Raw genomic sequence first — 72,089 nt, 5'->3', positions numbered from 1 at the left:
TACAAATGTGTAGAACTTCAACTATATCTCTGGCGTATGTAAACTTCCTTTTCTGCTACAGATTCTTACAGAACTCTGAAGGACTACCGGTAAAAAGTGCATCTGGATCAATTATCAGAGACGCCTAGCAAATACAAATTTATATTGGCAGGGCAAGTCCAGCTGATTATGTCCCGTGAACGGTCATTCCGTTTTTTCAAACTCATCCACCACAAATACATTCATTCATTGAACATCTGCTTGGCTCTGAAGTAACCGCAGGAGAGGTTTATCTGTAGCCATATTGCTGAGCAAGCGCAAGCGTTTACAGGAAGTATAAATGACAGTTTCCTACAGCGACCTCATTATCATTTGAGGTATAGAACTGCAGTACTAATAGCTTAAAACTGCTTATTGATTGAATCCTTGTTTATTTATAACCAAAGTATTACATAGCTAAATATATTAGAAAGATTTAGGAAAGAACTGTTTTGTCTCTAATTCACTCTAAAAGTTTACTTTCTACCTTTGTAAAATTGAAAAATACCTAACATACAGGAGTGCACAGCCTCTAAGGTTAGGAAGCACCATTAGAATTGTCCTTCGAACCGTAACGCAGACACACGTTGATGTTTATACAAGTTCCTGCTCAAGTATTACATACTTTGCTCCCTTGGTTTCTCTCTCACAACTGTTCATATGCCTTTTCTAGGGTGCAAACCTAATAGTCCAGAGCAGAGCCACATTAGGAATTGGCGCTTAACACGTGGTAGGTAACTGCAATAATGCCTATATACCAGCTATCTATCTATCTATCTATCTACTGCTCTCTGCCCACCCTTCCACCCACTGAACTCCTTCAACTCAAACAAGCATCTAGCTTCCCTTTAACCACCAGCCGTTTGCTTTTTCTCATGGGTGGTTTACCATCTGCCGTGACATAGCGTACAAAAAGTGAAAGTACTACTAGAATGCTACCATTTTACAAAACAACCCTTTTTGTTTCTCCAATCTAGGATACCAGTGGGAAAAAATACGAAGAAAACTACTTCTGTGTAACTTCTCCCGCCCATTACCTTTTTTCCTTTGGTATTGAATGAGCATTTCGTAAATCTTCAGTGTTTTGTCAAACCACATGCTTTTCCAGAAACTTTTCAATTCTATTACTTTGAAAAAAATTAATAATAAATAAAAGCTTTATAAATCTGCATCTGTCCTTGTCTGCTGGTGACTGCCATAAGGCAAAGCTCTGCAGTGCTCCCTATGTAAAATGGTTGCTAATGTAGGGATATACGGTTGTAGTATATATGGGCAGAGATTCCACTGGGGTTTTTTTCCTGTTTCTTGCCCTTGGAAGGTATGGACGGAAGAGTATGAGAGGCGGTAAGACGTTTAGCTAGACTATAACAATCCGATTCAATTAGGGGTTCATTTTATGCTTTACTTCAGCAATTATAATTACATATTAAGAGAATGTTCAAAGGAACTGTTCAGTCTAAATAAGAGGACTGGCAACGAGCTCTTATGAAAAGAAAAAAAAAAAAACACGGTTGTTTTGTTTTGTTTTTACGTCGGCCACAAATCGAGTATCTCTTCGCTTGCAAAGAGTTGCAAACAGATCTGCTTTTGGATAATTCTTTTCAGGTGCTGAGTTGTTTTCAAAACAGCTTTTGGCTTCAGAGATATCTCGTGGCAAGCCCGCCATCTAAACCAGTCCACTGCAGGAAGCTCCTAAGAGAGAAATTTTTCATCTCAATGCCACTGAAGCAGCGTGATTTTCTAGTGTACATAGTCCACAAACACAAAACCCAAAATCTTCTACACTTTAACAAGGTCCCTTGCATAATCCTTGCATCGTTAGGAGAGCCCCTGCCTAACAAGGCATTTCATAAAGGCGGTTTTCTTGGCCTTGAATCTCTTTGTGCCTGTAGTTCATGATCTGGGAATCTTCTCCAGAACCACAGAAATACACTGACAGTGAAACATTCAGAGACACTGGGTTGAAAATTTAAAAGGAGGAATCATCAATCTTGTTATGATTGAAACGTTTGAACATTCAATCACTCTAAGACACAGTTATGTATCGGTTTAGGAGAGCTGATGTGACCGCAAGACATTCACAAACATTGTTAAAGATTTTAAGTTTTGCCAGTTTGAGCAAGAATCATCCATCAGTTGCAGTTAAGCGGCTTCTCCCTCCCTTATTTCAAGGGAGCACAGACAGTCATTGTAAAGACCATTCCCATTATCTAATTCACCATCCAAAAAGCTGACAGTCATTCACTGCGGCTAAAACTAACATGCTCTAGAACAGTGTCGCCACAGTAAATTAGGACAAGTTAAGCTTGCTTGAGGAAGAGGTTTGGTGAAGGTTCCGAGGTGCAGAAAGCAGCACTAGCCCCACAAATCTGTCAAGCAGCGTGGGTTTCTCATCACGTTTCCAGCTAGTCCCCACGCCGTATCGTGTTATGGTTCGTAGCTGTGCCAGTTAGCTGCCTATCACATCTGGTATGGCTTTTCAACCGCACGTTGAATAATTCCAAATACAAAGCACGTTAAGGATTCCATTAAGATTTAGTAATTGGAAATGTGTTTATAATTAATGTGTTGGTAATTTTACTGGCTCCACAGAGATACAGAATCAATATATATATAATTTCCAGGCTGCATTTGTCATTTATCAGTGTTGAAAAAGTACTGTGTCAAGAGAGTAGAGTTGAGCCGACTATCAATATACCAAAAATATGTGAACAGAATTGATTTGCCTCCACCCCACCTCCATTTCTACAATTCATAGGAACCCATCTCTTTCACTCTTGCATGTCACGGTGTCTTTCAGTTTGTGTAAAGATAGAGCGCTGCAGCACTTGAAGAAGTATAATATAATCATATATATAATATATAATATAATCTTCAGCCTCGGTGTTGATGTGGGTTTGAAAATAGTTTCTTAAGAGCTTTTGCTCCCATGCTGAGCCATCTTGCTTGCGTTCCTGGGGCTCTCTCTTGGGCTGTGGTTTTCCACAACTGATAGGTTTTTGTCCCTCTGCCTTTCTTTTTAACAGGGTGACTTTCATTTTTTTCTTGTAGAGTCTCAGTTTAGAAGGAGAGGGAATAAGCAACCTGCAGCTGTAGCTAAGTCTGGACTCGTACAAAAGTATTCTTTAACCACTTACACGTCGCCTAAAGAGGTAGGGAAAACTCCCCGTAATTACCTGGAACACACTTAAATTTCTGCTACTGAACATGAATGATGGATTCAAATTTCAGACAGGCCAACTGTAATGACAACTATTAGCATGATGCCTGTGACTTGTTTTCATGCAGCAGCTTTTCTTAGATTATTTCAAGCATCTTTTAGGTTTTACACTCCCCCTATTGCAACTTCCAGTCCCTAAAACTCACTGAAAACTACACGAGTATTCAAGGGGGAAAACAAACCAGAAACCGGCACGTCAGTGTCAAGGCAGACACGCGTTTTGTGAAGGCCCCCGGCCTTTGCCGGCGAACAACTGAGTTGGCAACAGCGTGCTCAGCCAGCCAGAGCACTGTCGCGAGCCTCCGTTTCCCTTGGCAGCTCTGCTGGTACGTGACGTGCCCTGCACAGGCTGATGTTTACTGTCTCTGTCTAGATCAAGATCGAAAACGGCAAGACCTTCGCGGTACTGAGTAACACCAGGAATTACAGACCTTGTAGCCCGCTCCTGTTTGTATGCCCCATTTGCCTTCTCGTTCCCATACAGCCCAACAGAATGAACGGTTACATAGTTGTAGTTTGTGACCCCCTGTTACCCCTCGGTGATAAGGAGGCTAATTTTTCCTTTCTCCAGTTTAAATCTTCTGTATGCCCATATCTCTTTCTCACATATCCTCTGTAAAGGTTAGCAAAGCCATGACCACTGAACTTCTAATATCCACAAAAACTATTCCCATAAATCAAGTTTTCCAATCTTTGAAGAAAGCCCACGGGGAGCTACACGCCCATCCTTTGACGGAAACGCAGCTTTGACACCACCAGCCATAAACATCGATTGATAGAAATCTCCTCACACTCGACTCCTCTAACTTAACTTATTCGCTATATGTAGATTTCTTATGCTAAGGCAGAGAAATAAACACACACAAAATAATTAATTCCTAATAAATGCAAAACCTACCATTGCTGGAGAAAGAAGTTCCACCTGCAGATTCCAAAGTTTTCAAAGTAACAGCCAGATCCAGAAGTTAGAATTGCTGCTTTTCTCTGAGGCGATGGGAAGGGAAGGCCTTTACTCTGCTGCTCCTCGTGTGAGAGGGTAAGGGGCTACATCCATCTCCTTCTGCCTTCTCCTTCAGTCTTTAATTCCTTCAGCTGACCACACATCCCCTCCCACCTGGCCTAAGCTCCTTCCTTCCTTCATCCCTGAATTCTTCAGCCACCTTCTCCTCTCCACACCTCTTCCACACTCTGAATCATAAAGCGGCAGTTGTCCTGTCTGTAAGCACAGTTTCCTATATGTTTTAAAAGAGCAGGTATTGGTAGCGGTCTTTTTAAGGGGATTTCTAAAAGGTTTTGTCATCTCTAGGTCACTGGGCTAAGGTGGATCTCTTGGTCACGGCATTGCCATGTTACTTCTTGATTTCTCACGGTCCCCCTGAGGTTGACGAAATGCCATGACCTTTAGGCTCCACTTGCTCTGCATTCATTGCTGATATTTGGGAGCTGGGGTTAGTGTCATGACTCTGGAGCCTCTCTTGTAAGAAGGCTGCTAGCTGTGGCCCTGAGATACGGGAATGCCTTTAACGCTTGCTTCAGCTTTCACCTGAGCGTTTAGAAACATTTATATCCAGTTCATCACAAAGCAAATAGAAGAATAATCGAGTAGCAAGAATGCTCTTCCAGCGCTCTGTACCAGTTTACGATGCCTATCTCACAGCACTCAGCCTGAGTAAAAATACAGCAGAGTGTGTCCGGGGCTTGGTAATGGGCAGCGGCTTTGGGCCAGGGTATATTACTGGGTTTATTAAAAATTCCTCTTGGTTACACCAGCGCTTGGCCCTTTTCTGCTCTCAGATAAGTGTCGTGAAACCTTTTTAACGGCATCGGATCAAAGATGCGCCAAGTTTTTAAAACGTACAAGGAAGTCTGCTAGTACATTTGCGTGTACGTTTTCCTAATATAAATCTTTACAACCCATTTGACTGCTTAGGACTCGTCGCTGTGACCTCATACGACGGGTATCTCTTGCCTTGATGCCCAGCAGGGAATATGCTTTTTGTGTTAACTATGAACAAGCATACTTTAGTAGTCAATGCTATCCACATGACTTCATTTTGGGCAGTTGCCAATTCATGATTTATTGCTGTCTTTGCCCAAAGACTGAATGAAACTCTTCTGCAAACTCGCACTAGTAAATTGCATTTCAACTAACATAAAACTACTACGTGCCAGGGGTAGCAGGATTAAAACTCATGGTATTTTGCTTTGGTTGCAGCAGTGGCTCATTAGAACCTGCCAAACTTAACTGGATGCGAGTACCGCACCAGATCCACACGTGTATTCTGTCCATTCTGGGCTTCCCCATGAACGAAAACAGACCTCCGCTTTAATTCTTTCGGCGGAAGCATGTGAAGGACGGGGAATGTGCCAAGGAGAATGTACCTCAGCTCACGTAAAGCAATTGAAATTCTAAATTAACTTTCTAATCATTTGCAGCCCTAAATGAATTGTGACAGCAGTTCTCACCTCTGCCTCAGCCATTAACTGCTAATACAGGACCGTATCCAGCAATTACCACCTTCACCGCTGACATCCCCAAAAAAACGAAGTTATATATTCCAAGAAGTCTTGTAACCCAGTTCTTAATTTGCACAATTTCTTATATAGCTGGGCAAAGCAAAAATCTGAGCGCACAACGTCTTTTCCAAACTGGCCCCCCTCAGTCACAAACCTAGTACTTTGTCACGCTCCTTTTTAGCGCAGTGGGTTCAGACTGGGAGCCTTCGCCAAGTCTCAATGGAAATTTACAGCAGTTCACAGTAGTAGAGTTAATTGTTTAAAGACACCGGTCGATAACAGCGTACAAGTGATCACATTGCCTTCTGTCTTCTTTCTTTCCTAGCTGCCCTGCCTGGTCTACACCTGAACATAATCCACAACAATGAAGCGGATACTGTTTATTCCTTTCATTTTCTACAGTTTTGCTATGTGCAAAAATCAGAAAATATTTGCTTCAGATGCAGGTGAGAATTTTCCAGTTGAATTGCTTCCTTCTTATGATGTCCTTACAAGCTCTGCAACTGTGTCAATAACCGGTTGGAGTTAATTTCACGTAATTTTATAATGAACATGAAGTGAAATGCCCTTATTTTCCGCCTACTGGAATACATACAATAGGCTAACTATGATGAATTAAACATTATAGTCTTGATTTTTTTGGTTTGGGGTCTTTTTGTTGTTGTTGGGCTTATCTTCTCCAAAGAGGAGGAATCTATTTCCTAAAAGACTCTGACTACCTAAAAAAAAAAAAAACAAAAACAAAAGAAAACAAAAAAACCACCACACATCAGTGAAATGTAAGAGTCTCTATTTTTGATGAAACATGCACTATTTCTAGACAAAAATATGTTTTTAATTAAAAAAAACTTTGGAGAAATCAACAAAACACCCAAATAACATCATTTTAAACATAATTTTTCAGCATATGGGATTTTTCGTTATCTTCCTAATTCTAGTAATTGCTTTCTACCTATTGAAAATTTTGCAATGAATGCTAAATCAAGGCCTTCAAATTTACATATAGGTACACATTGCTGTGTGCAAAGACCTGCCTTTTTTTAAACACATGGAAGTGGGACAAACTGAAAACTTCCACTGATCCTACCTCTTACAGAAGTCTTTGGGTGGTGATTTGTATCCAATGTAACCGGAACCCAATCAAATAGTTCTTTATTTTCAAGTGGTCTCCAAAATGAAAAGCCTAGCACTGTTTTCCATATAAACTGTGGATACATACGTTTATTTGCTACTGTAGGCTAAAACAGCATGGGAGGAGTGGGGGGCTGTGTGTAGAAAAAAAAAAAAACAAGCAAAACCAGTACTTGTATATCGTCCTTGCTGACCTGCACCAGTTATTTCCTGTAACTGTACTATAAACATTTTGAGGGTGGACTTCAGCTTTTCCAGATAAACACGCAGATACTCTGTCACTGGAGAGCTCAGGGGAGCTGGGGAAGCCTTTAAGGACGTACAGTTAAAACGCGAACGCCCGAGGCCCAGGCCATCAAAGGGTGATGTTTTACAACATGCTTACAACCAGTTTGGTCTCTGCCAGCTGAATGTAGTGTTACTACTCCCATCAAGAGTTGGTGACAAGCTGGGTCTCTTGTCAGCTGTAACCCACTGCCTTAATCTATTCCCAAAAGGAGCAAAAGCACGCGTCTCCCCACAGCAATTCTAGCACAAAGCCTCATTGTACCTTCTGTTATTGCCCAGAATATACACGTCACTTTGTCCAGTGGCTCAGAAATTTACAGGGAAGAAGTTCTAAAGCGGTCCGAGTGAACCATCAGTGTAACATTTCTCATTTCTGTGATATTTTTCGCCCCATTGACAGATGTTTCTGCTTTTCCACAGCGCAGAAAATACCCATCTCGGACAGAAATCCCTAAAGCTTGCTTGAATGCGGAAGCGGTGCCACCTCGCACATCCTTGCGGCACAACCCTCTACTGGGTACACGGTAGGGCCTCGGCAGATAGCCCCTCTGCGACCAGGAGCACAGCTTGGGGCTGGACGCGCTGCCTTTTCCGAGAACATTAATCCTAACCGGTAGATCTTAGTAATGAAGGCAGCGCAAAAAGAACCCTCAAAAATATATCACCAGCCATGCTGAGGCAGAGAAGTATTCTATTATCTGTTACTATTAACAATTGAGAGCATAAAGCACATAGAGGCTTCCTGAATTCATGCAGTCGGAAGCACATAAGGGCTCCTCATCTGAAGTATTTCTAGTCAACATAAAGTTTTGTTAGGAAAACAAACATGAAAATAACTCACTGGAGAGGGGAACCAACCTGGAAGGACACAGATGCCTGGGACCACGACTTGTCATTTGCATGAGCGATTCGCACTGCTGGACGTGTCCTTAGGAGCGTGCGCACGATGGTGTGCAAAAGCGTTCAAGTCCAACGGCAATTTTAGTCCCAAGGACTTGACTTAGCTTTTTGTAGCCAGCTGTGCTTTCAGCCCAGTTGAGATAACTGCAGAGTCGCCGACGTCTTAGAATGCAGGAGTCCCTGGAAGCCTGACGTGTGCCTCTGTTTCACAAAGTCCGTCTCTTTCAGGGCCACGGTCACGTTTTATCATCATCTCCAGAAGTTCTGTTACAAAAGCGTAGCTCAGCAAGTGAACAGAGTTGTCCATCTTGCACACTGGTGCTGTGACAGTGAGGTGACACCAGAGTGTTTTAAACCACCGATAGGAAATTAATACTAATTAAGGTTATATTTCCAGCCAACCCTGACTGACAAGTAACCATCACAGAGAATCCGTCCCCACAATTGAGCAAGTTGTGGATTTATATATAATCACACACACGTATTTTTCAGAAATGCGAATTGACAGAACGATACGTAAGACTTCCATACAGTCCCATTATTCTGATGTTCTTCCCTCTCTTCTCTTTTCTGCTTGTAGCTCACCATGGGATAAGATCTACCAGGAAAACTTCAGGAAGCACGTGGTGTAGCAGCGGACTTCTGTGCCAGAGCTGACCCTGAAATAAATCAGCATTTCCTAACTTGCAGAACTCCCAATGAAGATTTCCTTCAACACACCACAGCGTAGAGCCCAGTATTCCGTTCAAGGAGTATTAGGACAAAGCGGCATTCCTGGAGTAGTAAGGAAACTGCTTGTTTTGTACTGGATAAATACTTTTTAGTCAGGTACAATGGAACAGTTTGAAGACATATTGCTATGTGCTTAGGAAAAGCTGCAGACACATTTCAAATACAGGACTCTCTCGCCTACCACTGTTAAGACAGATAATTTTTCATTAACACATATTAAAAGAAAAATCCTTTTCTTCAGAAACGTCTTCTATACTTTTAGTTCTCAGTATTCTAGTAAAAACACCTGTGTTATCCTAAGTTTACTTCTCAATTTCTCTGCCTTCCCGTCTTCTCCATTTTCCCAGGAAGAGTAACAACTCTCAAGGAGCCTTGAATTTAAGAAAGCACAAAGAGGAGAAAAACAGTAGGTAAGGAAGTGAGGATTTCTCCACTGTAAAACCCTTGAAATCTTTGGCCATTGTCATATTTTTATGTACATGTGTATATATATGTTTTTAAATATTGAATGTTGATAACCGTTTGGGTCTAAAAACACAAGAAGGCACAGGGTGACTTTCATGACTAATTTGGGCCATTAGCAGATGCAAAAATGTTGCTGACGGGTTCATTTTCTTAGTAAAATACTGCTTCTTAAGAAGCTTTGTGTAGCATTACAATGGCTTTTAAATTTTCATTACAGTTACATTCATACGGTTGCAAGAAAGTCTGCTTTTCTTCATGCTGCTGTACTTCTGGTTATCGACTACGAGTGTGCAGCTGAAAACTGCTGCAAACAGCCTAGTCGCAGCATTTGCTTGAATCTAAAGGTATTACAGAGTTTTCTCCATCCAAAAAAAATTATTTTTTGGTTTTGTTAAGCATTTCTGCTTGTTGAATTTTTTCAGCTTTAAGTGCATTGTTTTCTCCTGCTGCAGTGATAAAAAAAATAATCAAAAGACAGATTTCTAGATCCCAATAATGTCAGACTTACCTAAGAAAATAAGTTTTCAGGGTTTTTTTGCTCTTCATTTGTTAAACATGGTCATTTTAATACATAACATGCTCAGTATTGTAGCTCATTCAGCTATGGAAAGAATCAAGGAATTCAGTGGGATTCATGCACAGAACTGCGAGATTCCGAAGAAGTTTGGAGAGACAGGTTTCACAACAGAGTAAGTGTCCAAACACCATTTCAGAAAGCAACAGGAACAGGCTGTCTCAAAATTTGAAAGCACGGTGGAGAACAGAGAGAGGGAATAATCTGCAGCTCACGTATCCTTCTTAAGAAAAAGATTTTTCAGAAGCCTGTCCATGGTTCCCATGCTGCTTTTCTGAGTGAAGTTCTTCCCATTTTAATGTAGAACAGAACTAATGCTGAAGCTGTGTCTGGTACTGTAAATGAAGGGAATAGCACACACTCCTAATTAGAAGTGAATGTTACAGAAGTGTCAACTACAGCAGCTAGCTTTAATCAGCGTTTGAATCCAGAGCCACCTTGCATGGAGATAGCATCAGGTGATTCCTTTTAATACTGGAAGGCTTATTCGACATTTTGGCAAACTTACTGTATGTAAGAATCATATATCCACAGCTGTGGTCACTTCACTAGAAAACCAAATACTTAAATCACAAGTCTCTCTCAGACAACAGCAGCTGTGTCACACGTGACACACTTGTACTTCAGTCGCAGTTTTTGTCGATGATGGAGTATATTGTCAGAAAAATTATCAGAGTGACTCAGAGCCTGCCTACAAACTGCAAATAATTTTATTTTCTGAGGGAAATTAATACATCTACCCGTCTCCTCTTTTTCCAAACAAAAATTGTGTCTGAACAGAACTCAAGGGTCTCTTTTTTTTTTTTTTTTTCTGTCCATCTTTGGCATCTCTGACCACATTCCTAGAGACTAGTAGGCCTTATAGTTCCCAGTGTTTCCAAACACGACTAACTTTAGGAATTGGCACTCAACCGAGAACGTCTGTTTAGCCAGTGGCGCATAGAGTTTCTCGTCAATATAATAATCGCACTTGACCAGACTGAAGGCTGTACCCTAGCAGATGTACATCTTATGCATGGCCTTAACTGAAAGTATCCACGTACTGAAGAATACTCTTCCGCTGCTCCTCCGACCGTGAAGGAAGGGAAAGGGAGAAGACCGCTGTAGCAGAAGCAGACATAAAGCGAGACAGAAATAGAGCCACAGGTGGCAGCAATAGCTTCTGCCCTCTGGACATGCTGTACAGTTTCAGACTGGGGATGATGTTGCAAATGGCTATGTCGAGCCTCAGTAAGTAGCGCTAACTCTGCATTTGACTTCCTCTGCAGACTGCTGCTTCATCTCCTCAGATGCAACCCCCAGATGACAGATGGACAAGTAAAGAAAACGGTGGCCGATTTTACTGCTGTGGTAGACAAATGCTGCAAGCAAACGGACGCTGTGACATGCTCGGGTGAAGAGCTGTTTCATACCTTTACAAACCACTTGACAACAAAAGCTGACTTAGCAAATATCAGATAATGCATTTAGATCAAGTAATTCAGCCAGCTAGAGGGGCCATTTGCACAGCTAGTTTTGCCATGCGTTTGCCCACAGATAATAAACTACACCTTTATGTACGCACAGACTACTTCATCTTCACGTTGCACTGCAAAACACGAAGCCACAGTCACAATGGGTGACAAATTACATAATCAGTTTCTTTTGGTTTCCCTCAATTTAGGTTACTAACTCTCACGGTCGAAAAAATGTTCTGCTTAGCCTCTACTTCTATTCCCGGCACTAATAAAGTCACTTAAATTATTCAAGTCTGAGAATCCATGGACCTGTCGTGTCCTTCTCAATCCCATTGTTGTCTTTTTTAAACAGGCAATGAAGAAACACTTCCCAAATCTACGTTGCTCCAGTTGACTGTTTAATTCTGTAAATCAAAAATGAGTAACTCATGCACTGCAGCAGTGCTGTGATGCGAGAGCAGACACGGTAGAATGGAAGGCCCTTGCCTCCCTACTCTTCTGTTTCCATTCCTTATGGAACACCTATATAGGTATGAAAATCAGTTGTAGCAATTGCAGCCAGTTCCATTGACTCATTTGTAGCAGGTAGACTCCCGTCACTATTTTTCTTCTCCTACCATGTATTTCTGCCTGGTAGACATACTTGAAGGCTCCCTTGCATGGGGGGGAGCCATTATTATTTCCCGCTAAAGACAGACAAGCACAAGCCCTTAAGTCTCTCGACACCTAAGGCGTCCCAAGTTTTTGTGATTACACCCACATGCAGAAGCTACAGATATGATTCAGTTGCCTAAAAATAACCATCTAATACCGTTTGAGATACCTTAAGTAACCTGCCTGGTCTCTGTCTACTACTCTGGAAGGTCACAGGTCTTCTCTGGGCAAAGCACCAGCCTAGCCAGCTCCCACATGGTACTGTAGCTACCCAGCGACATGTCACACTCAGCTTCTGTGTTCAGGGAACTCACCCCTACCGTGTGTCCTTCCATCTTAAACCCAAGCAGCACATATACAGGGCCTGTTAGTCCCTGGAAAACAAGAAAAAGTGAACACTGGAGAAACTGACATATTTTTCTTTCTTCCTTTCAAAAAAAAAAAAAAAGTTAAAGTACAGGCTTTAGTCCAAGATCACTACTTATCAGGGCTTCGCAGCTGTTCTTCAAAATAGTTTATTCAACCATAACCTAATATATTACAGGAACAACCTAAAAGTTGTCATGAGAAGATGAAGATGGGACAGGAGCCAATGACCCATTGCAGTGTTGGCTTGTTTAGGAAAAAAGATCACGGAGTAAAATTCCACTGAGAGACAGGGTCCCTGACTAGGTAAAGTATCTCAAATAGAGCCTTGCAGAAACCTGGTGGAGTGGAAGAGGGACTTTCCCCTTGCTGGTGCAAGGATAGAAGAGCCATGCGAAAATGCACACTGGAACCAAGAGAAAGCGCCACCCCTTTCAGAAAGCGTCCTGAAGTATCAGGCAGCACGGCTTCAAAAGGGGATTTGGACTTGACAGCTGCCTCTGCTCTGAGGGGCCGCCCTAAGAGTCACACCTGAGGGGTAGGCTGCAAATGGAGTCATCTTAGGACAACTACCAGTGTCGATAACTGACCCAACGAGAGGATGACTCTGGCAGAAGAGAAAGCCTGGACAAGGCAGTGCCAGAAACTCGACTTCCAAGAGTCAAGGGAGAATTTGTGCTCCAAAAACTAAAACTCCCCTAGATCCACAGTGAGATCTACAATACGCCCTGTCACAATAGCAGTGCCTTTCACAGAGCAGCTGCAAGGAATTAATTGGGGCCTTCTCAAAAATGCATGCTTTTTGTTTTTTTCACCCGTGGGCAGATATAGTAAGTTCCCTGCCTTGCTCTAAAGTGCTGTGTAAGCAGGTCGCCGCAACCTAAGTTTGCCTTGCGTTAAGATAACGGTGATTGTGTTGTGCTAAGATAACTTGTTTTGACATTCAGCAATGGTGTTTCACTTGGCTAGACCATCACGCCTACAGGTGTCAGATAAAGACAAGGACAAGTTGTAAATGTCACCCTTTGTACTTTGTTGTGTCCAGTTCAGTTGCAATCAAGCCACTATGGGATTTGCAACCTAGATAAAAGTAGGAGTGTTGTGCTTAGGAAGTTAAGGGGAGGGTGGGTCAGGGGTGAAGGATTTTAGCTTTAAGAATTTCTTACTGCTCCCATTCTAGACATTGTAGGTTCATCTTACGCTCTCATAATTACCTGGCATGTAGGCTTTGCTTCCCAATGAAGGGCATACCGTGGTGCTAACAAACATGTAGGCAGCAGCCTCTGCAAAGCATTACTCTTTTAAGCCTTTCACAGTATATGTCGGGCTGCACGTCCCCCCTCCCAATGCCCAGGAACCACCCAGGATCAATGATTACTTCTTGCCTCCCTGTGACGAGGCAATAACTTACTTCAGTCCAGAATCTCCAGAAGAACATTCTTTGCACTGAGTACAGAAAGTGGAAGAGCCTCTCCCAGAAATGATCCTCACCGAAGGCAGAACAAGGTTATATCCGATGAAACCATTTCATCGTGGTGTGAAAGAAAGCATCTTACAGAGCAAAAGCAGACACTCAGTTCTCTCAGTGAAGCCAGATTGGCACGCACACCATCCCTTGAACTATGCTGGGACTTGAACCCCTGAAAAGATGCGTCAGTCCTCCAACTCCAAAATAGCTATCTGGTTTATCTCCTTTTTTTACGATCAAAAACGTTTGCTATAAAAGTGATTGCCTCTGCGGCAAGCAATACCTCCTGGAATTACTAGAATGTTTCTTTTCTACTGTATAGGAGAAGTGCATTTTGCTTTTGACATGGTCCTGGAACTAAGCGGAAGCAGAGGAGTAGAGCAGGGCGGAAACCTGAGCAGTAAAACTCACAAGTCGCAACTCGGTCCTCATGTCATGGAGGTGACCAAATTGCATTGTAGACAGCAGCTTGGCATCCTGTACTGGAAAAGACTGAAGTAAAAGGCTGACTGCCTGCTGTACAGAGGAAGCGGGAACCATGCCATGGAGCTCCACTTCAGCAGGCAGCAGCAGAGGGATGGTTGCTTTTCCCTCTTATGCTCTTCTCGCTTAACAAGCAGCCTGGGAGAGAGGCAGAGCTTCATGCAACTGAAGCTGAGAGGATAGCCTCAAGTGTAGATGTGAAACTTGGATCTCTTCTTAGAAGCTCAGCAGTAGTCCCCTCAAGAACAACTCACCCAGGAATCTTTCATGATGTATAAAGAACCTCTGTTCGGGCAGTAAGGTGAAGGGCAAGTGCCTTTCATAGCAGTCACTGACTGAACCTCTTCAAGAAAACTAGATGGTTCTGTCACCCCGCTACCCTCACCGTATTTCACAGCCTGCAGACACCCTGGAGAGCAGCCATCCTTCTTTCAGCATCCCATCCATGTCACCATAAAAATGAAGGGGAAGAGAAGGGGGATGAGGGGAAAGAGAAGTCACAGTGCAAGAAAGCCTGTGAGTTTTATGTGAATTCATCTTGCCAAGGGGCTGTGGAGTCTGAAGCAAATTAATATATCCTGTGCATATGAAGATTTAATCTGTCTGCTTGTTAACAGGCTTTGCTCCTTTTTGTTTCTCTTTGTAGTACTTCAGCAAAGTTTACCAGAATCCAAGAAGATGAAGACAAGGCAAAATTGCTAGTGCTTGATCTTCGATGCGGTAACAGTGAAGGAGCGACAGAATGACTGGCAGCCCACCACTCAGGCGAGCTTCACCAGCCCCTGCAGCGGGCCGGGTCGTACTGCTGGTGCACTAGGACAAAAGAGAGGCCAGTTTCCTAACACCAGACTTCCTTGGAGCCGCTCTTGGGAGTGATCTGTGCTTGCCACTCTGCTGTATGCCAAATTCTGCCTCTCAAAGGGGAGATCTGTTGAACAGATCTGGACTGTGTTGGCATGGTAAGAGGCTTACATTACAAACCCCCGCACAGATGAGTCCTCCCGGGACACCTGTCAATTTATTTCCACCACTGGGACCACGCAAACAACTCACCACTCGCTACACTTTCCGCCCACGTGTTGCTCCGACACAAAACACACCGCAAACGTGTCCTCGCAAAGCCCAGAGACAAACGGGACAGAGAGAAGCACTGCCAGAAAAACAGCGAGGAAAGTCGTTTCATTCTCAGCCAAGCGATTGAGAGGAACCAAAGGACAGAGGAGTTGGTTGCCAACTTACGGCAGCGCCTAGGCGTGCGCGGCCTGGGCATGCTCCCACCTGTAACGCAAGAGGTTATCCCGTCTGCTGTGCCGACACGCTCGTACACCCGCAGGGTGAACACTCCCGAAGACAAGGACTCGAGCAAAAACTGTCAATTCATATCAAACCGAGGGGCCACGCAGAACACCTAGGAGTGACTTAAAAGAAGGGAGAAGCCAGACATTATACATGAATCTTTTTATTCCCTCAAGTTAAAACAATTTGAACGGAATTCTTTTAGTGAGACAAATCATGGTTTGTATTGAACCACATACATATTTTCAACATACCTCAGCAAAGAGGCATAGCTGGGGAACAGGAGGATACTTTAATACCATGTCAGAAATGCCCTGCTTTTCATGAAACAAGTCATACTTCTCCATTTACTGCTGGGCCATGAACTTATAAAGCCTTTTTAAAATAACAACATCCAGATTACATATATAGTCAGAAAAGAGGTTAGGACACGCACTTTTGGTAAAATAGACTTACTCAGGAAATCATCTCCAAGTCAAACAGAAGCTCACAAATGATTTGGATATAATTAGTCATTTGCAGGGGCTAAAAAGAGCAATTCTTACCATCAGATTTCCCGTCATTGGCAAATAATCATAAACTATTTGCAACAATAAAGCTAACGACTTGTATTTCCTCCCTGTTTTGCCTCCAGGCTACATACACCAGAGAAGACTTCTAAATATTTAGGTAACAAAGTTTTATATCCTACGTCCCATGCATTGCCTCAAGTTTCGCGGCACAGATTGAGCAGTGAGGGCCAACTGTAACACTGTCGCAAGCGATCTTAAGAGAAAAACTTCCCCTCCCTTCAGTAAGTTTCAGAGTAGTCCCTAAAAGCCAAATAGAAAACTCTGTTCTGCTTCAGTAAGCCTCAGGTTCTAACACTCCAGCCAAAGGCTCTTGGGCAAATCCCCCTGGATCTGGCCCGTACCGCCATAGTAAGCGTGATAAACGCAGTGTATTTTCCATAAGAGGAGCCGAATGTAGTCCCAGTTCAGAACACTTGGGAAGCCGTTCACACACACGTACAGGAGGACACTCATTAATTTGGGGGCTAAATACTTGCAGAAAAGACTCAAATATGTTCTATGAAAATGAATTTTCTTAGGGAATATGCAGGTAACTAACTGAATAACATGGAAAAGCTGAAACGGTTTTGTCGTTCCGTAAAAAATTCTGTGTATTCAACCACAAAACTATCCCTGTAAGACGAGGAGGAAAGGGCTCAGGGTTTTCAATGAAACTAAACAAATCCAACCTGCAAAAACCAACAAGGCTTGCTTTGTGGCTTTTTTAGCACATAAAGCAATACTTTCATCATTTTACTTTTAAATGAGTCATTACAAGTTGTTGTTCTCCATAGCAGGGAATTATTCTGCACATCCAAAAAGGCAGACGGTTCTGCTGCTAGGGCAGAAGAGTTGCCCCCCGCCATCGTAACCACACTCTGCTACTGCGTGGGTAAAGGTGCTCAACGAGCGCAAGGTGCATCTTACACGGCGCTTGCATTGCTTGATCCACAAGGGTATATGTAAGCTCAAGTCATTGCAGACGGGCTGGTCACAACATCAACCGTCAGTGCTAGATGCCTTATAGATAACACAGGCTATGTCCACACACATCAACCCACCTGCACACCAGCTGGATTCTTTAATTTTAACAATACGGAACGAAACTGCCTATAGATGAGATGGTTTTTCAAGGGCAATCTGTGACCACCTCAGCTTTACAATCTTGACAGTGTAAAGAGTTAAAAGATTTGGGATTTTTGTCATGTTTGCATACATAAATCCACCTGTGTTTGTGTGCATGTAAGTATTTATTTACTTCCGTCTTTTGACACAACTATTTACAGGCAGGCAGTGAAGAACCACACCAGTAACCCCTCTTCCTCTAGTAATCATCTTCTATGTTTTTCTTCCCTTTCAGTGAAATGCCAAAATAGCACCTGAGCTAAGACAGGACTTACGAGCCTTTCCTGAACGCCTAGAGCGGCAGGTTCAGTCCTACAAAGACAGAGATAAATTAGATATGCATAAAGCTTTCAGGAGTAGCAGAACAGTCGCACTCCCGCTCAATGGAGCAGAAAGTCTAAGTAGGGGGACTTCAGGAGTGAAACATAGACCTAGAGCGTAAAAGGGCTCGGTTATGACAGACATCTCTCCAGCATGTGGTCTAAACCTAATTTTTCTTGGCTGTGCAGATAGATGGTTTGAATAATGAGGGTTCAATAACCTCTGCACTTAGGAGACAAATATATGTGCGGCATTCTGGTGAGACAGATGCATAGTAGTTACAGAAATGTTAGTTACTTGCAACTTACCTCATGATCAACGTTCCAATTGATTTTTCTTTCTCTCTTTCCCCCCTCCCCATCCTTGCTTTCTTTTCCAGGTTTTTGGTTTTATTTAGCCAGGAAACTTCCTGTGCCTCCATCTTCTGATGCTTACGATACTGCCAACGATGTCTCGGTTACTTCGCGAGGACTGCTTTCCCAGAACGAGGTAAATGACAAACAGTTAGTCCTTCACATGCTAACATATTTGCAGTTACTAAAAGAATGCTCGCTCTCACTGCTATTTCCAGTTCTCCTCTGGCCATGCCTCAGCTGACCAGCAAAAATAAAGTTGCCACATCTGAAAATTAGGCCTAGGTTCTCAGCTAATGTAAGCTGGGATAGTTAACATAGCCTTCAGCAGAACCAGTTTACACAAGCTGGGACTGTCACTCTTCATAATTAGTATACATTTCTTCAGAATATAATTTGATCATTTCTGTAAATTTAAACCAATGTTTCGCCAGGTACATTGGTTTCACCTCAAATAGGTGTCGAGGCAACCCACAAAAATGCTCCGCTGGGGTGAGGAGGAAAGTGCTGGAAACTTGTTCTTTTCACCACCAAGTGGCTCTGCACACTAGGTGAGAGCTCGCCGAGCCGCAGAGCTGCTGATCTCCTCCGTACCAGGTGACCCAGCGGTACACCCGCACCAGACCACGCTGAGGTTCGCTGCCTGCAAGAGGCTGCCCAGAATGAGAAAGTAATTCCATTCCTGAGGAGCTCGTAAGGCCTGTGGCGATTTGGGTCTGCAGCAGAGAGAAACGCTGAGAAGGAGGCGGGGAATCACCCACTCGTGTTTCCTAGCTGTTGCTGGGTCCTGCCTTCTCCGGGCAAGAATCCCCACTACCAAAACAAGACATATACAAAAATATGTAATCAGATAAAGCCTAGCCAAGCTTCCTTTCATGGTATTTCCATGTAAAACACAAACACAGAAAATCTTTTCTTTACAAAACAGTTCATGAAGTTCCAACATGCCTCTTACACAGCACATCCCAGTACTTCAGGTTACTTACAGGGAACGTGATTTCAAATACCTCATCGGAGCAGCTCAGACTTTTAAAGATAAATGTTCTTACTACTTAGGAAGAAGCCGAGTTCTTACCGATACACAAACTTCCTGCAAACATTACTCTTTTTAGAGCAAATACTCGTGATTTGACAAGAATGATACTCTCCAAGTTTATAGTTGGATGTAATTGAATCCTATACATGTACTACTTAAATTACCAGAAAATACTATAAAATTCAACATTGTTGAATTTTAAGAAGAAAAACTTAAGTATTGCTACAATTTGCTATTGCTGCTATTACTGCAATTGCTACTGTCGAAGAAAGCAACCCCCGCAAAAAGGGCACTCACAAATTTTGCTCTCATTAGTAAGAGCAGAAATAAAATAGCTCAGCTCTGGGCGCACACACTTGCAGCCAGCATGAGAAAAGTAACAGAAGTCTAGCAGAAACACACACCAGCCTCAGCCACAGAGACCTTCCCCTAGAACTGCTCAAGTCACCAAGAAATACCCTGTAAAAAACTCTCTCGCCTCTCTGCTGCATAACACACAGAGTAAAAAAATTCCCAACCTCCCACTGCCCGGCTATTTCAAAAGTGCACTGAGCATCCCCTCCCCACCCCAACCATCGCCAGCTGGCAGCCATTCACAGCTCCACAGCCAGGGCGCAATCAGCAGCTTTTAGCTCTACCTTGACCTTGCAAAACAGTTTCTAAGAAGTTCTAGAAACACCTGGATCCTCAATAGGTGTGAAACTGAGTAGATCAACGCGGTTTCCATACTCTGAAGGACAAAGGGAACTCTTTATGAGGACCTAACCTCCGCATTGGATCTCATTTCTAGTGTTTGCCATATGCTTTTTTTTCAGTTAAAAAAGACATTTCCCTCCTGCAAATGAGTGTTCACTGAAAACAGGCAGATTGCCATCCGAACAGTGGCAGGTATTTTCAGAGAAAAGTGAAAAGCAGTTCACCGTCCTGCTGAGCATGGAAAAGGGCAGTGGAGAAATTTAATGTAAGGGGTTTTATATGCAGCAGCCAAGTGCAGCTTTCAGAAATTTTTCTGGGCCAAAGAAGAAGCTGCTGTACAAGGTGTCTGACATCCGTGTCTCAAATGATTCTGCAGGTCTCTCTCAAGTAGAACACCCCCACCTCCTTCATTTTTATAGCTGAGAGTAACAACCTTGTATTAAGGGGTTGTTCTGAAAATGAGAGGACCAATCTGCATCTCTCCCTGCTGCTTCTGGGGGAACGGAAGCAGGAGCCCGTGGACGGTCCCCAGATTGCCCCCGCAGGGACTCTGCTCGGGCAGCCTCAACACGGGACGCTGCTGAGAGCACGGGGCTGGAGGGAGGAATCGCAACTAGCAGACCTGAGGGAGCGCCCGCTCCCAGCAGCAAAAGGGGCCGGCTGTTTGGAAACAGCTGGATGAGAAAAGCTTTCCCTGATCTGCGCCTATGGACTTAATCAGGATCATATATGTCATCAAAGAGGGTCCATAACCTCCAGGGCGCTTGCTTGCAAGTAAATGTCTCTCTCTCCTGTGGGGCTTTTTAGTTAGCAGTGTGACAGAGCTTATTTGCGACTTCCTCAACAGACGTCGTTTCACCTTACATTTTAGACCTCCTGCTCTGATGACCTGGCTCCCATCTTCCCACTCAGAATCTTTTTTCCTTTTGATACCATCTCGTGTGGTAACGAGCAACCCGCACCGTCTTCCTGCAGCATGGAACAAGGAGCATTGCCTTCTTATGTCTAAAGAAATAAAAAGCTCTGTCTTTGCCTCTTCCTTCAGACCCAATACACGTATCCTTGCCCGCCCACCTATCTCCAAAAACTTGTAATTTTTATCAGTATGCTTACCGCATACTTTTTAAAAAGTAAAAAGAAATAACTGTACTAACTGGACTTTTTCCCTTCATTCTACAGGTTCGGAGTCGATTTTGTTTCAAGATTCAGACATGTTTTGACCGTAATTGTTAACGCTGCAAAAATATTAAAGGGGGTACTTAATTCAGCCTTTTCACCATGACGCTTTGGGAGCTGGGAGAAAGAAATAGCTTGTACAGCACCGAGGGATGCAAAAATATCAGTTTAACAGCTGAACTTGGGATTTTTCAGTCAACAATGCGTTACGAAGGCATCTTCTGCGCAGCAATCACCTTTAAACAAATTTGTAAGTAGATGGCATCAGTATGCACAATAAAAAGCCCGAGGAGTGTTTAAAGTTCTTGTTTGAAGTGCGATAAGTTTCTATTTGTGTAAATTTCAGGGGAAAAAAAGAATCCCCAAGGTCCGTCCTTTGCAACAAGCTGGTCACTTCATCATACTGAGCAAATAATGGCATGTCTAATTATTGTGGGAATATTCCAAAAGGGCTAACGTTATATATGACAGTAAAAGGGTTTTGATTAACCAGAAATCGTTTGGGAGAGTACAAAAGTAACTCTTCCTCCTCAATTCTTTCTGCCTTTCACAGATGAACCAAGCTCCCGCCAGGCCCCTGCCAAAATCTGACAGTATGAATTGGAGAACAATAATTTATGTTATTTTATTGGTGAGCCTTACCGTAGTGAAAGCCCTGCCTAGAAGTTATCGGGACATAGGTAAGAACACGTCTCATATTTTTACTCTATTCTGTTGTATAATACCGATGGCTGCAATTTCGCACGCATGATTATGTGGTATCTCGCTTTGCCACTGCCACTTCTACACGGGTGTTTTCCTATGGGTCAGAGATATACAGCAAAACTGTATCGGTATAAATTTTTTGCCATCAGCCTTAGGTGCGTTGCTTCTTAATGGCTTGAGAATCTACGTAGTGTGCAGGACAGCCAGTGATTACTGAGAGGAAGTCTACTGAAGGGTAATTTAATCCACGGGGATGTGGTTGCGCCACCGATTTTAGGTACTCCTAAAAGTAAAGCCTGTGGTTTTTCCAGCCTCCCTCCACAGTCCAGGAGGAAGCAAAACGGAGATGTCCCAAGAGGGCTACTACCTCCAGGTGGCTATTCAGAGTAGCTCAGTTAAGCTATCGCTATGTCTTATCCTTCGGAGGGGCCTTACTCTCTCTTCACCGACAACTGAAGGAGCCTGCAATGACCGTCCTTCACTTAACTAAGGTTAAGTGCCTGAAATGGCACAATTGAAAACCTCCAACAGTGCGCGGTTCAGATGCTTCTTTCACATTACATACGGTTATCATTAGGCAACTTCTTTTTCATCTTTATAAATTCCAAATGCACTAAATGGCCCAACAATGTAAAACAGAACCGATTTTTGCGTTACTTATTTCGTGTTATTGTCTCAGTTGACCCCCTGGCATTACTCGGACGGAGAAGCTGGCTTATTTCTTTGATCTGTTTGATCCTTTTACACCGATCTCAGCACTACCGACAGGAGGGTGAGACAGTAGCATCCTGGTTTGGGAACAAACCCCTAATTTTAAAATTGATCTTTCAGAATATTCTCTGGCAAACAAGGAACTCAAGAAATTATTGCAGTTAGATTTGCCCATTAATAAAGGCTCAGTGGCAAAGGAAAGATATTTGCACAGGTTCTTCACATAGATTGGGCACATTAGTTTTCTTCTGGGCCAGTTCACAAAACGGACAGAAGGATGCAGCTCTCTGAATTGTTGAGGAGCTTTGCCTGCCGATGTAGTCCTCAATTTATCCCATGTTTTCTGCACAGAGGTTTCTTCTTTTGTATCTCAAGAGCGATCAAGCACACCTTTAAATAGCTAAGGCACTGTTAAAAGGTGTTCCTAAGGTGCTTATTCAGTCATGTGAAGTGCATCATTGTACTTTGAACGCCCTCCAGGTTTTAGCGTATTCTTCCCCGCAACACTTGAGCTAGGCAGGGAAATGGTATTGGCCCTGTTGTATCGTAGGTCAGAAAGAAATAGTTTCACATCCTCGTGCTTAAGTCAAATACGAAGTTCAATCTTATGCCGTGCCACTCCCTGTGCTAGTACCCCAGGCACTGAAGTATCTTTCTCCAAGACTCCAGCACCAAAAAAAAAGGTATTTGGTGAAGCATTTAGTAAACGTTTTTTATTGAAATTATCATGTTTTTCAGACCAAAAAAACGACATTGGCCAACGTTTTTCTCAGCTGCATGAGAAGAATTTTAAAGCCATGTAAGTTGTCCAGGTAAAACGTCCTCTTCTTACAAATTTGCTGCCGCTGAACATCCTTATGTCATTTGGAAACGAACGTGTACTGCGAATCAAACACTCACTCGTTCTGCCAGATCCTCTCGCTGTCTCGCACGTAAAAGTTAACTAATTAATTTTCAGGTAGCTTGCAACAGGTTTAACATTGTGTGTTCTTCTCTAGTGCCATGATCATGTTTGCTCAGTATGTGCAAGGAGGCACGTTTGGCAAAGCAGTTAAAATGGCTGAAGACGTCACAGACCTTGCCAAAAGATGCGCTGCTGCAGCCAGAGACAGCCCAGATTGTCTGAAGCCTTTGGTAAGCACAATGATGCTTCTGCTGTGGCAAACATTTGCAGAATTTCGGAGCCCTGGTATGCATTTTTCCAAATAGGCGCAAATACATTATTAAGAGATGTGACTTCCTTGTGTATGCATGTTTGGCCTCGTGGACTCGTTCTCCAGGCTCCGATCTAGAAGGTATCTCAAGAGAAGCGGAGGAAAAGAAAGCCCCTTTCCTCCCCCCCCCACCCCAAGTATCACAGCATCTCTCGAAGTCCTTGGCCTGTATCTTTCTAAAAGATGTTGAGAAAGTTGTGGTTTTATGGCTGGTGTAACAAAATTCAGAAGCCAAGTTAGGTATTTCTAGCAAATATGATGTTTACAGGCTTTTGCTCCACTCCATTAACTCACATTCCTGGGTTTTGACGGCGTCTGCTCCAACACACTTCTGGAGCGGTCAGATTGACTCATGAAACATGAATGTCAGTCTGTGTTACGGCTCATTTCTGATTTGTTAGACACACAGAAACAAACCCTGAGTTAAAACTGTTCCCGGCCGAGGTGTGACTGGCAGGTGGACTTGAGCACCGCGACTTCATGAACAAGAAACAAGACACTTTTCGTTGTACGAACCCGACTGTAATTAGAAAACATGGATCCTGCCGTGCTGCAAACTGCAGTATATAAATCGAACAGTCGTATTGACTCTCATCAAGAAAAGGGGTCTGGATAATGCTATAAGTTCAGAGTGTTTGAAAACCGTTCCGCTTTGAAGTGTTTCTTGGAATAACAGTAGGTATCAGGGTTTGAGAAATTGTCACCTCTGGGTTCCAGAGGTCAGACTGATTTTCACTGCCATCAAAGCAGGAGGTAATAAAGAGAGGAATTGTGAGTTTATGAATGTCGGGGCTCGTTGGCTTAAAGTAGCCTCCTTAGAGAGCTCACAGGAGTAAAACAGAATCCTCACACAAGTTAATTTTTTTCTATTTTTTCACAGGACAGCATTTTCCTCGATACAATATGCCAGGAGGAAAATCTTCCCACATTTACCGACTGCTGTGCTAAACAGGATCCTAAAAGAAATGACTGCTTCCTCTCCCTCAAAAATTCGAGAGGGTTCATTTCTCCTTTTGAAAGGCCAAATGCTGAAGCCGCCTGCAAAAATCATTCACAGCATCAACATTCATTAACAGGATAGTAAGTAAATAAATCATAGATTCGTTGCCTAGATATGGCGGTTATGAGCCTAGAGAGAGCAAATGCAGTCTCAACCAGAAAGTTCAGCCCAAGGTTCTCTGTAACCTTGTACTTGTTTTTTCTCCCTAATATGAATTACTTGCATAATTCATCTAGCTGTAACTGTCTTTAGGCGAAACCTGTTTTGCCACCTCCTGCCTTAGATATAGGACCAAATGAAAAACAATCATCTGGCCTATTTTATTGTAGTCTGCGTAAAAGACTCATCCGAAACGAAGGGCCTCACTGTAGTCCTTCCTTAAAAGCCCAGCACATGTTTTGCTGCCTCTAAGGCAGAACTGACAGGACTTGAAACTTCAATTTCCAGGAAAACGTCAGCCCTGTCAGAATTTTGCAAGAATTTCCCAGATAAGTACCACACTAAGCAGCTTGTTGGTGGGAGGGAAGGAGAGTCACTTTTAGTAGCTATTGTTTTAATAGATGGTGGATGCTGCCCCCTGCTTGTAAAGCCTTACTCTGAAACTAAAGGCTTTTCTCGCTCGGGTTTAGTTTTATCTACGAGGTTTCCCGAAGGCATCCTTTCCTCTACGCCCCAACGATCCTTTCTGTCGCTCTCCGGTACGAGGAGATGATGAAGAACTGCTGCAGAAGTGCTGAAGACCCCACTCATAACCTGGAGGAATGCTTTCGGAGACAGGTATTCCACCGCCGGGCGTTAGTGTCTTAATGAGCAACCATTGAAATATTGTCTAAAAGGGTTCTGGTTTCTGCTCACAGAAAACTTAATAAATGCTGGGGATTAAATAGCAAGCACAACTCTTAGTTCATATTGCAGCCCGGGCAGCAATTTTCTTTCACTATTAAAAGAACCCCCCTTAAAAAACCCATCGCCGCAGCAGCTTTAGCGTAAAGAATTGTCTTGGTTTTTCTTCCACTTTTACCACCTGCATCTTCTTTTTACCAGGTACCCAAGGTGGTGAAGCCAGTAAAAGAAGATGGCCTAAGGCAGGAACACACGTGTGCAATCTTGAAGAAGTTTGGCGAAAGGACCTTAAAGGCTCTGTGAGTCTTCCCTGTGATTATTGGTACTTTGAAATAAAGCGTGGATGTTGCATGTTAGCTGTGGCTGGGTCCCCACCCGCACTCAGTACAGCGACCTCGAATAGCAGCTGTGTCTTTTTTGTGTGCAGGCCACGAGTAGCATCTAATAAGGAATACAGATCAGGAATACCCATGTATGCATGACAGCTGCCACCCTTTCTTTACGAACTGCCATTAGCTGTCAAGGTCTAAAGCTGAAGTTCGAAATGAACTGGTCTCTCTGTGGTTAGAGTGATTGTGAACAAAACACAAGTCACCTTTCTTAACCATTTTTGACACAAGGTTGCTCCTGTAATTTCATGCTCACCTACCACACTTCTTTCCACCATCGAACACTGAACTTCACCTAGGATCCTTCGGTAACTCTGAATACGTCAGCTATTGGCTTCAAGGGACATTTATTTGTTAACTTTGATGGGAGCAGGCAAAGACCATTCCTGAGCAGTTTGGATACCCCTTCCACAGAAGAGTGATGGTAGCTATCACAGTCTCACACTGTGAATATAAACAATAACTATTTTTCTTTGTTGTAGGAAACTTGCTCAGATAAGCCAAAAATTCCCTAAAGCTGATTTTATTACCGTTACCAAACTTGTGATGGATGTTGCTAACATGCACAGGGACTGCTGTCGTGGAGATATGCTGGACTGCATGCATGACAGGGTAAAACTCATTTAATATTTCTGTGTTTGCAGAAATGGAATGCATTTTTTGTTGTTGTTGTCACATTTGTTTTTCCTCCTGTGCTGTACTGACAGCTCTCCAAAACTGGAGTTTAACTCTTCAGTCTACACACCTGGTTGATTCTCCTGTGTGACTTTGCCTGGTGTGAAGATCACTTTGTGACTCAAATGGCCCAACGCTGCTTCAGCGGGTTTGGTTGCAGCTCCTAGCTGCACCATGTATTTTCCGTGCAGCTTTTGCTAGAAGACAGCATCTGCCCATCCTCTGTTCTCTGCCTTCTTCTAACCTACCAAACCCTTTATCTCACCGCTTGTCTGTGGTGTCCAGCTAGACGGTCCACGGTTTAGGTGGTTACTTAGCGGCACCTATCAAAGAGCAAGCCAGGGACTGCAGCGAAGAGTTCCACAGGACTGCGGTCTTCTTCCTTGTTCTGCCAGTTGGCTGTTGCCCAGCTTTGGCCAGCCATCTCTCCTCTTTGGGAGTCACATTCTCCATCTGTAAAACAGATATAAAAACACAGATCCAAAAAAACAAACCAAAAACCCACCCAACCCTAAAACCCCCAAAATCTGCTAACACGCCCTGCCTTCCCTTTTCTCCTTACAGGAAAAGATCCTACACTATGTCTGCACCAACCAAGACATCATATCAAGTAAAATTAAGAAGTGCTGTGAAAAGCCTCTGTTGCAAAGAAGCGAATGCATAGTTAATGCAGAAAATGATGACAAACCTGCAGACTTGACCCCTCACGTCAGGGAGTTCATAGAAGACAAGGGAACATGTGAACGTTTTGCCCAGGAAAAAGATACACACTTAGCCAGGTAATGTGGGTCTTCCTCTACTCTTCAATTTTGCTGTTGCAGTACTTGGGTCAAAAGATGACACTTTGGACGTTAAAGCCCAGCTCATCAGCCTCAGATTAATCTGCTCAATGAGCATACAGGCACGGGACACTGTGCAAATCGATCTCAGTAAAAAACACCGCTCAACCCTCGGGGGTACGGAATGGGAACAAATGCAGAACAGGGCACGAGTGTTATGTCAGAGACAAAACTGCAAAAATGCGTGTGAAATTGAGGTACTATCGGTTCGGATCGCGGGCCCAAACATAGCTTTGATCTACTCTTAAGTGGGAGTTCAGAAACCCTTTTTAAGTCATACCCATGTTTTGATTCAGACAGAATCTGTCGCTTGCTGTTCTAGCCGCGTTCCTTTGTGCAAGAAAGCTCTGATCTTACCTGTAGTAAACTTGGGCAAGAATGCCACAGGCTGCAACAGAAACAGCAAAAGTCCCAAAGACAGAGAATTCACTGCAAATAAACATCCCTCCCATTTATGCCAAGTGCAGCTAATAGATTGGGCACAACTGCTGCGTAGGGTCACTGCTTCAGCAGAGCTAATCTTTTCAGCTTCTACTGAGAAATGGGTCTGTTACTGAGACTATTTTGTTATCATTTAAGATAGGATTCAAAAAGAGCAAAAGCCCAAGCCCCACAAAGCTCCAGGCTATGCTTGACCCAACCTAACGCTGAGCTGGGGCTGTTAGGTGCACAGGACTTGCGCAGGCAATGCTCTGGTCAGGCAGCCATGTTCTGTTCAGGTTCAGTACCAGGCCGAGATGCTTTGAAATGCTCCGTGTTCCACTGGACGTCAGAGAAAACCATTCCAGAAGCACCCCTGCTGTCCTCGCCATCCCTGCCCTCTTGAGGACAGCTGTTTTGGCTTATCTCTAATTCCCGATACTCCACACCTTGCAGGTTTCTCTACGAGTATTCCAGGAGACACCCTGAATTTTCTGCTCAGATGCTTTTAAGAATTGGTAAAGGATACGAGGACCTACTGAAAGAGTGCTGCAAAGCTGGTGCTCCAGACGACTGCTGCAGCAGAGGGGTGGGTGCCCTGAGGCTTCACACAACGTACTGATGGATTCCAGCATGCCGGCACACGACTGAATCCAGCCAGATAGTGAATAGCCCTGCTCCAGGTCTAGAGCAAGTACCCACAGCTCCTGCAACAAGCCCAAACTTCACAAATTTTACAAAGGCAAATATTACAAGGCCCGAGTGATTCCCATACGGAAAAAGCATCAACAGGGCCTTCGCAATCTTCCATTGCGAAGAAATTCAAATCCCTCCAGGGAAGGAGGTGGAACTAGCATTCCCCTGAGCCCTGCTCTCTTTCGGGCTCCCTAGCGGTGCCTGTTGTGCTCTCACAAATGCAAAAGGCGCTTATGGTAATTGTCTCAGATAAAAGTATCGGTGTAAATACCCGAAGTTAGGAGCCACCCCGTCTCCCTGAGCTAGCGTTCCATCAGCGATACAGAATTAAGTAGTTCAAGGTGATTGAAGGTGGACGTTTATCGTTTTTGGGCGATTTACAGGGGTTGCAGACAGATGAGGACCTTCTAATGGCATTAAAAATGGGTGGTTTATATGAGGTGAGAGGTAGCTATAGATATCCACGCCTTATCGTGGGGCAGTAGAGCATTCTGCATTCCCCCTGCGTCAATGACTCCTCAAATTCATTTATTTTTGTCAGGAGGAAGAACTGAAGAAACATATTTACGAAACTGAAAGCGTCATGAAGACAAGCTGTGACATCTACAAGGAGAAGGGAGATTACTACTTCCAAAACGAGTATTACTTTTTTATATACTTCTGTTACTCCTGTGCCAGCTAGGCACAGCTCGGGCTGGAGTAAAGCCACGCGTGTCAAAAAAGCTACGCTAAAAGGCACCACTTGAACATTTGGAGCGGTTCATTAACGGCTCCTAGCATTTTGTTTTATCTTTTCCGAGACAATGATCTGGCCTCTCACGAGTTCTCTCCTTAACCCAACTCATGCAGCAGTGAAGTGAGAACTTGGCCAACCTCCCGACCATGTTTCCTATGACGTTCTTGCTTTACAGCTGCATTTTGAGCTGTGAGCTGTAACTTAGGAGTCATAAATTTGGCCTAGAGACAGGAGCTGTGTCTTTTGCAAAAGACTTCTCTCTGTCGGGCTCCTGCCGCAGGTGTAAACACTAACAATGGTAACAGAAATCTCACTACACTAGACGGAGCGAAACCGGACTAGTTGAACCATATACTACGCTTCACTGCAACATGCAGGCACAAGCCTCCTGGAGGAAGTCTGGCCCCGATTTGCATTGTTAATGAGCACGTGCCTAACTTAAAGTATGTAATAAGCAATCCCAGTGAAACCTCTCAACTGCTTCTGTACATGAAGTTAGGCTTCAGCTAGCGTTCTCGAGGGAGATACATTGGGCTTTCTGCGCTCCCAAGCACGTTTGATCTTTAAAAGACCTTTGGAACTAGAGGTTTCCAAGAAACCTGCTGGGCTGCTTCTGCCTGTTCTATCAGTTGAAAAGATTTTCTTGCCCATGATGGTTAATAAGCACAGTTTTTTGAAAAGAAAAAAAGAAATGACCTTTTTTGAGCTTATCTTCTGTCCCCATCTAATCTGCCAAGAAGTCACTCAAGTTCAGTTTTGCTCTTAGACAAGCTGCCTACACTCCCAGGGAAATGAGGAATGTGGGAAAAACTTAGTACCACCTCCTGAGAGGGCCCACCGACACATAACTGGCAATGTTATCAGTACTTTTATTTGTTTAGCCTGGTAAGAGACTGGTCAGAAAAAGGAGAGAGCTCAAACCGAGCTCACTTACACTCGCTTACGTGAGTTTGTAAACACCGGGCTTAGTCCCAGCCTCATACTAGTGAGTGTTCTGTGCGGCTCGGACGGAGCTTTACGCGTGCGAAGGCAGTGGCTTGCTCACTGCTGCCTGGTGGAACGACAACACCAACATCAAAGAAATTACAATTTCAGGCTCCTCATGAGCTTCACCAAGAAGATGCCTCAGCTAACATCTGCAGAGCTGATAAAATTCACCAAGCAAATGACTACAATCGGCTCCAAATGCTGCCAGCTGAGCCAGGACAAGCTACTGCCTTGTGCTGAGGAAAACGTGAGTATTTTTCTTACTTATCTCAATCTGACTTTTTCTTGACACTCTGCCAGCAATTCTGCTGCCTGCAGTGTCCAAGAGCTTGGAGTACAGGTAAATGAGAAGAGTGTTCACAGAGTTCTCGAGCTGGCCTGAAGGTGTACTTCCAGACACGCGCCTGAAGTAAGCCCAACTCGGCATTGGGGAAGTTAATGCCTGAATCAAACTGCAGGAGGATCAGGAAAGGGCCAGGCTAGTCCTAGGCAGTTACCGGTTACGCAGTGCGGCCAATCTGACCCTGTTCCCCTGAAGCGAAGGCTTTCTTGTCCGAGGTCAATTTTGTAGAGCTCTTCCACAAGAATTCTCCCGGCCCATAAGCCTAAGTACTTAAAAAGCTTCAGCCTGTCCTCCAGACACCCTTTTGTACAACATCCCCTTTACTAGAACAGCTTAACATACCCACAGAAACCCTGCTGATGAGCACAAATCAAACACTAGCATGCTTTTAGGAAGAAATCTCATCATTTCTCTGTGCAAAGGACAGTCCCTAAAACCAGATATACATATTTATTAAGAAAAATCTGAGCCATCTTTGCACTGACCAAAGTCAGCATTCAGGTGAACAATAAAACAGTTATTTATCTTACAAACAAGGCTTACCTTAAATTGTCAAGTTACTTTTTGTAACTTTACTAAGAGCAGTGTGTGTTTCAGGGATTTTTGAAAATGAAACCGTAATGTATTTTTTTTTTTTCCACCTCTTTTGGTACAGCTGGATCTCGTGCTTGGAGAAATATGTAGAAGACACCTGACCAACCCTATAAACCCAGGAGTTTGCCACTGCTGTAGTAGCTCCTATGCTCTCAGGAGGCCATGCATGGGGAAATTAGAAATTGATGAGAATTATGTGCCCTTATCATTGACTCCTGGTCTGTTCACTTTCCATGAAGACTTGTGTACGACTGAAGAGGAAAAGTTACAGCACAAGAAGCAGGAGTAAGAAAGACATGCCTGTTTTACTCTGCTACCCCTGTGTTTAGAACTCTTACCCGGGCAAGGCTCACCCTTCCCTTGTCCATGTGGTCTGGCCTTCTTGTTCTGCAATATGCTGTGGAAAAACAGCCATACACCCCTCGGCCCCTCTTCCCAGCTCCTTTTCTTTCCTCTCAAGCTAGTCCCAGTTGCTTCTGCTACCTGGTTCAACCTATACTTACCTTCCTTTGATTAAAAGGAAGTCACTTTCAGAGGTGGGTAGCCACACCGGTGTACACAGCAGCAGCACGGAAGCAATAGGTGTCCAAGGTTAGGACTGATCAAAACGCCCTCCCGCCGTCCTTTACGGGAACTGCACAAGGCACTGCAGAAACAGGTACGAGGAAGCTACTGCCCGAAGTAGGGCCAGAGTTTTATGGCCTGACAGGGGCTCATTTCCCAGAGCGGGAAAGCCCATACATTTTCCCTCATCCCATGCACTCCTTCAGTCTCTGAAAGGCTCAGGTGTTTGGCTGCCTTGGACAGAAAAAACTTGTACGCTTGCCCCCACTCCACCATCATTGCATGGGAAAAAACCCTCTTTGGCCAATGATTGGTGCTGTGGTGAACCCATCCTGCTCTGGCTCCCCGGAGCGGTGCACAAGACATAAGCCACCTGCACGGTTTATTCAAGATATTCATGGTGGAGCAACTCCAAAAATGAGTACTGATACTTTATTTCACCGGGGAACGGGGCGCATCTTTGCTCCCGGCTGCAAATACGTATCTGGGTGGTGAATAAAAGTGAAAAAATTGTAGAAAGGAAGTGGGCAGCCACAAAACCGAGACTTGGCAGGACTAACGCTTGAGAAGCTTGTGCTTACCTGCCAGCTTCACAGGGCTTGCTTTCCTATCCTTGCAGGATGCTCATCAACCTCATCAAATACAAGCCCCAGATCACACAGGGACAGCTGACTTCGGTCACGGCCGCCTTTACTGCCATGAGGGAACGGTGCTGCAAAGAGGAAAACCATGAGGCCTGTTTTGCGAAAGAGGTATCGTTTCTGTTCTCACCCGTACGTTCTGAATCGGAACCTAAACGCAGAGTATACGCAAGAGTAAATTTCCGCATTAAGCGGCAAAAAGCGAAGCCTGGCTAGCCAGAATTCCTGCAGTTGCATTTCCAAAGACAAACTTTATTGCCTGCGCAAGCGGGTGCGTGTACCAGTTGAATGATCATGAGAGAATTTGTCGATTTAGTCTTGTGTTTATGCCCAGCAATTTATAACTACAGAGCTCAGCTACATCCGTTGCTTCTGGGGAGTCACTGGGACTTGCACCGTTGAAGGATAGAGGGAAAGGTCTTGCCCTGGCTAACAGTTCTTAACCGAACTTCTCTTGAGAAGTTCCTCTGCAATAGGGAGGGAAAGGATATATTTGAGTTTTAGGTGAAAGCGTTTTCCCTGTTTGTTCTCCCTACTTCTGTTTTCCTCTTGTCTGTCCTATGTTATTTTAGCTCACTGAGCTTCACACTGCTGACCTACTTGGGCTTCTCTTCACCCTCCAGTAGTCTGCTTTTGTCTACTTCTCATCTCTCTCCCTTCCCTATATTCCTCAACGGAAGTTTAACAAACCGTCCATGACCCTTGAGTCATGCTCTCTCTCTTTTCCTAAGTCTTTGCCTTGCTTTGCTTTAAATGATAAAATACAGAAATTTATCTCTTCCATTAACTTGAAATTTGCACCTCTGAATACACCTGAACAGCGTATGTGCCAAGAACCCTTCTAGTAACTCTTCCTAATAAAGCTAGGTTTCAGTACTTTCCTGACAAATGCCAAGTCTTCTAAGGTCATCTGAGCTGAAGAGTAAAAGCAAAATGCATACTAAACAGGGATGTATGTATATGCGCTGCGCATATCCAGTGTTTGTACACAACTGGCAAAGATAATAAAACATTACTTAAGGCCGCCACACTCATTTCACCTGTGAACGAGTACATCGTCTTCCTGACTCTATCGCTCATTAGATATTTTGCTTTTTTTCAGGGTCCAGAACTTGTAAGAAGAAGTGAAAAAGTGTTGTCGGCATAAAGAGCTTGCCTAGCGCGTTGGAAGAATACTTGCTGAATGATAGGAAGTGACACAAACTTAACAGTGAGCAAATCTTCTGTAAGTGTTCATGAAGCATCAACAGGAACGTACGATTTATCATAGCGGGGAAAACCGTGCTGTGGCTCTTCACTCACAGATCTCATGCAGTCATGACGGTTTACACCAGCTACAGTTCTGCCACTGCCCGACTTGCCGCTGTGAACAAGGTCAAAGAGATGCCTCAGAGTAAAACATCAAATTCCCGCATAGCACCTGCTGAGCCGTGGAACTGTAAACCCGGTCGGCTCGCAGGGCTCAGCTTACCTGAAAATTCCACGTGTGTATCAATTTTATTCAGACGGGGGAGAAATACGTACGCAAACTTCCTATACGGCTCCTATCACTTTGATTCAAAATGATCAAGGATATGTAAACTTCAAACCAAAACAAGTAACCTAAAGCCAGTTTTAGTCCAGACAGAGGGCACATCACCTTAAAGAAATCTACCGAAAGAGTAACATAAATGGATAGAAACTCAGGGCTTAGATGTGGCCACCATCTTACGTTATGGACTATTATTTTCCTTACACCAAATAGTCACAGACATACACAAAAAAAAGATGTTTTAAATCTTAAGCTTACAAAGCATAAATGCAAACAAGATCAGATTAAGAAAATCTGCCTGTAACCACTGCTAAATTATTTTTCTATTACCAAATAATTACTTTTGCATTTTTATATATATCTTTGAAATACAACACATTGACTCTCTCATGTGGGTTGCTCTAGGGGAGTCGTAAAGTCGCCTTTAAGCACAGAAAACAATGATCTTCGGGATCCCTAACAGGGTGAGAAAGAAGAAAAATGCGCAAAATGCCACAGAAAGGACAGAACGTGGACTGCTGACGGACCCGGTCAGGAGACGAATGTTTAGAGCATGCACTGGGAAGCTGCTACATTTACACCTCAGGTGTTTTAACACACCAACAGCTTTCTGTTTTTTACTTTCTTTTTACATTAAGAGAACTTCGAAAGCATGTTAAAAATCCCATGTCAAAACCAGTACCAAAGCGCAGAAATATTTTTTCTGGAAACCTTTGGCTTGAAGGAAGAGATAGCCAGGTATCGGGTTGTTTCGGTGGATGTACCTAGCAGTAGTTATCCTCGGAGCATTTGAAACTGTCCGTAAGATAAAGAAACGCTGCCCAAACAAATGTCTCAAAACGCAAACCCAGCTTCAAGTATCACCAGAGAGAAGGTTTCAGAGTCAGACTGAAGAGGTCGACCAAACTGAGTCCCATCGGAATCCATCGTGTATGTACTGCTAGGCAATATTTTCATTAAGGACATCAATAACGAGAAGAAAAAACGTTCATTAGCCTTGTGGCTGACAGCGAGATGGAGACGCACCGTTGCCAGTCCCTTTGCAACACTTTAAATGTCCAAAGTGTCTTGGCAAATTCGAGAAACAGCCTACGAAAACCCAGCCGTGTTCTATGAGCACAAATTTAACGTATGACATACATATCATTAAGCAGCCACAGCATTTCAGTACGGGAAAACTACTCCGGAGGGAGTTGTGCGGATAACAACGCAGTTACCAGAAACCACCAGCTGACTTACAGCCACCAGCAGTATGCTGCCAATTCAAGTCTCGCATACCTGGGGTATAAGCAGAATGACAGGCAAGACAGAAAAACAAGCTATGTAATGCAGCAATCACGGTTACACTTTTCTCGTCTCTGGCAAGGAATGTGCGGGAGTACGAGGACGCCTGAAGTCATTTCACTGAAAAGACAACAACAGTAACAGTCAATGATCCACAAAACACAAAGAGGAAAGCTAAAATAGATTGGGTTGCCTGGTTTAACGAGAAAGGCTGTTGGAACTTGGGAAGCTTCATACACTGATGACAACTGATCCCAGGACAACAAGCAGCCACTCAGCGCCCAGTAAAAGGAACAAAGCACCGGGATCGACTCTCTGGGAAAAGTGGGGAGCGGCGAGAGACACAAATATTTCACAGGCTTTATCCAAGCACCAGTGATGTTTTCAATACCAAAACAATGATTAGCTGGCTATTCCCTTAGCACTGTGTTTTCTTAACATTTTATGTTCTGATTAAGATCAGTCGTCTGGAATTTGGGTGGTGGTTAGGGTTTTTAGCTTTTTTTTGTTTTCTTTTTTGTTTTTAAATCCAGTAATGACTTTTGATTTCTCTCATGGGTTAACTCTGCAGTACAACTGTCGGTAAGATAGATGCTCTAACACCTTTCTTCATGGTTAATGGCTTAGGCTCTGAATTCAAAACCAACCCCCATTTCCTCCCTCACCTCTGTTTTTCATTGCTGTGTTACCTGGAATATTCAATAATGTTTTGGAATAAATTTTTCCCCTGTTCCTGGCTGCATCTGTCAGAAACGGTTCATTTAAGCCAGCACACTGTTCACCAAAAGCTAACAGCACAGCTCAGTCACAGCCGTATTTCACTCGCCCTTAAAGCCCAGCACACTCGATATAATCGTGCTGTGTTCCAGCATCTTCCAGTCCCAATTCAGCAGGACAAGTGAAATGAAATGGATGCAAATAGTGAACATTGGATGGTAGCAAAACCAGCTCAATTTAGGAAGCCTGTACACACACGGGGGATTGGAGAATCGGCTGGAAAACACTTTCTCTCGTTTCCGCATGGGCTGTGCATCCATTTCTCTTTTAATCTCAGACCAAGGAATTACAAATATTTCATATTGCAGTGTTTTCATACTTCACCTTCACACAACTACTCAAGCATCTACTAAGTGGCACATGTGACAAAGAGCTTATTCTGCATAAAAAAAAAAAAACCTTTAATAATTTGTTCCACTTCAAAGGACAAGTAGGTGCCGCAGCATAGGCCAAGATGCCTGCAGCTCTCGCCCTTCCCTAATGTGTGCCCACTAGCATAGCTCCCCACTCATCAAGATCAGCCACCTGACTACTGCTTTGCAGACGGGTTCCCGTTTGTTCCTTACAGTAATTTAGGCAGCACCAAGCCAGAAACGCAGGCGACAAGGTCTGTGCCCAGTGCGACTCGAGCACCATTCGCACAGTGCTTCAGCGGCTGGTGCTTGAAACGTACCTGGCTTCAGAGGAACACGAACCTCCATCCATGACACGGCTGAAGCTGCCAACTTCTGCTGGAGTTTGGGTAAGAACTTGACTGTGGTCTACTTTAGGCTTCACTGAAGTGTCACCTTTCCTCACCAGTATAACCTGAGATGTTTCAGAGGGAGACTCATACCTCCTAAAACTTGGCTAACACATTCAAAGTGTCCCTGGGGAAGCTGCAGTGACGCTCATGTGTGTACCTCTGTTGCTCCACAGGAGTTACACTTGCATCTCTAAGGCAACCCCTATTTAATGCCATGCCTCTTGACTGCTGAATTATTTTTAATTCTCCCCTCTGCGCTTCCTTGCCCATAATTATTTTCCTGGAATGGATTGTAATAGACTGTACATTAAAATAAACCCCTTGCCCCAACCACAAAAGCTTCAATTAGCACACTGGCTTTTCATTTTTAAATTACCATCCACATATCATCATCTCAGGCTGCGTCAAGTGTTTCACATGTGATTTATTCCATGTGATTTCTAGGCAACATTTTCTGCACATCAATTCCCTCTCTCACAGTGTTTACCTTATCTGCATAAGCTAAAGGTATCTGAGGGAAAAAACAGGTACCATGTAAAAAACAGAAACTAATCGAGGAGGGCAATAAATTGTGCACAAATGGGATTTTATTTACATCTCTACGTCAGCTTTAATATTCAGCAATACCAAACCAGACGGGACCCAACAGCCAGCTACTGTACGCTGCGCGGGGGCCAGACTGCCCCAAAACCGCATCCGTGGGACTGACGCCAGCCGACCCGATCACAGCTGTGATGTTCAGCCTCTTGCCCTGAACACTGCTCATTTCCACCTTCAAATATAAACCACAGGAAGGAACCCGGAATCGTTTGTTTCACCAGCCACCACCAAAAATGCCGCGGCGCCTTCCAGGCCCTTATCAAGCAGATGCAACCATGGTAAGAGTTCTCACCGGGCACCTCAAGAGCTATTTCAGAGATAAAGTCTCTCTTACGTTTAAGAGCTGAGTAGCTATTAGCTGGGAGGGTTTTCATTTATATTTTTCTAACTGCAGCTTGAAGCTTAAGGAAGTTAGGCATCTACCAGTCTGAAGCCCGTGGAATTTCAGGTGTCTCACACAGGTTTTAGTTTTGGTTGGTTTTGGTTGCTTGGTTGGTTTTTGGCCTTGGTTTTGTTTTTTGTTTTTAAGCTAAGTCAAAAGCCTAACTGCAATCTTAGATCAATAAATACTTTTTGCCACTTATCTCTATGGAAAAGCTTCCTCCTAACATAATTCAACATTGCTCTAGTAGAAGGAAAACCACGTACTTAACTTTGCTATTGTTTGTACGATTAACATATGGGTTATTGCAATATTTTTCTTCTATGCTAGACTTTTGGTAATGGTTTGTAAATTGGTAGGTTTTAAAGCCTTGTGCCTCACACAGGATTTTTTTTCCCTATCGTAAGTTCCAAGCTAGATTCAGAACCTGTCTTTGGGGCCATCTAGTGCATGTTCTTAGGTGGTTCCCAACTTGTATTCCAGAGCTGTAGAGGAGGGCATTCCGTTTCGGTTGCACAATTGTCAGGAGAAACTTGAACATTTCGGACACCCCCGTGCTTTAAGTGCTCTTCAGCCATGGCACGTTCAAGCAAATGTACTGACTTTCCTTTGGCAGAGGCAGTGCGTGGGGCATTCGCATCAAACGGTAGTTTCCGTTTTTTGAACAGTTCGACTGTGAAGGTGCTGGCATATCATACTCTTCTCTTTCATGTACCTGAGATCGAGAGAGAAAAAATGCAATTAAGCAACCCAGAATGCTGCAAAAACGGAACCCGAATTCTAACGTGCTAATTCAATGGCTGAAAAATGTTGTCAGGAAAGCTTTTCTGACAGAAAAAGGCAATTGCTATTTATGTTTTTCTTTACGTTTCCTGGCCACTTTGATTCAAAGTGATTATCAGATAATCATTTGATAAACATATCCACAAGTAGTATAGACTCTCATTGCTTTTGACCTCAGGACTCATATGTACATTCAGAAATACCAGTGCGTTTCCAACTTGGACCTGTTGTGCACTTCGAGCTACCGTCAGAAGAACTCATGCCATTTATCATAAGTGAAGTTTTAAAGGGACATTGACAATTTGCCACTAATCTAGCTTAAATGCTACACTACCGAGATTGTACCACAGTACGTCCCGCATGTATACTTTCCAAGGAAACCCACAGCAGCAAGCAGAGATGGAGGAACTAGTGTGAGGCTCAGAAGAAAAACAAAGTACACAGAAGTGACCCTGCGGGCCCATAGTTTCTGGAAAGATCTCCCCCACGTGTATGTAGTCAGTATTTGTTCTGGAGTCTTTAACAGCAACAGCTCAGCTGGGTAGGCAGGATATAGAAAGGATTATAAATCCCACCAAGGTTCACTTCAGTAGTCCCGGCAAAGCGTTCTAACGGCCTTCTGCGACATAAACGCGTTCACCTCTCCTGGACTCAAAATGACACCACTCATTTTATTTCTGTTTACCTTGCAATTGTCTGTTGAATCTCCTGCTCTTCCTCCTCATTTATTCTGTGCAGAATCGACTCCAAAAAGGGAAGATGAAATTGAATATACTGAGCAACCTACCAAGACGACGACAAGAAATTCCCATTAGCAAGCGTGCTAACTGCGAAAAATACGATGAACTACTAGAATTGGAGATATACGTACATCACTGCTAATCTCTTCCACGTCCCTGTCCATGAGAAAAAACTTGGCAATCTTCTCCGAGGGCCCCTGCAAGAGTCTGTGCAGTAACGGAACGTCTCCACTCCTCAGCTGCTTCTTTTCTGGGATTTATAAGGAATGTCGTGATGCACAGAACATACAACAGTGCCTTTATGCAATCAGTAGTCTTTTTTTGTGACAACAAGTCTGTATTTCACTGACGTGCCCTTGTTAGATCCCTAACAAGTCTCTACGGCCTATTTGCAGGAGTAGGCTGGGTGCAACACAAAGAAGTTGCCATTTAGGTAGCCAAGCAAGCATTGAAGAGACTGATCCCAGGCTCATCAGCTTGACCATGACTCCCTAAACCAAAACCTACTTGATAATTTTCACACATAATTTCAACTTTTCCGTATTTTGACATTCTAAGGACACATCCATCAGTTTGCTCTCCCGTTCTTTCAGGTGTGCCTTTTAATAAAGGTACAATTTCCTTTTTCCTCAAGTTGTAGAGTAGGCTGTGTTGTGGAAGTAAACATTTCAACACTGAAAAATGAGTACTTGAACTAGGCACCCGCGATCCAGGACTGCCATCCAAAACCGTCAATTAAAACATCCCCTAACACTACCAGCGACAGCCTGGCACCCCACGGTTGCCCTACGGCCGTGCAGAACAGCAGTTCCAGCAGAAAAGCATCTTAAACACAGCCTTTAGATATGGGAAAAACGAAGGCCTGATTAGCGGAACTAACCACTAACCAGGCAGCACACTGAAAGCACCCAGAAGACCGTTACTCAGGTTTTCCTCTCCATCGGGGGACCATACATCTCTAAGGGGTCTCCAGGAAAGCCAAAATGCCACGCCGAGCCCACGCTGTCTGCGCAAGGGCAGATGCCTGTGGTGAATCCCGTCACTCCAAGTTAAGCGGTCCCCACTTACCTCCGGATGCATGGATAATGTAAAGTGCAAATTCATGTGGGCTGTTTTCAATCTGTGGAACGCAAACAAAAAAGTCTGCTCAGACTGATAAAAACTTTTCCCTGCCAGCAGATAGTCTCTGTGCTTCTCAACTCAGATATTGAAATCCAAGCCTAAGACTGGCATCCTGCCGGTAGAAGAGTTAAAAGATACTGGATTTGGATAAGATAGAAAGCCATGCTGCCATGTTCATTGTCCCTTTAGCCCACCACCTCACAACTGTTTAGATTACCGTATTGCCCAAATGGGCACCGTAGCTTCTTAGGCAACACTCGATCTTTACAGTCTTGTAAGCATCTTGGAGCATCCTTAACTACTTCTATACACCTTTTTTTTTCAGGTGACTTGCATATTTGCCAACAGTGTTACCGCTAGGGTAAAGGCCTGTGATCCCTTCCTATCCGCTTGCCTGCACAACCACATTCAGACAACAGCCATCCTTTGGAACGCCTATGTCTCCACTTATTCTCTATGACTTTAGAACCCGCTCTGTAACTCCATTTGCTATGTTGTTATTCATAGACGTCAGCTTCTCCTTTTACTATTACACGACCAAGTCTTGCTTCATACGGTTAGTAATTCTGCGATAGCAAAGCCTCTAGACAAGATAAATAGAGAATTGTCAAAAATTGTACACTCAGAAGCTACGTATAATGCAGATACTGAAGAAACATACAGCGCCAACGGTAAATATATTTCTGAGTGGGTATAATCACGTTAATGGCAGATGGTATCAAAGAAACTCCAAGATTAAAAAAAAAAAAAAAAAAAAAAGGCGTTAAAGGCGTTTCAGACAGCATGGCACCGATCTCCAGCACTAGTTTTAACTCCGGACTTTCTGGAGCTTTCTGTGTGCCCGGATGTAACAGAACGCGTATCCCAGCCACTCGGGTAAAAGAGAATTCCCTCGTTTTGAGCAAAATGCAGTCACCGGTTGCCGTCACTAGAGGGAAGCACGGCCACGTGCGTTAAACAAACATCCCGCAAAGCTGCCGGTGCCGCCGCGGTTGCCTCTCCCGTGCGGGAGCTGGTGGCCGAGCGGTTCTGTAGTTGTCGCTTCGCTGCACCTCAACACCCAATACACCTTTTCTAGACTCAAATGCCGTCCAGATTCAGTCAAATAAAACCAAGCCATTCCTTAAAAACGGCCCGTGTGGTTTTCCCTGTGCTCTATTCCACGCGCTATCCCCTCCCGGTTCTCCCCGGCCTTTCGGGCCGCGCTGCTGAGACACCCTGGAGCGCACGTTTCCAGAACCCGGCCGCACTTGCTTCCACCAGCACGCACCGTTACCTTAAACTTCCGAAGCAACTGTTCTATGACTTGTCTTGTTCTCATCTGGCTGTTGATTCTGATTTTGGTTTCTGATCCAAAAGCTGGAGTGAAAACTGATGTCTAGGAACAAAAACAGCAGCAGAAGGGCACGAGCGTGAGGGATTGCCGCACGTGAGGGCTGGGACTCGGAAGGGTAAAAACCGGCACAGCCCTGGGACCGAGCAAGCAGTCGGGGACGCCGCCACTGTCGCCATAAAGCAAAGGGCGGGCGGTGTCCTCAGGTGAGCACGCAGGGGCCTTGCGCACTCCCGCTGTGCGGCGGCTGTGCGCACCTGAAACCCACCTGCTGGAGCAGACCCCGAAAACGGACCCCGGTGGTTGAGCCCGAGGCCCGAAGACACTGGCCTGGCCGCACAGGGGGGCAGGTGGGGAGGGCCCCTCTTGGCTAAGGGGGTGCAGGGGCAGATCCAGAAGCTTGCTGGGCATCTTCATCTGTCCCAGTACCCCACCTCTGGTGATCAAAGACAAGCGTAAACATTTGTACCTCGTAGTTGTAGAAGTGGCCGTTAATTGAGAACCTGTGAGTTTCTACTTCTGTCCTCGCTATCATGGGGAGCTTGGTCCTCTTTCGCACAGCCGCAGCATTGCCGACGGCCCTGGGCAGGGTAGCGCAATCATGTTCCTGCTCGCTCTTGGACTTCAGAGTGTGGCTTTCGTAAGGTGAATAACCTGGACGAAACAAAACCGCATCAGCACATCGCACGGCTGCTCTGCCTCCTTGCCGGCACCCCCACAGGAAAAAGCCTCTAGGTGGAGAGATTTTTTTATTTTAAATTATGGTTTTTCGTGGGGGCAGGCGTGGGAGAGGAGCAGGGCACAGGCGTACGACGCAGAGCAATAGGCTGTCTGCAGTGGCCACAGTTTGCTGTTTTCTTCGCTTCTTGGGCATGATTTCTTTACTGAAAGCACAGCCCGTTAGCTCTAGCCGGTTGAAATGTTATCTGCACAGCAATGCTTTCACTAGCCAGTCATAGGGCAGTGTTTCACTGGCACATAGTACATGTTAAACAGCGACAGAAAAAGACTTCTCTTTACTGGTAGGGAAGACTTAATGTGTCCAAGTATTTTTGCACAGCCACAGCACAAAAAAATTTTGGTGAACCTAAGAGCACCGACACTAACTTTGCTCCAGGTCTGGCTTTTCTTCAGTAGATTTCAATGTCTCCCCGCTAATATGATGTAGATCATCAAATTCTCCCCAGCGTGTCATTCCCCTGAAACACCAAACATACATTCATAGTTGATTACTCCTCATTAACCCATTGATTTCAATTTATCCTGTAGCCAGGCTTCACATAATACATTTCTATCCCCATTCAAAACTTCATGGAACACAACTACAGACTTCAATGTGCTGTACGAAGCCAGGAATTTTAGTTTATGTCAATGAAATCAGTCAGTAAAATGCCGTATGACTAGGGATCCCAAAGGTAACACAAGCCTATTCAGAGTCTGTTGAACATTGACCATGACATCCCTTAAACAATTCACAGTAATTCTTAATCCATTTTTTAGCGATGCCCTGGATTAATCCCATGTAGGATGCCAGGCAGGAATGCAGAGAACACACACCGCGGTTTAGTCACAGGGCGCATCATGTCTGTCATACAGACGGGGACATGAAAGATAAAATTACCATACTAGCCCCTCGTGGTATCCAAACCAGTTCTGTACCAGAGCAGGAAATGCAATCCAGCCTTTTTTAAAAATCCAGCTTCCTTTATGCCAGTATTTCCATAATTCATTGCAGAAACTCTCTAGCAGAAAGTCTTTGGCCACTTAACGCTCTGACTGAGAATAAACCAATTTGTAGGAAAATATTAAAAATTCATTTCCTATACATATTCAAAACAATATTCAGCTAACTCCAGTGAACATGCCAAATGAAGATCTCAGTTGTGTTCCATGCATTTAAAAAGTTCATTTAAGATCAAACAGTCAAGCTGCTCTGCATACCTTAAAGCATGTCAGGGCAGCTTCACATTTCTGTGATCATGAATTAATATTTACCTTAAGATTCAGATCTCCACCAGTAATAAGTTCTTTAAGAAATGAAAGGCAAAGAATAACTAACAGCCAGTCTGGACCCTATGCTACAGACCACATGCACCCCATACCAGTAAGAGCTGGTGAAGGTAAAACAAAAACCAGATTTGCCTCAGGCTCCTCACTGGTTACTCCTGGCAGGTTACATCCCTTGATTTCAACACCAAGAGACAGGGAGGAAGACTGACCCTGTCTTTACTGGAACTTCACAGCTGCCATGACGGTAGCATTAAACCCGCAGTTCAAACATGTACCCCATGCAATCGAAGACAGCAGATAACTAAGAAAACTAGCTCTGAAATACAGAATTTATCCGGGAGTCATTCAGGGGAAACATTGGCTCAGCCTCCATTTAACACATGACTCAGGTTCATCTCATCAGATACAATTCAAAGTTGACCAACCAAGGCTTCAGAAATAGCATTCAAAACAGAAAGACGAAATACTCCAAGAACCTACATCATTTTTTACAGATATGGCAAGACTAGCAGGAGTCAGATCACCACAACACGCTCAGATGTGAGGTGTCCCCGGCAGAGGCTGACCTGTGTGTATTTCTACAGGGTTTTAACATAAGATTTTGCATGGACAAAGCCAGCACTCATTCCCCGGCTTGAACTTTGCCCACAGAAGCAACGGTGTCACAGCTCAGGTACCCAGGAAGGTAACCTGCCACAGCCAGTCGCTTAGCACTAACCTACCAGCTTTCTGCTTCATGCTGTACAAAGTGCCCCGACACGATGCTACCAAGATATATCTTTCCGCCCAGTGGAACGTGTTGAAAGACCAGACCAGTTACAGAGTACTGCTGCGCAAGCGACCACCACAGCCTTTGGGAATCTGGGATATACAGCCAGCCGCATGCACTGAAGCAACCTACACGAGCTCTCTTGAAATACTACCCCGCCTCCTTCTTACAGAAGTTAATACATTACCTTTTACTAGGGAACAAACCCACACTCTCTGCTGACTTCAGGGTTACGAAAGAGGGGATCTGCTTCTCATCCTGAATTTTTAATCGGATAGGATGTCGGACTCCCCAAAATATTGACAAGATGCCTTCAATAAATGGTTTGCTTCCTTCTTGCTAAAAAAAAAAAAAAAAAAAAATTAAAAAGAATAAGGAGCACTGCATAACAACAGAGTAATAATAATCAAACAACAATAACCCATTTCCCTTCAAAGTAAGAGGAGCGCGATGAAATCGCTGAGGCCAACAGAGCCCTGGAACAGGTCACCTACACAGGCTGTGTAATCTCCATACTTAAGGTACAGCTAGCTGAAGCTGCAGCTGACCGGATCTTGTGTCAGCATTCATTTGACTCCGACCAGGAGGTTTTCCAACCAACAGGTCCATTATTCCACACAAGTACAAGTCAAATGCTATTTGTTGTACTTGGATGACTAGGTCTTCTGAAACTAGGGTGCTAAGAAGGTGGTAAACAGGAGGAATAACTGCCGGTAAAGGAGGAAGCAGCAGTTAATGAAATCGTCCTTGTTGGCGCAGGGCACTGAACCAGTCCAAAACATGTTATCAGTCCCCGTTGCTGCTGACAGCGAACTCTGCCACTGCAGAAAGAGATGGGACAGAAGTGAGGGCTGCCCGTCTTCAGACTATTTTTGCCCAGATTTTCTCTAATGTCCTTGCGGGTCTTGATATCAGCACAACAACAGAAATGCAGCTTGTCAAGAGAAAGAAATTCAGACTGCTAAACAAGGGCTTTGTGCGTGAGAGACACCATTCATGTTTTCATCGTCCTTCAGCTCCACAGGTCCTTCTGGTCTCCACAGGGGACATGTTACTGGGGCTACACTTACGAGCAGTTTCTCCGTAGGCTGACCCTTGAGGAGAGCGCGGTAGTCTCTCCTACACCGGAGTGACAGTGCTGCTGCCGTTACACACTGGGGGTTCAAGCCGGAAGGGCGGGGGGAACTGCACCCCACAGAAATATGGGCAGTACTACTCCCTCCCTGCTACAGATATAAGACTTGAGGGACCAACCCAAAGAACAATTTCCTGCGATGCGCTAGGGAATGGGATGGCAAGGAGATCACATCGTTGAAAATCTGCAACTCCCACTAGTCTGAAGGCGCCTGTTTGGGCTCTCTTCCCTCACAGTGTTCGACTCCAGAACTTGCCGTGGCAATTTTATTACCGTGCTACATTCCATCTAACATACTAACACAGAACAGGTATCCTACACGGTTCAGTCTAGCCACATTAAACATCGGCGCCCGATAATGCTTTTCTTGCCATTACATTGTGCTTTTTAAATGATTTTCACACAGATCCTTACCTGATTATGTGACAGTTGCAGATTTTCTTGATCAGAATAGTAGGAGTTATAAGTCCTCAGAAGACAACTCAGCTGCTCTCTGGAATAAAAGATCAAAATGAAAAGAGTAACTTTTAAACACGTCTATCACTGTAAAATCCAGGTGCAAGTAGCAGGGTAACACCCTGTACCTGTGTTACCCACTGCATCTTTATACAGGTTTGTTAATGATTAATACATCATTTTCCAGGAGTACAATGTTGTCAGGATACTGCGTTGCTTATAAGTTGATTCTTTAGAAGACCTGACATGCAGAGGAAATTAATTAGTCCCAGTCTGATGTGACGTTAATTACACTGCTCCAGAATAACTTGTACTTTGGACTTCTGTTATAGTCATGAGGTGGAATCAGGAACAACACTCCCACACACCTATGAAGCAGATTATTTTAGTTAGGTTGCAATTTGTTTTCCCCACATCATGGTTTCCATCAGGTTTTTACGTTTTTCCAGATACTCTTCTTATTTCAAAATACCTACAGTACGTTTAGGTTTCCTTCTGCTTGAACGTAACAGCTTTGCACTAAGTCTTTGCTTGGAGGAGAAAGGATGGAAATAAATAGAACCTCTGCTAACAAGCAAGGATTATAAGCCTGCCCCCCAGATTTCAAACAGAAATTCATGACGCAATTAAAAAAGCAGCATAACATTCTGCTGTGAAAACGCTGCACTGAGGCAGAAAGGCAACGTGAGGCACACTGGTGCTAGGGATGTTTCAAACTTAGAATTTAGGAAGCAGCATCAGAGATAACCATGCCTGCCTCCTTCCTTGATAAACTCACAACATTGCAAGACCAGAGGGACTCTGAAAATGTTTCATATTTAATGGCGTTTCAAAATATCCAATTCAGAGCTACCGCACATCCCAGTTTCTAGGCCACGGCCCCCTCCTCCTCCCTTTGGCAACTTTGTCTGCCAAGAACGAACTTCATCTACCGGATTTTAAGTGCGTGATTTCCAAACCTCGTGGGAAATTTCAGCAGAGACTGGGCCACTCAGCAGCCTGTGGGTGCGCTGCCAGCACTGCTGCAGCATGCCAGGTGGGTTGAAGTCAGAGCGCAGGGCAGTGCCGGCTCTCCGCCGACAGCCGGTGCGAACGCCGCTCCCTTCTGAGCTAACAGCGGCCACGCTGTCGACAGCCCACGTGGCTGATGTGCCCATATAGCCCTTGTAAGCTACATAAGTTCACATAGTAAGAAGCAATAAATGCCACGTTGCACAAACACGGGCTCTTGGCGTATAAGAAGTAACCACCGTACAAGGAGATACCCATGGGAATATCCTCTTCAGAGCAAAGCTGCTCGAATTCCAGCTCAAGGCTGCCTTGGATCCAAGTCCTCTGCCTCCTTAACACTACTTTTGAAGAAGGATATGCGCCAAGTTGACAGAGTCCAAAGAAGAGCAGGGGACTGGTAAGTCGCACGTACCATGAACACAAAAAGCAAGCTGCAGCTCAGGCTAAGGAGGACCGAAAAAAACCACAGAACGAAGTGTAATTCAGAACCATCAAGAACAAAACTCTCTTCCTCACAGCAAATAAACAGCAAAGATTGCTTTCCTGAATTACAAGATAAATAAATTCCACCAGCAGAGATAATTAAGCGTGGTAAACAAGTTCATGGAAGCCTATGAATTCTTCCTCACAGACAATCTTGAAGCACCAACTGAGATGACTAACCATCAAGATGGTTTAATGTGCTGCCTTGCACTGACAAGTGAGGACACCATGTTTGTTTGAAAATAGTTGCTATTATTTCCATGTTTTTCTCCAGTGTGCAATATTATAACAGCTGAACCATAGGCAAAACAGACAGCATTTGCAAACTCTTCTCACAGTAAGTTCCACATAGACCTACTGAAAGTATTCAAGACCCATGTATCGTCAGAAGTACTATTACAACTCCTACACTAATCTTAAGTAAGAAAAAACCCCAAACCAAAAAAACCCACAACCCACCCCAAAACCCAAACCAATAACCGACTTCTAGCACCGTCACTGAGAAACAACTCACACCTGGGAATGACACACAGTAGAAATTACATTTTAATATTTCAGCAGTCCGAGTTCACCAAGAACATCAAAGAACGAACGTCGGAGGTGCAGACTATATGCAAAGTATTACACCCCACCTTCCGTGAAAGATAGGTTGAGCGAGGAACTTCACAGTACAGCCTTAGGGCACCGGAAACACTGGCATGAATAGTTTCAGCAAACTTTGTAACAGTTGTTTTGCTGTTGCAGTCACAACACACCCACGTCCCCCCAGAACGCGAGGACGTTCTCAATGGTGACAATGGCGCCCTTATCAGAGATGAGAAACCTAAGAATGATCTCTCCCCTAGGAAAGGGATCAGCTTGTCCATCACTGCAAAGCAGTTCAGAAGGACATTTTTAGGGGTGAAATAAACATTATTTCTCAGCCTCTTTCTCTGACCAGATTGTGACTCTACTTACTCACATTGACTGTTCAAACGGCTGCACAGTTGATGACGTAAACTTAAATAAAAAAGTCAACCGTCGCTCGGGGAATCTCACCCAAGATACTAGGAAACTCTAAGATATCAGAGAAAGAGAATAGGAGAAGGATGGATCACGCAAAGAAATACAGATAATTTTGGTTGGAAAGTGCTACATATGATTTTAAGAGCATCAATTAGACAAAAAAAAGCATCTTCTCCTGGGACTCTCACAGTCTTACTCCAGCAAGCGTAGACCCTCTTCTGTGACTTATGACACACGCGCTCCTCTTCTACCATCGGCCTCCCCATCTAAGGTCTCTCCAAGAGCTCAAAGCAGGTGCCTTACGCAGGACTGTGTTTCTCAGTCACCTCTTACCATTCACACGTTATCCAAAGCACACGGACAACACGGTATCTCTGAAAAACGCCAAACAGAACTATATCATGATCTGAGCCCCTGCATAGGATAAAGCCCCTGCACCTGCAGCAGCTGCTTCTTTGTTCAGGGCGAGGCAGGCAGGCATCTGACTGAGCATCGAAGCAGAGCGGACTGATGGACACTGCTGCCCCAGAGCCCAACATTAAGACCGGTCCGCGGGAACGCGGCCTTGCCCCAGGCTTGGCTGCTGACACACTGGAGAAGGAAGGCGGGGGAGCAGGGAAGCCAGTTAATGTGTATATGTTCCGTTTGGGACGGAGGGGCACACGGCGCCTGCGAGGAAAAAGCTTTACCTGGCATACCTGGTCCCTCCCTTGCTCCGCTTAATGAACCGAACTTGGCAGTGCCCGGTTGCTTGGTGAGCCTTCTTGCATGGTGAGAAAAGGGAAAAGATGGCTTTTTTTTACTCAGCAGGTAACATTAGGACAAGGGCTGCACCACTAAACTCAATGTTAACTGCATTCCCTTCTAACGCTGCAGATGTTAATTATTTACTTAGTTAACTTAGCGCAACTCCCCCAAAAATATTTTGAAGTGGCTTGATCAACAAAGTGCTGGGCGTCCAACCAGCATTTTGTACATTTACTTCTACTCGCTTTGATCTAAAACCCTCGTAATAGAGATGGTGAAAGCCTTTCTGTTCCTCGTGTTGGAATAGCTGATTGCAGGTTCTTTGTGTCTCGTCAGCTATGAGGGATTGTGTTCAGGTCATCTCACTGAAAGGGAAAGTTTTAATAGACTTAGATATGAATCAGATACAAGCAAAATTTTTATCATACTGGCTAAAGGTAAGCAAGATTAAGCACGTCTCGGCCTCATACGCAGGCAAAATCCAGATGCAGTTTAAGATTAACGCCTAAGTAGGAGACACGCAGTTTTGCTCTGCAGATGTTGCGATAGACCTGCCGATCCTGCTTGCGAGGTGCTTCAAACACACACCTTGTTATCCTTTGTAGCCTAATACCTTGGGCAATCATTTTATTGACAGCTGTTATTTTGTAGGCTTTTCCAGGGCTGGGAGATCACTTCCCCGAAGACTAGGAATATGTAAGGACTTGGGTCACACTCTGAGGCTCATGCAAAGACAAAAGAAACGGTTGGCTAAAAGCACTACACGATGTGGTAGAGTTTATCTCTGAGGCAAGTTCCATTTCTCAGCGCAATCTCTGAAGATTCTCATTTAGTTTCTTGCCTTGTCTAGAAAAACTCCCCCTTAACTTCCACAGAATTTTGCACAGTTAAATCTTTCAGGTTTCAGCCTCGCATTAGTGCAACCAACGGTGACGAACCACGCAAGCCATTAGAAAAGCCCCGCGGGAGATACTTAACAGCAGCTCTCACTGACTTGTTGGTCCTGGTGTAATGCAGAGATATTAGAAAAGAAAATCTTTCGTCTTTTAGCCCCAGAAAGGAGTAACATATGCACTACTAATTCTCAAATGAGTCTTGATGTAACATCTTCACTAGGAAGGCTCAAAGACTGCACTAACCAAGAGGCAAGCGGTCAGATAATCAGCAGCTCTGCTGTGTTGCAACACTGTTCCTCACAGCACGGCTTTGTGACCACAGCCAAATGCAGCCATTAGTGGAAGCCAAAGCTAAGGAACTGGTAGCACAACTTAGAGACAAACCCTCAAAAAAGTAGCATTTACTGCAGATTCACCACCTTCTTCAGTAATGAAGGCGGGATACAAGGGAGCTGTAAGGCCAAGTGTCCTCGTGGTAAACCACAACAGAGCCAGACTGCGTTCACTCAAAACGCTAACCCAGGACAATTCACCTGTGTCCTCTTCTCCCCGAAGCCTTACACTTTTACCCATGGATATTTATGGCAGTTATACTTAAGGATGCAATAGTTCAGCCAGGCAAATAATACCACGTGCTTTGGTCAGCCTTTTGATCCGACCATTGTGCAAATCCCAACGACACGCTTGCCAAGTCCGCAAGATCTGCAGGATACAACTGAAATAGGAGGAACGTAACAGCAGGTTCAACGTAGAGACAATGGATGATATTCTAGAAATTGTATTGAAAGCAAGCTGGAGTGCATACATAATGTCCTAATGGGTCTTTAAATGTTGTTGTTGTTTTTTTTTTTTCCTCAAGGCAAATGAACTCCAACAGTACTTTAAACCGTGACTGTAATGCAGAAGGGTCTCAACCAGGATCTATATTTCACCATCTGAACAGGCAAATATACAGAGGAGTAAAAACCCAGGGGCATTGGTTCATCTGGTACGTTTCCAAATGCTTTTGTACGCCAAGTAAATGAAAGTTCACGCAGATTAATTACCTCTGACACAAAAGCACTATGTCCCAAATGAGTAGCAGTATAAAAAGAACAACTCTTTAGGAGAAGGATGCCTTTATTGCCTGTGTGCTTTGGGCAAAGCTCTGGCACCTTTCCTTACAAAGTGGAGAAATCAATAGCACGGCTCATGCCGCGTATGAAAGCGTCAGCATTCAGACCCAAATACCTATTGCGGCATGAGAAGCGCTACCGCAGGCCCCATCCCTGGGTGCATTGACAGTTAGCTTCTTCCCACAGGAAGATCAAGAGGGATGGAAATGAAGTGAGAAGAAAGCCCCTTCTTCCAGCTCCTGTGCTCTGGTCAACATGGGAAATATTTACCCCCTAAAAAGGGGGTGGACGTATACGCCAGGAGGCTCAGGGTTTATGGCAGACTTGGCAAAAATTCCTGCCAGCCAGATTTAAGGGTGGAAAAGCATCCCACCAAATACAGTTTGAGTGCAAGTAAAGAACCACTTCCACTCGCCACGGAACAGAGCCGGCAGCCCCACAGGTGTTTCTGCAAACAAACCCTGCCACCTCAGAGTACAGACCAAACCCCACGCCTCAAAGAAGCAGAGCTCAGGTTGACACTGGAACTCATGTTCCGTTTCAGTAGACTTCCAAGACAGGAAGGTGGTCTTCCCTGATTTGAAATTTTATTCCAGTATACTCTAAGAGTGCTCTTCTACCTCATGAAGAAAATCCACAGAGCAAAAGGTTTAATGCTCTGTTCTTTGAAATCCATATAAAGGGCAACTTAGCTCTGTAGACACTACACAGAAAGCAAGTGGTAGGAATCGCAGCAGCTGCTGCTACAGGCTCGGGTCTCTACAGGATCCCCTGTTAATGAATAAATATGGAGTAACTTGAAAGGAAGCAGCAAAGTAATTATTTTGTTTTTTAATTATTTACCTTGTTATGAACTTCTCCTCATTGACGGAAACAGAAGGTAGATGCTGTGCTTTCATAGTCACTTTCTTCATTTATTCCGAAGAGATCAATCTAAACAAAAGGTTAAAAAAATAATTATATCCACTAGGGCCACTAAGAAAGAGTAAATGGTAAACACAGCAACACGGCCTTAGTTTGCCAGGCTCACACACTCAAGCTGAGGGCTAACTACAGCATATTTTAACTACTTTCTACTGAGCCATAACCACCAATGATTTCCCACTTCTAATAAAACAGCCATACGCCATTCCCACCAAGTACATCTCAGTGCCTTAAATCCAAAGTACTACATATACGAGGGCTTTCTCAAGTAGTTTTAGGATTGCTATACAACTCCATGATTATGTTTCACTTACTAACGAGACTGCAACCCATTTACTGGTTAGGATTCATTTGTTAATTATGAATAGAGCATTGCCCAGGGTCACCAAAAAAAAAAGTGACTCAGCAAACTACCCTTAACCAGGTTCATAAAACTAGACAAGGGAAGAAGTAGTGTTGATCATTGGCAGAGTCCTACAGCACGCAAAGCAAGCAGCTGAGATATTAAAGAACGAACAAGCTATAATTAAAGTGATGTAGCAATATAATTTACAGATCACCATGTAGTGATTCCAGCATATTGTATAGGCAGCAGGCCAGGCCCATGAGACTCCAACAATGCATTCTTCAATAAGCTTAATTACGGAGTCTTGGCTGCCTTCATTGCCCCTCAGGTACAAGAAGAAAAGGCAGACTGAGGAAAATAACCGAAGAGACTCAGAGACTCAAGACTGACAACTGATACTGCACTGAAAAAAACTTTAATCGCAGCCCTAGAAGTGGCATCACACAGATGGGTGGAAAAAAAAGAATCCCACCAGAAGCAGCAAAATCTCTAAGGACTGCACTGGAAGTTGATTATTCCACTTTTATTTCTGTCTTTCTTGGGTGTAACGACAGAGGAGTTTGCCTGACAGCACGTGATGTCCCTTCCCCCTTATGCCAGGAGATCAACCTGAGCCTGATTTCAGACTGCAAGGGACAGAGCCTGGTCAAAGACACCTCAAAGGTAGTTTAGTGTCCGCAGTGCTAAGGATAAGTAGCCTTCAGAAAAATCTATACAGAAAGCAATTCAAGCTTGAAAAGATCATGGCTAGCTAAAGAGTAGCTAGCTCCTGTGCAAATGATCCTTAACTACCGAGCTTCTTCCTTAGGACAAGTTACATAAAGTTTCCATAGTCATAGATGAAAGACTTGTTAAAAAAAAAAAAAAGGTACATGGACAAACGAGAAGTCTCACATATGAAAACATTATCTTCAACCTACAAACAGATAGGAAGCTATTTCACAGCCTCTAAAAGCAGAGTGCACTACCATAATGAGCTTTAGGCAAGCTACTGGGGTTTCTAGCAGTGCTTTGTCAGCAGCTCATCAAGAAGAGCGGGAAGGGTCCCACATACCCCTTGTCCTTTGGGAGACATCCATCAAGGCAAAAACATACCTGAAAGCCAAATAAGCCCAGGGAGTTCTGCACAGACATGAGTTAGTAGGCAAGGAAGAGACTGCTGTACACCAGTATAATAGTGTTTTTTCTTTTCCTCTGAAAAGACTTCAGTAGTCATTGGCCACACCTCAAAATCCGCTTTCATGTGATTTACTAATTCCTCTGACTGAATCAACTGCCTATGCCAATGTAATTTCAAAACAATTTTAAAAGATGCAGAGGAGTTTATGTACATTGGCACCTGAATAACTGGATATACACTTAGGCTTCCTCCCATCTGTCAGGAAACAACACGTTAAGAATAGCAGATAGCCAAGTCACCGCTATCAAACGTAGAGCAGCGACTCTAGCATGCTCTAGCAGCGCTTCATTGCTCATGGTTGCATCCTTTTCAATAGAATTTGACCTTAAAATGATTTACGTGAAAGAAAAAGCTGATCTCTACAGATCGAGAGGAGTGATCTTTACACAAAGAGAACACCACAAGATTATCACTGAACTACGCGCTTCGTTACGCAGCCAACGGCTCTTACTAAATTATTTGCCTTACAAACCTTGAGCGCATCTTAAATCATCTGGATGCCATTACAATGCTGACAATGAAACTACCTGGAAGAGTAGCTGGTGATGGGAACAATTCTTCACCAACGCCTCCCCCTGGTGTCTCCCTCGCTGCCCCATTAGCCTGGACAAAGACTGGCCTTTTCTCCTAGAGCTGCTGCAGAAGCACAGAAGACGTTTATTAAATTTTCCTCAGTCATGTGACCAGTTCTTCTCATCAGGCCTCTACAAAACATTTCCACAGCGCCAGCTCACCCTAGAGAGACAGCACTTCTCCGTGCAACCTTCCCACAGGCGCATTTTGGCCACACACATCTCGCGGCTGTTATTTTTAGTTAACCCTGAAACCTGCGGGTTGGGAACGTGCAGTGACTGCCCCAGCACAATTATTTGACACCGCAAATGATAGCGTATTAACACTGGCGCTCCATAAGTCTATAAAGCTGTCCCATCTTATATCACCTCCGAGTAGTCCATTGTTTTCTGCATCATTTCCCTATAGCTCTTTTGAGGAAGCGAACAGGAAAAGGGAAGTGGCTTCTTCCCATTGCTCCCCTGGATTTGAACGAACAAAAAGGCACTCATTTCCCAGCCCTTCCAACAGTGTATGATGGTGGCCATCTACTCAAAGCTATCTCCTGACTGGCTTTGTGTCAGGCAGGCCTCTTCAGCATTATGTTAAACTTCACTAGAATCCCAGAACTCTCTCAGATACTTAAGACCTGGAAAGTCGGACCTCGCTGGACTAACCTCCTGGCCTGAGACTTAACCGAAAAGAACCTTAATGCTCGGAAGAAGACTGAATAAAGCCTAAAATACTTTTGGAAGGAAAGAAAGGAAACGGAAGGGAGAGACAGGAGTAGATCGTAAGTGGGGCAGACGGAAAATGAGCAGCTCTAGAGGAAGACTGTAACTATTGGAGAAGTCTAGGAAAAAGCCCACTGCACAATCCCAAAGCTGACAGACCATCAATAGCCCCATCAGGGCCCAAGACAAATCTCACAGAGACAGAGAGATTCACTTTCTTGTAAGATTTGGCTCTTACGTGAAATGTTGTTTTCCAACAAACAGTCAAAGTGTTAGCAGAGAGGCAGATGAGAGGACTTGTTTAATTTTACTAAGTAGAGGGATTTTTAAGTTATTTGCTTAAGGGGACAGCACAGGGACGGGACAGCGGACGAATGACAAAGCAAAGGTAAGAGCAAACAGCCATGCAGATTTTTCCACAAGGATGACAGGAAGCAGCGGTAGAGCAGGGCTGGAAGCAGAGGGACACTCAGCATCCAGAGTCGGGCCAAGCTGGAGCCGCAAAGCAGGGTTTTAATTTGTATCTAACAGCCTGAATGTGCTTTTGGGCGCATCCATATATTACGGTAGCACACTGCTCGCTCTGCAGTGCCCATGCAAAGCTCCTACTGCTGTTAAGGAAAACTAAAAACCCAAAACTTGCCAAATTTTTCTAGGTATTTAGACCCAGTCCTTCCCAAAGCTGTTCCAAAGAACACAGCAAGTCAGGATGGGGTGAACCTTCTCAGGAGCACATGGAGAGCCCACAAGGCTCAGCTGTCTATTGACATAGCTGTTGACAACATATACATCTACTATTTGGTACAGCACAAAGAGCTTGGCACTATAGGCGCAGCAGCATGTGTACCCAAGTCATTTTCTAAACTGTGAATTATCTGGTACTTAGCAAGATATTGGACCATTACCTGGTACTTTAAAAGCAATTTTAGGATTTATTGACATACATAAGAAATTCACTATCACCAGAATAATTTTACTACACTTGACCTAGGCATATGCTCTAATTATATAAGCCTTCATGTTGAGTTTTACTTTATGGGTTTTGTTACCTTTTTTTTTTTGTTAAGTTAGATGTCCTCAACACCAAAGCAAAGGTCTAACCAAAAGGAAGTACTGATTACAAAAACTTGCATTATCCCCACTGAAAACAAGGGGGCTTTTTTCTTGGTCTTGCAGGCTTCTTTATAGTTCATTTTAAAAATCAACTGCTACAGTATACAGCAGTAACAGCACTACTTTAACACAAAACACAGCGTAGCCCCTCCGCTCAGGCAGGTTCACAGTGGGCTTTGATTACCGACCCCAAACGTTAGTTGTTGTTTACCTGTGAATACGGCCCCTTGACTTTATCAGTCACGAAGAAAGCGATACACAAGCTCCCTCCCTTCAAACAAACAACGATAAAAGAGCAGGGCTTGCACCAAATCTATTTCAAACAGAAAGTAATTCACTATTGTGAAGAGAAGTTACTTTCTATTTCAGTCGCATAGGAAAGACGGCTCCCACCCGCCAAAAGCAACAGACAAGGTCACCTATGTAACCTCTGACGTCGGACGAGCAAGTGAATGAAGGGCAGCGAAGCCTTATGCCCGTGTATATGCCGAGCGGCAGCGCTACCTGTTATCTGCCCATTTTAATCACAACTCTGACTCGCACAAAGCCACCTTCCTTGACAAGAATTCCTGATCGAACGCTTCTCCTTCCCTCCGGCACCCTAATTACCCAAAAGGAATTTGACTCGAGTTCTGGGTGACTGCAAAGGACCTTGCTTTCTACTGACACCGCGGGTTACACAGCAAGTCGAACAGCTCCAGCTGCACGTTTCACTTACCTGTACGTACGGTCAGAGAAAGAGAGGCACAGAAGGTTTCACATACCTTTCACAGAGCCCTGGACAAGGCATGACAGCATTGTGCTGGCTAACAGGTACCTCTGCCTCTTCATGGAAGCCACAGAGCTGTTAATTACTATTTCGCTTAACAAACTGGGAGTGCTGGAAACCCAGGACACTCCCCGCACCTTAGAGCATGTCGGGAATATTTACCTACCCGCTTTCCTTCCTCCAAGCAGCTGACAGGAGCGCTCCCTTAGTCACGGCTACACCTACGGGGAGGCTCCAGTTAACACTTTAATCACTAACTTAATAATGAGAGGCAACCTGCTGACTCTTACTAATTATTTGCTGACAGGGCGCACCCTGAAACATCCTGTGCTGAAAGCACTGGTAGGCTTTAACCACTCGTCTGTTTTCTGATCCTTAGGATAAAGGCATTTTTCCTTCTCCACATATGCGCCCGTCTTCACTGTTTAGTGCAATAACCAATACATACAATTGGATCACACCCAAGTGTAAAAATATGGATTTATCACCTCGTGACAAAAATTCTGACAACACTACTTGATCACTTAATCACATACGGCTGCATATTCGATTTCTTGCTTAACTGTATAATAGCCTGATGAATATTATTAATTGGGCAAGAGTCATGTCTGTAAGAGAGAAGGCATTGCTGCTTAGCTTAATTGCTCAGCAGCTAATCATATAAGCAGATGTTTAAGCTGTAAAAAAATATTTGAGCCAACACGTATGTTCCAAGTTCCTGCTGTTTGCCCATCCGTTGATAGGAAGCATTTTATTCACAAGATCAAGCCTAAAACCGGAGCTTATTGAGCCACAGAGAAAAAAGCATGAAAAATACTGAGCCTGAATTTGCCTTCATACCCATCTTATTGCACTGTGGTCAGTATCAAGATATTTGTGATTTACAGAATTTTATGTTAGGGACAGGCAGAAGACACCCATAAATACTTCATTCCCAATCACATCATTGTCCTCTGGTGTACTCCTTTCAAGAGCCAGACTCACTACTGCACACACAACACAGCATACCTGAGATTTGGGATTACAGTTCATGCTGCAGTTTCTAGCTCTGCGCCTGAAAAATATTGACACAAATTTTTCATTGGTGTATATAACATTGACAACTCTCTCAAAACACAGGAAGGAGTAAACATATGAAACGTTTTGCTCAATTCACACCACCACAGAAGCTCCACACCACACTGGACTTTGAGATTCACACCATGCTCAACCTCTGCAGCTGCTCCATCTCTCCTGCAATTTTTTTAACACAACTCTACACAGGTTTGACTTTTTCTGTCACAGCTTCAGACACTAGAGCACTCTGCCTGACACAGTTGGATCAGAGAATAGGCACAGCCTGGCACCTTCAAGTCTCTAAACCAGGATAAAGTCAAGCCTGCTTGCTTCTGACAGGTATGCCAGTCTGCTGGAGACCCACATTGTAAAGCTGTTGGGTACCACGAGCTATCACACTAGTTTGGGAACTGAAAAACAGCCATTATCAGCTTGTAACAGGGCAACATGCTGTTAACCCTTCGGGGTAACTGAAGCTTCATTCAGACTCCTCACCTTTAAGGTTTTGCTTGGCTTTTTTTTAAAGATTCATTTCAGTTTTTAGAGATAGCTTCTTTAAGTTTACAAGCAGCTTTTGAAAACCCAGTGCTTAAATTACTGAGACATCTTTGCATAAGTTCAAGTAAGATGTAAATACAACAAATCAGTAAACAACCCAACTGTAATAAGGGACTATACTTCTGTTCAAAAACCTGTAGATGTGGCAGTTCAGGACATGGTTTAGTGGGCATGGTGGTGCTGGGTTGATGGTTGGACTTGATGATCTTAAAGGTCTTTTCCAACCTTAATGGTTCTGTGTGATTCCCATTTCCAGTTAAACCAGGTGTGTTGATTTTTATATTGGCTCCTGAACATGGCTCAGGTTGGTTGCTGATTTTCACTCTCACACTTGAACTACTCCTACCCATGGCCTAGTTCTGATCTGATGTCAGTCATACACAATTAGCTGATAAGTACTCTGCATTATGGTTCAACACAGACTAGGAAAAGGTACCAGATCAGGGTGGAAAAAAAAAAAAGAAAAAAATCTTCAGGGCCACATCACAGAAATAGGTTTACTGTAAATTCCAAGAAAGAGAAAGCTTCTCTTCCTTTCATAGTAGATCATCAATGCACAGCAAACATTATTTTTTTCATCTTTCGTAATAAACATAGTTTATGTCCTGGAAATCAAAGAACAAGTCACAACTTGGTTATACTATTGCACCCCTTAAAGGAAAGGGTAATGATGTTTAGAAGACGCAAGGAATGTGATGCCCCTGGAGTCTTTAAAGGCTGTGTTACATTTCTTGCTTCTTACATGATTAATATTCAAATAATTGCAAGTTAATAAATAATTGCAAATTGGAGTTCAGCTGTTGAATAACTTGGCCTCAAATCATGAACTAACATACTGCTAAAGCTTGAAGAACATATCAAACGGAAAAAACAACAGATTCTTGTTTTATTTTTGTAGTACACAATCATAATAAGCAGGCTGGCCAAGGCGAGATCATACACGCATTGTGGACCCGAGTGGAAGTGTTCTGATGAACGCCAAAGGATGTACATGAGCTCGCAACAAATTTCTCTGCTTTGTAGCGAGAAGGAAAACCCCTAATATTACTTACAAACAGCTATTTTCTGGACTACTTCAAATCATTAGCTCCCAACATGGAAAATTCTTCCTGGACCTCCTGAACCAGCTACTGCAATGCAAAAGTAAATCCTCAAATGAGATGATCTGAGGTAAACAGAGAACAAACGAACAATTCTTTCCTTCATATTACTAATGTTACCAAGAGGATTGCATCGATAATAGCAACGAATCAAGTTATTTAAAACAACTGGATTTACCCTGCAAAGGACCTCCCATTCTTTAGCAAGATCATGTTCTGTCATCACATCAAAGCGCCAACAGCAATACTTGTGTGCCAGGACATGTTTTGCAGACACAACTGATAAGCACAGAAAACAGAAACTAGGAAAAGGATTATTACTTCAAGTAGCTAAATAAGCTACGCACACATCTACTACAATGCCTTTCTGTCTATCATGGGCCATAATCCCTCACACAAACCATTCTGTGAATTTTGGGGGTCACAAGCTTTTATGGAATAGAAAAGAAGCAGTACTGATTTTCACAGCAGCACATGTGTTAAAAACTAAGTTTTTTTACATCGTCTGAAAAGCTCAAACTTCTCAGATACTGACCTTTGCCTGCATGAAAAGCAGCTTGCAGATATTGCTGTCTTTATCCTCACGAGCCACTGTTAGAGGAGCACATCTTACCTAAGCATCTCAAATGCTATTAGTTATGCATCATGGCTTGGCATTGATTATATATACATTATACAGATTTATAAATCCATATAAAAATTTTCATTGCCTGGAGCTACAAATTATTAAAAAAAGCAGAATCAGAGACAACTGCCCTGTCCCAAAGAGCTACAATCGTAGAACTTCTCATTCCCATTAGAACTCAACAAGGAGTAAAATCACCACCTCACCAAACTAAGCTAACTTACACAGCACTTATAAGCCCAAACTCCTCCACATTCAATGATCTCAGATGCAGATTTTGCTCAAATACAACGTTTTCCATAAAACAGCACTTCCTCAAATTTATTTCTACGTATCAGTCAATATCCTGGCTCTACAAGATGTAATAATACCTGGCCTGCTTTTTTTTTTTTGGGAAACCAAAAATCAAGACCTCTCATACATACTGCGCTACACAACACCATCCTTTATATTTCCTCTTGTTTGCAATACAGGACCCTTCTATGCTCAAGTTACTCCTCTGTAATGGTCAATTGAGGATCATGTGACTGTAGCACCTGACTCTCATTTCCAATATGCTAATGATTTTTCTTTAATTACTTCTTACTGAAAGCAGTTGAGTCATAATGTGGACTGTCCACTATTTTACATTCCTTTTAAAAGTAGCAGTTCAGTACCCTCCCCAATCAAACATCATACTAGATTGAAGCTAGACTTTTGAAGAAGCTCTCACTTGAGACTATTACCATCTTTTGTGTGAAGGGGTACCCACCTGCTACAGTTGGAACTGCCCTTACAAAACGACCAGTTATTTTTTCTATTACTTCAACACTTGCCTTTAGATTGCATACAAATGGGAAGGTTCGAACTGCAAACTGTTGTATGACTATTTGACGCGGAACAATTATTGCGCCCAAATTTTCCTCATTCTCCTCATCCCAAGAAGTCTTAAATCGTAAAGCAAACTTGAGCAATAACTCTAATTCCAATATATTTTGCATCACAGGCACATGTATGCAAGTCTCCATTTTCCCCACAAACTCAGTGAAGAAATGAGAAATATCTTGGCTCCGCTCACATTAGGAATACGTGAACCTTATACAAAAAAGTCTACCAGTAATCAGTCTGAGTTTAATTTCTAATGCATACAGTGCAAATCAGACCTTGTTTTCTTGACTTTGCGGCAGTACGTGGCACCGTGTAAGGAAATGATTAAGTATCTCTAGCACACGCTCTGCCGCGCTCTCCTAAGCCCTGTTGAACGTGCCTGCAGGTTACCAATTTCAAGGGGCTCTGGGAGGCTGTTTACTGATGCGCTGCCAATGTTCCCTGCCCTACTGGTCAGACTTGCAAAGATACTATCTCTTTTTCCTCACACTTTCATCTTCTGAACATTTACACACTTCCTGATCCCAAGGTGCTCCGAGCACACGCGAGTCTCTGGCAAATTTCGGAGAAGAGCTCGGCAGCAAATTTTTTTGTGTGTAAACTGCAAGATATATTTGAAAGAAAAGGTTTGAAGTAAACTGCACTTGAGGAGTGTCACTAATACATAGTTTACTACTTAAATGCAGTGTAATGTACTACTGAACTAATAGAAATATTCCAGCTTCATAGTAATGGCTGCTGAGTCACAATTATGAAACAAAAATCTCCTTATGTGAAATTAGCTTAATGCTAGGCTGGATATAGGTTAAAAAGCACTCATGTAAATACCTTGCCATTGTCTATGTAAACACCTTAGTGGTTAAAAAAAGTAGCCCAGATTTCTAGATACCATTCTTTTGACACTTGCCAACAGAAAGTTCAAGTTTTTCACAGAATGCTCTGCTCCGGCGCACTAAATGCAAGTCACTTTAAGAAAGAATGACAACCTGTGCTAGGCAGCATTGCTAGAACTTACAAACTTCAAGAAAATGGTAAGGACGAGAAAGAATATGGAAACTGGACTTAGCAGATGTTTTACTGAGATTGAGACCATAAAGGCATTTTAGTAACAAATGTGTGATACAAAAGTATGTGACATCTCCACCGTATTTTACATGACTGCACTGTACTACATTTGTTGATGGCTTAAAATGATGAAACTCCGTCAATACTGAAGGAAAACCACCTTTCAGTGTACATAGCGTCACTAGGGGACCTAGGAGACTGAACCGCAAGTCGCCTAGCAAGAGCTCAGCTCCTACAATGCTTTCTCATATTAGGTGTGCACATAAACAGTATGACAAGCCCATTCGCACGTATGCCATCTGTTTTATTGCAGCATCCATTCTAGAGGAAAACCAGATTTCCTTAAAGAGCCATTACACATGAGAGCTTCCCCTGTACAGATGAGAACGTAGTTTGTCACTGCACCAAAGCACGCTGCAGTAAGTTTCGGTTCTTCCTTACATACGTAACTCGCTGTGCAATAAAAGTGTTCAGGTTGAAAAGGAACAGCATGAGAAACAGTACTCCTACGTTTTTGCTTGGTGATTATGAAGCAAGGAATCAGAAGCTGGTGGGCATGGGGGGAATGCATGGCAACTGCAGCCTGCCTCTGTGCCCGAGCAGCCCACGTGCCTTTGCTCGCAGTTGCTGCGCAGCGCAGACATTCTTCACATCGTCTCCTGGTGCCTCCGTGTGGCATACAGTTCTTCATTGTGTGCTGCTAAGCATGTATAACTGGAGTGATACATCAAACTTCTGGGAAACTAGCATAAAAACAAAGACATCTGACACTTAACAAAATTTCTGTAATGAGGAAGCAAGTAGCATCCCTGAAGCGCATAAAAAACCCTGTTAAGAGAAGAGAACAGACCTTCTAATTTTTGTACTATCTTAGATATCTAAATGGACAGTAGAGCAGACGGTCTATAAGCATCTGTAGCATATATTTATTAATTTGCTCTCAAAAATCTCACACAGGCACATAGAGCACTGCAAAGGAGAAAATTCAAAGCAAAACAGATCGGTCTGACTCACTGAGGTTCTGGCTCGGGGTTGAAGAGACCTCTGTGCGTCCCCAGCTCTCTCTAAAAAAGTTTGCCCTCTGACACCGAGACGCTCCTCAACTCTGCTCAAGCTTCTTGCTGAAAATCACACCACAGACACTGCAAGTGCTTGCTCCAGATCACTCCTGTCCTTCCATAATTCTGCTTTTTTATTACAATATTAAATAACTCCTTTGGGCATTCAGCTGACTAGCATATTTTACCAGGAGTATACACATTTATGTACTTACTGTGTCATGTTCATATTTTTCTCCTGAGCGTCTGATTGTGTGGGTCACGTTTTGCTTCTCATTCAGATATCCAAGGCCCATAGTCTTCCGAGTAGGGTCCTAGAACACAGTGAGCGCTGTGTGCTCTGGGTGGCAGTTATGTGCCAGGTCGATGGCAGAGGCGGTGGCATTTCGGTGACGCTGGATGGAACAATAGCGTCTCTAACTTTGACGGGCTAAATCTTCTCTTGGTGCTTGGCTAACACATTTACAACCGACGCTAAGTTTCACTGGAATTAACAAGGTTAAACTTTGATCTCATCGTTGAGGATGTCTGAATGTCTTTCTGGTGTAGAAGGGCTTTGGAAAAACAAAGCCAGTTGAGAATGGCGGCATGTGGAACACAGTGGTGTATAAAATCACTATCTCATTTGTACCATGAGCTCTGAACGTTCCTGTGTCCTGTGTAAGGCAACATAAACAAGTCAAAAGCTGTTTAGGAGATGCTGAAATTCAGGAAAGACTCTTTCTGGTGCAGTTGTTTGGAGGGTGTGTCTTCCAGTTTGGAATTTGATCCAGATGAAACTGTCATTCTCAGCCCTGCAGGTGATACCTTGCTTTTAGCCAGTACACATGTCCTTACAAGTGAAGAATCTGAACAAGCTGCCCACTGGAAATGCAAATTCAGCCTCCGGGACGCTGTTGTCCCAGCTTCTACAGCGCATGCCGCACAGGGGAAATGTACCACGCTCGCGGGAGGCAACCCTCACCACACGAAACCATGGGCTGACGGGCGACGGAGGCGGTCTCCAACGAGATGATCTTCAGTCACCTAAAAAGCTGTAGAGAAATAGTAGTGCCTTTAGGACTCTAAGTTGGATGGTATGCTCGCCCAGGTCTGTGCGGGGAGCACAGGTTCTAACAGGTGCAGGAACGGAAGCAATTTCAGGCGTGAAATTTTATGCAAAAGTTCTTGCAGAAACGGGAACCGCATCTGAGTGGCCAATGTCCAGCTATTACTGGAGGCATGCAGACAGGGAGCTGCATGCTCCTCTCCAGGGCACCTGGTGTCTGCAGAGATCCTCTCTGGCCCCTGTGCTCTCTGCAGTCGTCAGCTCAGTAGCGCTGCAGCAGTTAGCACTGAACTTTCAAGCTTTCATTTACGGCAATACGTTTCAGAATTTGAAACACCTTTGTGAAAAATTAAGGAATATCTAGGGAAATATGCTGAAATTGAAGACTCACAAATCAACAACCATTTTTACAAGACTGATGTAAATGTTCAAGACCGCCACCACCCTCCTGGCATATAGCACCACAGATTTGCACTTAAATGACAATGTTTTTCAAAAAGGGACAGTCCTTTGTCTCTGCTCTTCATGGACAGCTACCTCTGTTACCTGAAATTTCATCAAAGGTGACGTTCTTCTGCGGCTGGATCCCTCTGCTTCCTCTATTCCACATCAATGGGCAAGGCCCTGCCGGGTGCAGAAGACGCTCCTCCCCAGCGTAGCGGACTGTATATGGCAATGACATGCGCATAACACCAAGCTGCAAAACAAAAAGCAGGACCTCTCTCAGTGTCTGCACTCTAAGGACACCAAGTCTCCCTTAATGATCCAGATTTGCCTCACCTGCAACCTCCCCACCCCCTGGCCCCTGCCCATGTACCCATGACCCTATTTAAGCTCAGCCTGGAGGAGCTAGTATGTTTGAGAGATGTATTGCTTGTGTGTTGTTCTCTATCTTGGTGCTAGGTATAGTGTTGTCAGGATATGGATTGTATTAGTTTTTATTTGTGGACTGTGTTCTTTTCTGGTAACTCCAGTTACGATGGGCAGTCACCACATGCTCTGACTGTCATTTGATTGTCATTTGGGGATTGATTTCTTGCTTTTAGCTTGGTTTTGTTTTATTGCTGTGACTCTGTCTGGTATTTGGATGCTTGGTTTAGGGTGGTTACAGTCTGGCTCTGCTCAGTTTGCCTTGCTAAGGTGCTAGGGGACACTTTTAGCAGGTGAGAGGACCAAGGAGGTCTGCTGAGCAGCTGAACTGCTGCTAGGGAAGTAAAGGGTTAGGGTACTGGGTGCTCCTAGCTGGGATTGGGCTCTAGGTCGTTTGCAGTCCGATGTGGTGAACTTGCACTGGCCCCTGCTGGCTTCTGCACCAAAATGTGCAGCAGGGACCTAACGTGAGCCAAGGCTATTCTTGCTCTGTTCTGTCTCCCAGGGTGCCGGGGGCTGCTATCCCAGACCCTGTGTCTAAGATAGAGCTACTCTGAGGTCTTCATTTTACCTGGGTTTTTGGTTTTCTTATTTTAAAAATAAAAGCTAACACAGTGGCAAATGTAGTTGAAGGATTGCTTTAAGACACTCATATCCTCATATCTCCTGTTGTTCATATCCAGGAACTTGGATCTATGGCCCAATTGCACTTGTTGCTGCAGCTCTTAATTTTTATTCTGCAGAGGCTCTGGCAGCTGGTAAAAATGGCTTTTAATCAAATGGTGTTAAATTATTTTCACCAGTGGAGTAATGGCTTTAATTAATGCAGTATCTGTTCAAACATTGATGTTGGGAACCAAAATTTCTTAACTTTAAATTTCTCTTGTGAAATGTATAATTTTGTGTTTAATTTACCAGCTGAACGAAAAACAAAATGGCTCTTGGATTTTGGTATAAGTTCTTCTGAATGTAGAAATAACTTTTGCTAGCTCTCGATTAACTTGTTTATGTTGATCTCTTCTCAAATTCTTTAACTCTGTTTTCTACCAACTCTGTTTCCAGAAACTGAGTAAATGCAATTGTATTGAAAACGGGTATGTAACAATGTTATACTAATCAAAGTTTTTTGATATGCTTACTACTTACATTAGACTGGGTTGTTCCTTAGTGTTCTACCTTTTGTTAACTTGTAAATGTTTCTGATTATGCAGTTGTTAGCCTTTGTCCCGGTATCTACAGAACCGAAGAAAATTGCCACTTGAATATAACCTCTAATACTAGTAATAAGATCTACTTGAAGTCAACAACTCTGTAACATAAAAAAATACCTATGAAGTTTGAGCAGTGCCTGCCCGGTAAGTGTAGGGTAATTGGGACGCAGTGGAGTGGGAGGACCACAAGGAGGTGTAGCCCCAAAGATGCACCCATTTGGCTGACAGCATTGATGTTGACAAAAGCTTTTACTGAACTTGGCAGAGGTGAAATAAATTTACTCCCCCACTGGTGGAGGGGGTGTCAGGCCTGTCAGTGTTGATTTATCGGAGTTATTTGTGGGAATGCTCTTTTGACTTTGAAGTTCAGAAAAAAAAACTCTTGAATTAATGTTGGAAAGATATTTTAAGGGCCTGTGTAAATAAACACTGTTAAGGAGTCTATTAGAATGGAAGGTAGCTTCCAAGGTTTAAGGAATGGTCCAAGGGAGAAAAGATTAAAGGAGTATTGACTCTAGCATGCTCCATGTGGAGATAAAACATAGCAGGTACCAACCCTCTCATTTACACCTGCCTTGGTACCAGACCTGAAAAAGCCTGGGTTTTAAAGGTAGGTCATCTTAATGTCTGGAAAACTGCAGGTGGCTAAGTTGATGGTTTTACCAGGCAATTCACTAGAAAAGAGAACAAAGAATAGAGTCAGTGAAGGAAGAACCACACCTAAAATACTGGGTAAGGGTTTAGTTGGCAAAAGCTGTGGCTCAGGACCTACTAGGCTGCCTGCAGGTGGTGTGGACCCAGGGGGTAGGGTCCTCTGGCTCCTTGGAGTAAATCAACTATCTATGTCACCAAAGATGCCCCAGGAGAGGTGGAATGACTTCTCTAGAAGAATAAAAGGGTAGAAATAGAAGGCAGGACTAAATAATAGTCACTTTTTTGGAGAGAGGTGGTCTGAGTCCCCCAGAGCTGCTTTGGGAACTGTGCTGTTTGATGTGAAGCAAATGAGAAAAGTGAGAACTTAAACCTTAAAAAGATGAGTCATTTATGAAAAGAAAACAGTTCTCCTTGTCCTCTAAGGCTCTTCACATACAGTGTAAGTGTGGTACAGCTTGTATCAACCATGTCTCCCACAGGTGATACTTTGATTGCATCTATTAATACTAAGATGTGATGATGGCTATGGGTAACTGTGGGGAACAATTTCAGTCTCAATGGGGTGGGAGACATACTTTCTTGTACATGTGAGGTGGAATGTATTTGATGTGTATGAGAACTGTGGGGCTGGACATGCTCATTTCAGATTTGCTCTGGAACTGTCTCTTGATACTGCTAAGAGCAAGCCGTGAAGGTGCTTTCGGTGAGAAGAGGCTGCTGTATCAGCCCGGGCCCCCAGGTGGAACTGTGATCCTGCCTGGACCCGCAGAGGAGGAAGCAGTCATGCAGATGGCTACGCACCTTTCTCGCTGCATGAATGCCTGTGGTTGCTCCAACATCAGTTCTGGGAATTGCTCATGCTGCTTTTATTTAAGAGAAGATATGGTGGGGGATGAAAGGTGGAGTGGGTTCCTGGGAAAAGTATGTTTCAGGCGTAGGTACTGCTGCCTCACAAGCCTTTCATATGCCTCCTGACTATAAGATATATGGGGCAAAACTGGACTTCCTAATTAGACTGCCTTAAGAAGCACTGTAATTCCATTTTATGGTGCTGCATTTTAGTGTGGTGACTAGGGGCACAAAAAAGAGGGAGAAAGAGAATAAAATGCAGGGAGGGAGGAGATGTGCTTAGATCCATCTATTGTTCATACAGAATCCACAACACACCAGTAGCCTTTCTGAATAACGAGACTGAGCATTTTGGCACTGAAGGGGAGGTCTGTGCTGAGTCTGAGCCTGCGGGAGCAGATGTGAAACAGAAAGCGAGTCTGTCTGCAGGGCTATGGGTAGACCTTCCCGGACAAGAACGGGGAGCAGAAAAAGGGCATGGCCGGTCTGGTTTTGGTTATAAGCTTTACAACAGTTCAATGACAGAGAAGGTAACGAACTGGTCCTGGACAAAAGAAGCTGAAATAATACCACAGTCTCCTGGTTGCTTGAAGTTCTTAGTGAAGCACTTGGATAGAGAAACCACAATATTCCTAGCAAAGCTGTATGTTATTAAAAAAACTTCTGGACCAAAAAGGCTGACTCCTGGACAAAATGAGAAATGGATATGGCCCCTCTAGCCCATTGCATTGCACATGCGAGAGTCTGCTTCTGCCATTGTTGTGAATAGGAAAATATCTTTTCTGTGACCTTTCAGATGAAAGACTTCCTAGACTGCAAAGAGATAGAAGGTTCTATCTCAGTGAACACTGCAATCGCGTAAATAGGGCTGAGCTTTTACAGCACCTAAAACGATTGAGACACCAGCCTGCTACAGTTCTTAGGAGGCATGCCAGTGCTGGACCACCTGCAGGAGCTATGGAAGTTAATATTCATCCTGGCTGCTGTTCTTGCTAAATGGACAGCAAATAAAACGTTCATGTGAAGGACTAGGAGTGATACTGGGACTGGTGCTACAAGAGGATTCCGTTGAGAGGACTTCTCCTGGGATGAGACCCTTGGTGTCTATCAAGACAGTTCTCAAGGATGCTGCTGAGTGACACATCTCATAAATAACTGTAAGCTTTTTACCAGGAATGACCCATATGGATAATCTGACCATTTCCATGACCGGGCTGATGTGCCCGAAAGCGGCACAGCAAAACACTACAAGCACAAACTCCAAACTACACTTGACAGACAAAGCAGCACTTTGCTGCTCAAAAGAGAAGGCTCAGCCAGTCCACAGCATGCCATTTCCTGGGTGGTTTGTGTGTGCATGCAGTAACTTGTTCCTCCAGGTTACTTTTGATGTAGTATCGTAAAGGATGTGGTTTCTCATAAACTAAGAGTACCTCTGTTAACAGCTCTGAAAATCACATGGGCATCAGTTTATTCTGTCCCTGTTCAAAGCAATCCTCAAGAACACCATTTAACTTCCCATCTGCACACTGGGCAGAGCCTTAAAATACACTGGAGAACTTCCAAACATGAGTTCAAAATCTACAGGAGAGGCAAGCATTTTATTTTAGGTTCTATTTTACATTTCTGATGCATTTCACTGACAATGCTTCCAGTGGGATGAATATGCCCTGCTAGTATATTATTGTGTCTTGTTCAAAAATAAATACCAGACCGAAATGTGGGGTAAAACACTTAATTTCATTGTGTATGATGTTGAGGGGGGAATACTTCCTCATTCTTGTTCACTGCTACAACATTAAAAGCCATTTCCTGAGGGGAAAAAAAAGTGTAATGGCTGTAAATAGTAAAAAGCTGCTTCTCTGTAACAGTTTTCACTTGAGAATGAATGAATTCAGTTTAAAGCCTTACCACCGGTGACAAAAGTATTAATATTAAAAACCTAGGGAGGGGTGAAATCCAGGAACAAGGGTTCTCCAAGTGATTATGGGGTTTTGGGTACCTACTTTGAGATTCAAATATACCTGCCTTACAGAAAGAAATGAAGATGCGCTCGGCAAATCACGCCACTCTCAAGCTTTCTGCAAAACTGAAGACAGCTGCAGCCAGCAACTAGACCATGAAACCCAACATAGGGAAATTTTGCCACTGCTGATGAGGGACATGAGATCAGCCCAGAGCAAGCACATGGATTTAAAATCCCTTCAGGATGTAGCACCGAGTAGGTAACCTCACACAGGGTAGTGGTAGAAGACTCTTTACACTGAGTGGCATGTATTGGAGACAGTAAAAAAAAAAAAAAGGGGGTACATCCCTAAAGCTCAGTCGTCATTTGAAGATGGAAGACAAAGATTCAGGAAAGTCTTTACTGCTGTGCCATAACTGGAAGGAAAACCACTGTATTTTTCCTTTGCTTTTCAGAAGTGATTTAGATTGTGTTTTATTTCTGTTCAGAAGATTTGGGTAAGGTTGGGGAAGAAATCAGGCACTTGGAAGGGTCACAGAATGTCTCATGAGCTGGAACTTGAATTTTTGCAGTCTGTAGCTGAAGGAAGAAAGGCTGCTGAGTCTTACTAAGTTTTGCTCCTTCAGAATTTCCAGCTGAATTCTTTAATGACCTCACTGAGCTCCTCCAGCAATGACAAGCAGGGAAAAACACTCTTTTGGGCACTAGTGATGGCACTGCAAAGGAAGTTGCCTGCTGTTGGGGCCCCGGGTGCACCAAGTGGCCCTACTAGCCCTGATGAACCTCAGCTGGAGCTTCCCCAACCACACCCTGGCTCGTGGGCCCAGAAGTCCCTTTAAGCCCTGGCTTTGGAAGTTTTAGTCTTTTTGAACTCTGTCAGAGGAGTGCTTCTCTCTGGTTCAGCCTCAGCCTTCAGTTTGCCTGGCCACGGACAGGACTTCTTTGCGATCTGTGTTTAGATAAAGCTGCTTTCAGATGGGCCCTGTGAATTTATTTCTGGTGTAAGCAACAATATTCTCAGTGGGTGCCCTCCTATACCATTCCCTTCTTACTGGTGTCTGCTTTTATGATGCTTAATCTCAGGCTTTTTGAAGTAAAATATTCTGATGGACTCTAATGGTCATTAAATGGTTAGGAGCTCGTTACATTATGTGTTTCACGCCTCCTGAAACAGAACCGTTAAACTTCTGAATTCCAAAGACTGGTGAACTATCCGCACGTGAAAGGAATTTGACATTGTAGAAATGGTGGGGGTGCTTGAGACTTAAGTCTTTCACGCCTAAAGCTTGCACTGTATCACATACCAGAAGAATACGCTGGCAGAGTTTTTCGCTTAGGCGATCTTGTTAAGGCATGTGACATGCGGGGCGGTGATATTGGATTACGCAAGTGGAAAGCGTGATAGGGAAACCACTTCGGTGACTTCAGTGGGGTGAATAAGACCCTTGCAATCCCCAGCACTGTAGTAGGTCAAGTAATGCAAAAGACAAATAAATCATGCAAAATGCTGCCTCAGAAGCATGACCTGAGTCCGTTTCTGGCAGGAAGTTCAGCTTTCAGCTAGTGTCTAGAACTGGCGTTACTATGAAAACTAAACAGGTTGCATTGAAAATGGTGTGTAACCTGCAGCTGAATTTCCTGGCTCTAAGATGTGGAGCAAAAGCATAATCCAAGTCAAATGCTTTCCATTGTGTTAGTTTCTTTGTTGATGAAATGCGATGAGGGTGAAATATATTGCTTGAATCTTTTCCAGAGGATTGTGAAGTAGATTTATTTCAGAAAGGAAGAAAGCAAGCTTCTGTTTTTCTGAACTACAGATTCTGTTTCCATTTTAAAAGGTTAAACTGTCTAAAGTGTTAAAGATAAGCTCATGCCTATAATTTGCATCGTTTCATGCAAAATACACAGAATGAAGGTGGTGTTTCTTTGAAAGGCCTCCGAGATCCATACTTTAAAGTACACTCGGTAACTCACAAAGCCTACTTGTGCAAAAAGAAAACTCAGTTTCACTTGCATTGTCTGAGAGCTGTACTTGTGATGTCCAAGAACTGTGCCGATAGTGTATTTAATCACGTAACCCATGGCAATCCTCTGCTCCTGTTTTTGGAAGTGTATATGTTCTTTATAAAAATAAAAATATCAACAACTCGGTTTTCAAGGCCTTTCAATTAACTTTCCTCCATGCTGTATACTTTAGAGGGTTTCTTTTTCTAAACCTGTAGAAAAGAGTCACAGTAACACAAACGCATCTTCTAGGAGACAGGCCGCTTTAATCTATGCAGCTATGTAAGTTTACATAGGAGAAGTCAGGCACAAAGAAATAAAACTTAAATCTTAAGAGGTAATTAATTGGCTCTGGAATGACCTTTGAGGACGACAGCCTCATCTTTAAGGAGATCTTTGCAGATCCTAGCCTAATCAACTATCGCAGAGTCA

The 72,089-nt window shown here is 43.7% G+C and overlaps 3 protein-coding genes across 3 annotated transcripts in view; 2 read left to right on the top strand and 1 right to left on the bottom strand.

Moving 5' to 3' along the window:
* The window catches only part of LOC309404476 (albumin-like), a gene marked incomplete at both ends in the record, with an annotated part of 12,534 nt that extends 11,792 nt beyond the window's left edge, over positions 1-742 (top strand). Inside the window, one exon of the mRNA XM_081998946.1 lies at positions 692-742. Coding sequence (XP_081855072.1) covers positions 692-742 — 51 coding nt within the window. The remainder of the gene's footprint in view (positions 1-691) is intronic.
* Positions 743-21,422: 20,680 nt separating this feature from the next.
* On the top strand, positions 21,423-33,331 carry LOC309404587 (alpha-fetoprotein-like; the record flags this gene model as incomplete). The annotated part of the gene is made up of 14 exons (XM_081999094.1): positions 21,423-21,507; positions 22,982-23,042; positions 23,242-23,377; positions 24,338-24,537; positions 25,087-25,234; positions 25,502-25,599; positions 26,172-26,301; positions 26,929-27,143; positions 28,080-28,212; positions 28,861-28,958; positions 30,151-30,289; positions 31,041-31,264; positions 32,163-32,295; positions 33,287-33,331. The coding sequence occupies 14 exons, from the start codon at positions 21,423-21,425 to the stop codon at positions 33,329-33,331; spliced, it is 1,845 nt and encodes a 614-aa protein (XP_081855220.1).
* Positions 33,332-38,142: 4,811 nt separating this feature from the next.
* RASSF6 (Ras association domain family member 6) lies at positions 38,143-52,022 on the bottom strand (the record flags this gene model as incomplete). Its single annotated transcript, XM_081999042.1, has 10 exons — positions 38,143-38,218; positions 38,972-39,069; positions 39,158-39,276; positions 40,095-40,146; positions 41,425-41,526; positions 41,951-42,135; positions 42,589-42,680; positions 44,448-44,599; positions 45,810-45,888; positions 51,952-52,022. The coding sequence occupies 10 exons, from the start codon at positions 52,020-52,022 to the stop codon at positions 38,143-38,145; spliced, it is 1,026 nt and encodes a 341-aa protein (XP_081855168.1).
* Between the last annotated feature and the right edge of the window lie 20,067 nt (positions 52,023-72,089).

The sequence above is a fragment of the Phaethon aethereus genome (genome assembly GCF_964289735.1).
Source record: "Phaethon aethereus genome assembly, chromosome: 4".
NCBI lineage: Eukaryota > Metazoa > Chordata > Aves > Phaethontiformes > Phaethontidae > Phaethon > Phaethon aethereus.
This window is presented reverse-complemented; position numbering and strand designations above follow the sequence as displayed.